Raw genomic sequence first — 72089 nt, 5'->3', positions numbered from 1 at the left:
GAACTCATGAAGAGTCGGTCGTTATATATTTCTTAGAAACCAGAACATGGAGTTAAGAAGAACACATGTGTATTTGAAATGTTTATTTACTAATGCCGTCTTCTCAGGCGTAGTATCTTAGATAATACAAGTACACATATTATCAGTAGCAAAATTACCAGCATAGTTACTAGTACATAAAAAGCGAATGGTGACAGTATGTTAACATGCTGTAAATGAATAAGAGTTAGCAACACTTATAAGCAGCCGCGGGCCGTGGAGGGAGTTACGGTGGGGCAGGGAGGCGGGGAGGGGGAGGGGCAGGGTGGAGAGGGCTCCACCCTGCCCCTCCCCCTCCCCGCCTCCCTGCCCCACCGTAACTCCCTCCACGGCCCGCGGCTGCTTATATCTGACCCTCCCTAATACACATATTATATTATTTGCTAAGAAGGTCTCTTTGTGTTGGTTTAGGGCGTGCCCATACTTTAGTGTCTTAGATTTGAAGGAATCACATCAGTATACACCAGCTCTCTCTTCATGTGAACCGCATCAAGTGTTGTGTATGTGTGTTCGGCAAAGCAATATAAAACCCGCCTTATGTCGTGGAGATCAGACCTCATAACAATTCTGTATCGTGTTGTTCTTGAAACTTCAGCAGTCGCTGTACAGATATAGTTTAACAAGCAAAGCAGATAGTAGAGCAATAACATATTATTCTCATGTAAACCACGTTGAACTACTAGGTTGAAAGCTAAAGCAACAACTAAGTTTTATTTTTCTTTAGCATTAAATTTTCCTAGTTTTTAATGTTTTACCTTGCGGACCGTCCACATATAAAGTTGCAATCTGCTCTCATGAGATGCCACTTCTATTATCTTATTCAGTTCGTTTCCGGATCATGGGGAGGTGTCATCTAGATCCTGGATATCTTTACACCGTGTTAAGTTAGCATGGGCTCATTACTGGTTTAAACGCCATTTTTCCTTTTTTGCAACTTCTGCACACGACACTTAGTTGTTGCTTTAGCTTTCAGCCTACCTGCGTCAAGATCTATGCCTGCTTCAAGCAGGCGCAGGGTTTTGATGCAGCTTTGTCCTATCTGATTGTAAATGCGGCAGACCGTGGGTGGCAGAGCAGCGGTGCACGTTAACTGGTGCATCTCTGGGGATGTGCTAGTTAATATAAATCTGCCCCTTTCCATACATACTGAGCATGTCATGAATGATGTAATATGTGACATCATCAGCAGTGGATTACGGGTAATAGTATCTCTAGTTTACTCCCCTATAGCTGTCTTTCTTTTAACATAACTGTCTGTTTCCTTCCCTTATACTTACTGTTTTTTGGTTTGCTTCCGGTTCGCGTACCGGCGAGCGAACTGGGAAGCGAACTAAGAGAAATAGAGGTTGGCACAGTTCCAAATATTGTACCAATTTTTTAATACCGGGGAGGTAGTTCTGAAAATAACTTTTTTTTTATTGTTTTTGTTGTTTTATATTTTTTTTATTATTTTTCTGAACATTTTTTTACTTTTTTTGAATTTTTCTGAACAGTTTTATATTTTTTGGGTTTTTTTTCGGAGGGGGCAACGAAAACGATTCATTGTAAAGGGCTCAACAGGAGCAACAAAAAAAAAAAAGAATTTATTGTTTGGGGCGTTTCGGACAAACATGAGCATGATTGTCAATAGCTCTGTTGATCAGAGTGATGCTTCTTTCTCCGTAGCAAATGAATCCACTGCAATGGACGCAGACTTGTTTTACTTCACGAAATCTCGTTTGTATATTTGGCACCATCTCCCTGCCCTCTGGTCCCGTTACTTCCGGTACAACAGATCTTCTGGCCATAATAGGGAGATTATCTAGGTCGTTACGAAACTGTGCAGCACTGTAGTTGTTAGGATGCCACCTAGTCATATGGCGATGCATTGTGTAGTTTCCGAAACTGTATTTTTTGTCGGTCCCTCTGGACAGTCTATCTTGACATATAAGGCAAGTTACGTATCTTGCATTTACTTTTTTCTGACCTTTGGGAATTTTAAAAAATTGCCAAATGAAGTTTTCTTTCCGGTGAGACGTCCTGGGCTCCTCAGGCAAAAAGTGCCTCTCTTCGTGCTCGTCGTCCTGTTCCTCTTCTTCCTCTTCTTGCTGAATTATAACTTTGAGGTTCCGTGACGATTTTACCCGTGTTAGTAACATTGTCGCAAATGCATAATTTTGGTATCAGTGAACCGCAAATGATCCATTTAGTATATCCTGGTGTTTTCGCTATGCTACGAGCAAGAGCACTCCAGTTACGAACACATTTCTGTTCTACCCATGGCATCCATCTTAGAACACGGAAGCCATTTTGTATTCCTTGCCCTCACATAGTCAATGGACACGCAATGACCTCTTTTCAATTAAGGACACGTAGGCTTTAACCGGCAATTCCCCTTGCTAGTGACACGTGCACCTTAGGCCAGCAACGCTGTGGCAGCATGACTCGGCAAGAGATGCCTCCCCAGCCTGAGGCCAGTCCTGCTATACTGGTTCTTGTGTTCGTTGGCCTGATCATGATTAGGCGGCCGAAGCTGGTAACCGTGCCCATTTACGACCCACAAACATCTCTTATCCTACTTTTCTATCTTCTGCACCTGGCTCTGCTCCTTTCCTTCTGGGCCTTTATTAGGGGAAGGTAACGAAATTTACGATGAGGCGGTCCGGGTCTTGAATGGAAAGTTGACATGGGATTATGATGGACTAGTGGGAACCCCTCGTTCGTAATGTTTTTTGACATCAGATATTGTTGACGATTCCTGTGCAACGACAAATATTTATTGTTTAAGATACAAAGGTTTTGGAATGTGCTAACATGTAAGAATTTGCCTGAAGCCCAATATTCAGTATATAAGGAACAACCCTCTTTGTACAAATTGAACAGGCTCCTAGATACTGCCCATGTGTAGTTTCTGTGACTTCTGTGTCCCTGCAGTAATAAACCTTTGGTCTTTGACGCCACCATCGAGAAGCCCGTGTTTCTGTTTGTTTGTGCACCGAGACAGGTTGAACTCCGGGGTCTTCGGGTGTTATCCCTGACACCTCTGGACGGAACCAAAAAAGTCCAGAACTCCAATTGGCGCCCAACGTGGGGCGACGTCATTCGGTACCGGTCCAAAAGCCTGAAGAGTTCGAGAAGCTTCGTGTGAAGATTTCAGAGGGAGGCGCCCCACTTCATCGATCCCGGCATATCGCAAAAGTGGCCCGACGTTCTCTTCCACGAGGGTTCCCGTTCAGACGGCTGCAGTGGTTCGTTGCCTTGACCGTCGCCCTGTCTTGGACCCGAGGTGCAGTCCTTAGTACGGCGAGACGTGACGGGTTTCTCCTTGGTGACGTCTTCAGTGCCTCAGTTAAGTATTAAGTGGTTGATAGTTGGTTACTTCGTAAGGGTTGTTTCTGTTTTGCTAGTTCTTGGTTTGGTTCGGTTTCATAAGATTGTCGCTGGTTATTCTGGTTACGATAATCATTCAGTTCAGTTCGGGTATCGATACGTTTGTCAGTTCTGGTAGGCCTAAGTTCTTGGTTCAAGTGCGCACCTTTCTTTTAATTTGTGTTTCGTCTGTTTTGTGTTCCGGATTATAAAATGGTAAGTCGGAAAAATTGTATGTTGTCTTGTTTCAGTTGCAACAGTGATTCCCAGTTGGAGGACTCGTGTTTGGTTCCTCCGATTGGAACTCCCCTTTATGATCTATATTGCAAATTTGGTGTGGGCCCTATCTCTTATAACGAGGTATGGATCCACTACACTAAGAAAGATGGTGTCCTTAGTTGGCCACTGCATGGTAGTTTTGAACCTCAAGTTCTTGATAATTTAGAAATGAAATTATTCAAGAAGAAAGCCCGGCCGGCAATGTTTGATTCTTTCCGTTATTGGCGAAAAGAATCTAAACAGAGAGAAATTAAAAAGTTGAAGAAAGAACAGAAAGAGCAAGAGTTGACTTTAGAACAGTCTGCTAAGCAGCTGCAACTCAATGAGTCCGAGAAGGCAATGGAGGTGGCCAATAGAGAGCGTAATTTAGCGATAGACAAGTGCTATCCTGCTTTGCCATCGAGTACAACTAAGATAGTAGAGGACCCTGAAAAGGATCCCCTGTTGTCTTACTTGTTATGATCACCCCCACCGTATGCACAGGGTGCTACGGCTCCACCTATACCGAATGTTCAATTACCGGTTGCTGGACAACCTGGTGTTCCTGCTCCTCTGAATCAAGTTCCTGTACCTCCTGTGGTCAATATTAATGTTCCTTCGGCACCCCCTCTTTCAGGGTTGCCGGCTTCTTTATCTATACCTGTATCGCTCACACCTGCTAGTTCACAAGCTGTTTTGCCCGCTACTCCTACTGTTCCTGATCTATCTGTTCCAACTGCTACTCTATTTTCTGCTTCTGCTAATATTATGACTCCACTTTCTGTTCGTCGGAGAATCACTGATTCTGTCTCTAACATTCTATCTCCCTTCTATAAAACTCTGATTAAGACTCCTACCTCTGACACTGTGCAGAGACGTAGTCAGCTTCCCAGTACTGAAGAAAGAGGAATACTAGATTCCACTGCTCTTAGATGGGTTTCGAAAGTTGGAAGATATAATGTACAAGATGTATTAGATACATTTATGCAATGGAACGAACCGACACAACGATATGTGTTCGATGAAATGTGTTTCCTTCTACGTGAGGAATTGGAAGAGGATGACCCTGAATCAAATCTAGGAGAATTAATTAATGTTCAGAAAGAATTTGCTGCAGGTATGATAGTTGGTCAAAATATAAAAGAAGCGATGGAACTGATTTTAAGTTATAGGAATGACCCATCCCTTCGTTCTCCGAGGGAGTTAGAGAAACGTAGTACGAAACTAAATCGTCAATATCCAATGAGGGAGGTTCCACCAATTTGGCGTGAAGCTGTGCAAGCTAATGTAAACCTTGGTATTGCAGCCGCTCCAGCCCAATTCCAGAGAGTATGGATACATATTCCATGGAAGCGAGCTGAAGTATTAGCAGTAAAACAGGCCTTGCCAGACCCGCGTAAAAATCCTGCAGGATACTACAAAGAGTTGGCTCAAACAGTTGACGCTTGTGTATTAAATCTAGCTGACATAGATCTGCTATTTGGTAATGTAGTACCGCAACCAATTTGGGCTAAAATTCGTAAAGAGAATCATCCAGTTGCCCTAGGTGGTGATTGGGCAGCTATAGTTGCAGCGGATGGTCAACAAATAGGTGGTTCTAAACCTGAACCCTTAATTGCTAATTTGCCCGGTAGAATAATCGACTTAATGAAAACCCTAATGCCAGCATTACGCGTTAACTGGGACAAATTGTCCGCGTGCAAACAGAAGAAAGACGATAGCGTCTCCGACTTTTTCACAAGATTCGAGGAGACTTTTGTGGATCATAGTGGTCAGGATATGAGCACAGAAGGAGGCCAGAGATTATTTGTTGATAAATTTGTGCACAATCTGTTGCCAGAACTTAGTGGTAAATTAAAGAATTCTGAAAGTGCGTGGGCTGTCTCTACGACTGCGCAAATACTTGCGACTGCTCAGTACTATGAAAATAGGGATAAAGAGGAGAAAGAAAAATTAGATAAAAAGACGAAAGATTCAAAGACTAAAGTTCTTTTACAGCAAGCATATCCGCCTCGCACGAATCAGACTAATACACAGCAAGGGTCATATCAAAGAACGGATTATAATTCTCAGAGGCCACAGTACCAATGGAATCAGTGTGCTTATTGCAAAATGGAAGGCCATTATAAGACTGAGTGTCCAGTACGGGCACAAAATAATGCTGCGGCAGCTCAGAGAGGTCGTGGTGGTTATATGCAAAACTCTAGAGGTCGAGGACGAGGTGCTATGCCTCCACAGACGAGTGATCGCCCTTCTAATTATTTCGACCAACGAAATGGACAATCTGCCCAACAGAATAGGTCTCAACAGTATCATGTTGAAGACTACTATGAAGCTAGTGAGGAAGTTCAGCAAAGTGAATACTAGGACAGCCATGGACAAAGAGAGGGAGTAGTATTAGTTCCAGTAGATCAGAGTGGGCCTTATGTCGCAGTAGCAACATCAGGTATAGTCGAACCGTTTCTGTTGGATACTGGTGCAGCAAAAAGTTCTATCATACATGCGAAACTCCCTGGCGCACCTTTGTCCGGCTCAACAAACGTTTCAGTAGGTTTTTCAGGCGCCCCTGTTCACAACCCTGTTTCTGGTCCTTTGTCTATTTCTGTTGGACCCCGACAATTGAAAGCACCCCTGATTTTGACGACAGGTTGTAATGAAAATCTGCTTGGTTTAGACTTGTTAAAACGCCTATATGCGACATTGTACTGTTCTCCAGAAGGAGTACAGCTTACGTTGGGTAAAAGAATCATCTCTCCAATGTACTTGTCGATGGATGCACTCCCACCAGAGCTGCGTTCACTCCCTGATACTCTTTGGGCGACTGGTCCTAATGATGTAGGTCTTTTAGAAATTCCACCATATGTAGTAACTTTGAAAGCAAATGTAAAATTTCCACGAATTCCACAATACAAAATCTCTAGTGAAGGTGAGCGTGCGCTCCTACTGATAGTACAAGATCTGATCAAGAAAGACGTTGTAGAAGAAACTAGAGGTAATGTCTGTAATAGCCCTGTACTGCCTATTCTGAAACGAACTGACCCAACAAAGCCTCCAGTATATAGGTTTGTAATTGATCTTAGAGAGGTTAATAAAATTGTGATTCCACAGTTTCCTGTGGTTCCAGACATTACTGCATTATTAACGTTGATTCCTGCTACAGCAGCATGGTTTTCGGTTATCGACTTGAAAAATGCCTTTTTCAGCATTCCGATAGCCGAGGAAAGCAGAGATATCTTCGGTTTCTCTCTAGGAGGACGAAGCTTCAGGTTTAAACGCGCTCCACAAGGTTATTGTGAAAGCCCATCCATTTACAGTCAAGCATTAAAAAGCCAGTTAGACTCATTTGTACTTCCTCCTGGTTCTGCTTTAGTACAATATGTCGATGATCTTCTAGTGGCTGCCGATGACAAGGAAACTTGCAAAACAGCTACAATTTCTTTATTGCATCATTTGTCAAATTTGAATCACAAAGTGTCACCTTCAAAAATGCAATACTGTTGCCAAGAAGTGACCTACCTAGGTCATCTCTTGTCAAAGGAGGGAAGGAAGTTGATCCCAGAGAGAATAAAAGCAATTACACAGATGAATGTTCCTAGCACGCAGAGAGAAGTACGTGCCGTTTTAGGTATTACCTCATATTGTAGGCAATGGATCCCAAATTTTTCTCTTTTGGCAAAACCATTGGTAGCTTTGACTGGGAAAAATGTTCCGAGTCCAGTGCCATGGTCTGCCGAATGTCAGCAGAGTTTTTCTGAGTTACGAAATGCACTGTGTTCAGCTCCTGTATTGGGTACACCCGATTACAGTAAGCCATTCACGCTCTATGTCCATGAGAGAGAAGGTTGTGCGTTGAGTGTTCTGACACAGAAATTTGGTGATAAACAACGCCCTTGTGCGTATTTCTCATCAACGTTAGATCCGGTAGCTAGTGCGTTGCCTAGTTGCTTGAGAGCTACAGCCGCAGCTGCAGCCTCCATTCGACAATCTGCTGGTTTAGTAATGAACAACATGCTAGTGGTTATGGTTCCTCATGCTGTGGATACACTCATGAACCGAACCATGACGCAGCACCTTACCAGTGCTAGATTATCAGGTTACGAACTGACATTGCTAGCAAGTCATATTCAGATCAAAAGATGCAATGTATTGAATCCAGCAACATTGTTGCCGACTAGTCAAGAGTCGAGGGATTCCGAACCACACGACTGTTGTTTTAGAACTGAGGAAGAAACAAAAGGACGAATTGATTTAAAAGATACTCCATTATCAGATCCAGACGGCACGTTGTATGTTGATGGGTCTTGCTTCAAATTGGAGAATGGTGACGTGACTGCTGCTTATGCAGTAACGACCTTGAGTACGATTGTGGAGACTGCGAGAGTGAGTCAGAATTCTGCCCAGGCTGCAGAATTGATCGCGCTAACAAGAGCGTGCGTTTTAGCTAAGGGAAAGAGAGTGAATGTGTTCACAGATAGTCAGTACGCGTTCGGCGTGGCCCATAGTTTTGGCCGTTTGTGGAAAGAGAGAGGTTTCATTACGTCCCATGGGACTAAGATCCAACATGGTCAGCTAGTTAATGACTTGTTGGAATCTCTAACCTTGCCGACTGAAGTTGCGATTGTGAAATGCAGTGCTCATAAAGCAATCACGGATGATGTTGGTCGTGGGAATGCTTTTGCGGATGAGACTGCAAAACAAACAGCTAGAAATATGATGAGTAGAATGTATGGTGCAACGTCTGCAAGATGGATTTCTGAGTCTGGAATGTGTGAGGACACAGTGGAAAGCGTGAAAGAAATTCAGAAAGAGGCGACTGAGGAGGAAAAGCGTGCATGGAAAGAGAGCACGGGTAAATTGGACTCGAGTGGGTGTTGGATTGACTTGTCGGAACAACAGCGTTGGATGTTGCCTGATGCGTATGTGCTTGCAGTAGTAACGATGGCACATGGAGCAGCGCACATCAGTTCTAAAGGGATTTGTAAGATGTTGGCTCCAGTTTGGAAGAATGATGGGATTAGTAAGTGTGCAGAGAGAGTGGTGAGAAATTGTATGCCGGAACCGCCGGACCTCCGATCCGTTACCCTGATGTACTTCTCACCAATCCTGTACATACATATCAGTACTCTAGGGATCATTTACTTTCCATTAGGCAATCTTTACATTTTCCCCACTCCTGTCCTATCTTCCTCAATCCCAATACCTCATGTGGGCCGATTAAATGCAACACCTGTACTCCCCACTCACCTACCCCCGTTCATAACACTATTGTTGCCGCTCTCCTCAATACTCGTTCCCTTCCTAGACACAAATGGGACATTTTAGAGCTCATATCGTCTAAATCTCTGGATTTATTATTTTTAACAGAAACCTGGGCAGACTTATCATCGGGACCAGACTTTTCGGCCGCTCTACCCTTAGGATATTGTGTAAGTAGATTGGACAGAGAAGGACAGAAGGGTGGTGGAATAGCCATAGTACATAGAGAAGAAATCCGTCTCCATACCACACCCCTATCCCTCAAAGAATGTGAAGCCATGGCCTTCAGTTGCACCTTGTCCAAAAAACAATCATTTGCTGGGACATTAGTGTATCGTCCCCCTGGTTCACGTACTAAATTTCTTGCCAATTTCCATTCCATCTTGGAAAATTCAATAGGATCGACGCATTACACCATCTTGGGTGACTTAAATTTTCACCTAGAGATAACAGATGATACAGACTCTATCACTATTCTAAATGATTGCCTAGCGGCCGGCCTCCATCAATTAGTTGAAGCCCCCACCCACATTGCAGGACATACTTTGGATGCGATATTCACGAACAATAATGACATCACGGTCTCCGGAGTAGAACCTCTTACATGGACTGATCACTCGGTGGTATATTTTAACATCAAACTTAATCCTATGACTATAGTACCACCTAAATCACCACCCCATATTACATCAAGGAATTGGAAAAACCTTAACATCCCTGCATTTTCCACAATGTTAACGGAATCACTGCAAAACACCTACTCTGATCCTGACATAGGATCCAACAATTATCTCACACACCTCACCCAGGCATGCAACATCTTTGCCCCCCTCAAAACTTCCAATAGAAATCGTCATACCCCATCAGCACCTTGGTTCTCGGAGGATCTCCGTAGGCAAAAACAACATTGCCGAAACCTAGAAAGGAGATGGCGCAAGCATTATCACCCATCTGACAAATTAACTTATAAATCAGCCTTGATCAATTATAAACAAATAATCTTCACTCAGAAGACTAACTATTTTGTGTCACAAATTAACTCCGCACAAAACTCCACAAAGCAATTGTTCCAGGTAGTGAACCAGCTTTCCAATCCCCCGGCACCTCCGGAGGACACATCCCAACAACTCTGTGACTCTCTGGCCAAGTTCTTTACTGACAAGGTTATGTCAATCTTTAGCACTTTTTCCCCTTCCACTCACTCTGGGTCATCGTCATCTTCACCTGACCATTCAAATACCTCAGTCACATTTTCTCATTTTCAAGAAACCTCCCAAGAGTGCATCCAACACCTCATAACTAAAATCAAATCCGGCTCCCCTACTGACCCTTGTCCACCTTCTATCCTCAATTCGATCGCACACATTATTACACCAGCAATTGCCAACATCTGTAACACCATGTTCAGCACAGGAATATACCCCTCAGTATGGAAACAAGCAGTCATACGCCCACTTCTTAAGAAGCCTAACCTAGACCCAGGAGATCCAGCTAGCTACAGGCCCATTGCCTGCCTACCCTTTCCGTCTAAGATATTTGAGAGTCTTATGAACACGCAACTCTCTAACTTCATTGAAACCAACGATCTTTTAGATGACACACAATTTGGTTTCAGACAGGCACATGGCACAGAAACAGCACTCATTAAAGCGGCGGATGAGATTAGGTCTACTATGGAAAAAGGGGGAGCGGCGGTTCTGATATTATTGGACTTGTCCGCAGCCTTCGACACGGTCGACCATACCACCTTGGTCGACCGTGTCTCTGCCCTGGGGATTACACACAAAGCAAAAAATCTCATATCTTCATTCCTTGAGAATCGATCCCTAACAGTCAAAATGGGACAATTTTGCTCGCCCACTTTTTCACTTCCATGCGGCGTTCCTCAAGGATCCTCGCTAAGTCCGACATTGTTTAATATATACGTGTCGGACTTGGCGAGGGTAATCAAAGCCCACAATATGAGCCTTACAACCTACGCCGACGACACACAGCTCGTCTTATCTATCCATCAAGACGGTGCTGATGTAGCCGCTAACTTTCAATCAGGCATGTTGGCAATAAGTGACTGGATGGCTGCCAATTGCTTAAAGCTGAACTCCTCCAAAACAGAGATAATGGTCTTCGGTAGACTGGAACCCATCTGGTCTCCCGTCTGGTGGCCTGACAAGTTAGGTCCTCCCCCCATCCCGGTCACCAAGGTGAGGAACTTAGGGGTAATATTCGATGATAAATTGCTATTTACCCATCATGCTAACAATGTGGTGTCCTCTTCATTTTTTATGTTACGGAAAATAAAAAAAGCTACTACCGTATATCCCCAGTACTCATGCAAAAACACTCATCACCTCCCTAATTTTCTCACGTACAGATTATTGTAATGCTCTTTTTTTGAATGCACAGGCCAAAATTACTAATAAACTTCAGCTAGTTCAGAATGCGGCAGCCAGAGTCCTTCTCAAGATTCCCAAATTTCAATCCATCTCCTCCCATTTGCAAAACCTTCATTGGCTCTCCATCAAAAACCGCATCAGATTTAAGTCCCTCTGTATAGCATACAAAGCAATCAACAACATAGGTCCCGCTTTTCTCAGAGAGGCCTTTAAACCTAAAAACAACCCCAGAACCTTGCGCTCCTCTTCCTATCATTGTGTTAACATTCCCCGCACCCGAAGAGTCAACTGGGGAGACAGATGCTTTGTAATAGCCACCGCCAAACTTTGGAATTCTCTCCCCACTTACATCAAAACCAGCCCCACCCTCATGACCTTCAGGAGACAGCTAAAAACTTGGCTTTTCACTCAGTAAACTGCCCTTTCCGTGTAACCATTTCTGTCTGACTACTTTTGATCTATAGCGCCGAGACACCCATGGGTATTTGCGCGCTTTAAAAGTCGCATAAATAAATAAATAAATAAATAAATAAGTATGGTATGCTTGATGCATAATCCTGGCAAGGGAATCCCCACACCTGCAGGTCACTTCGCTCCTCCTTCCTGCCCCTTTGAAGTGATTCAGCTAGACTTCATTCACATGGATCGTTGTAATAATCTGAAATACGTCCTAGTGGTAGTTTGTGCGTTCTCCAGATGGATCGAAGCATACCCACTGAAGGACAATACTGCTCTGTCCACTGCCAAAATCCTTCTTAAAGAATACTTCCCCAGATTCGGAATGCCACGGATTGTATGGTCAGATAACGGAAGTGAGTTCGTAGGGAAAGTTATGCAAAGTGTGTGTGCCGGCCTAGGGATTAGACAAAAGTTCCACAGTGCGAATCATCCCCAGTCCGCGGGTTTAGTTGAGGGTTACAATGGCACCCTTAAACTGAAACTTGCTAAGATACAAGCATCCACGAATTTGTCCTGGCCAGATGCGTTGCCTTTGGCTTTGTTATCAACAAGAGCAACTGTACATTCTAGAGTAGGGCTTAGTCCATATGAAATAATTTTTGGTCGTCCTGCAAATGTTTGGGGGGTACCTAGACCGAAAGAATTTAAGCAGCTGGAATACCCAATGTTAATTGATTACCTTTTCGACTTGACTGCTAAATTGAGCCTTATTCACCAACAGGTTTTCGATGCATTGCCAAAGCCACCGGAGAGTCCAGGTCATCAGCTGAAACCAGGTGACCAGGTGGTCATTAGGAATTTTGGTCGGACAAGGAATCTCCAACCCAGATTTGTCGGACCATTCCAGGTCTTGTTGGCAACGAGGACTGCTATTCGAGTGGCCGGAAGGAAGAATTGGATCCATACGACACATGTCAAACGTGTGCCTCTGCCGCTTCCTTACGACAACTGGGTAAAGAAAGGAATCGGTACCTATGAAACAGAACAAGTCCCCAGGTTCATGCCTTTCAGTGATGCAGAACTGATCACGGATACATCAAACTCTGACTCTCCTCCTGAAACTGCTCTTTTAAACCCTGAACATTTGCCATCTGCACCAAAAGAACATTTGCCATCTGAAAACGTGAACATTGCAACGTCGGCTGAAAATACATTGTTTCCAGATCAGACAGCTCCTGCAAAACTGAGATACAACTTGCGACCTCGCAATATGGACAAATAAAGCAGGAAACTGCCTATTTTCACATTTTTGAATTTTGGTACCTTGCCTCCAGCCAGGAAGTTTGCTATTATTTTGTTGTTTTAAATTTTGCCTTGCCGTCTGGGTAGCCGTAGGGTCGTGGCTGTGTGCCTAGTTGAATCTGCGGGGATCAGACACAAGGTCGATCTTTCTGTTAGTTCTGGGAACTCCCAGGGCTGATAGAGGCATTTTCATCTACGTACACATCATCAGTGGTCACGAGCGGATTGTAGAAGATGGAGCTTCCTGAGCTGCAAAGAAAGAATGTAATTTATGTTCGCAGAAATAGACTGTACAGAATACTTCACAGCAAATGCTTTCTAATGCAATGTGCAGTTACATTTTTAATTGTTTTGATAACGTTGGTGGGTGGAATCATCTTTGGTGTACATTTGATTTTTATGCCGGTAACTACAGTACCTCCCCTTGATCCTACTACTTCTACGGTTTCTTCTATGCATTCTTTTCACTCATTTCCTGAACACGAACAAGCTCGACGTTCAGAATTTATTAACAATACATTTGTACAGCTCTTACATCAACACCAACTGGTAGTTAATACTACAGACTGCTGGGTGTGTGGCTTGATACCTCACACTATGGATAAAGGCATTCCCTATCTAGTCTTGCCTTTTAGCTATAATGGATCATTTCAGGCCTTTCAGACCATTTTTTCATATGCCCTTGAGACCTATCCTCCGCGTCCACCACGGTCCACTAAATACAACTCAGCCAACAAAGCTTTAGTCCAGGGAATTATTGACATGATTAAAGACGTCAATAATACTCCATCATACCCTAGAGATGAATTACGGGTGTATTTGAGTTGGAACTCTACAGAGTATCGCCTTAGTTTGGGAGAAAGCAAGCGTAAAAGCTCCACTTCAGTTTGGGTCGTGCCTCACCGAGGTCAGGTCTGTTTGCAAGGAAATGGGAGAAATCTGAGAGCTCAGCTAGGGAGGAGTGAGTGCGTTGAGACTTACGTATTTCCGTCTAACTCCTCCCCTGTCTTCCTTACTGCTAGGGGTACTTACTTCATCTGTCAAGACAGAGCGTATACATGGCTGCCTGCTGACTTCTCAGGTTCATGTTATATTGCTCGATTGTTACCTCCGACATACACTGCTTCTTCAGATTATCACAAGACCAGAGTAGCAAGAGGTGTCTTCAGCAAGGAAGATACAGCTGGTCAGGAAGCTGGAGACTTCTTCAAAGGTTTCCTTCCGTTTTGGGGGCCTATGGCCAATAGTAGAAATCTACGTCAACTAACACGAGTAGTTGAATCTACTATTACAGAAACTGCTGGTGCCCTTAGTAACTTAACAGCTGAGCTTCAGGCGGATCGTCTCATGACGTTACAGAACCGTATGGTTCTAGACGTAATACTTGCAGATCGAGGTGGGGTATGCAGAATGATCCAATCGAGCTGCTGTGTTTTTATTCCCAATAATGCTCCAACCGTCTATGAAGCGATCTCTAAGCTACACAAGATTTCCGACTCTATACACGTAGACAAGGGAAACTGGTCCTTCATGGAGTGGTTTTGGACTCTGGTAACAGCGTGGGGATGGAAGGTTCTGATGGTCATTGGTGTCATCCTAGTATTTCTGTTCTCGTGCTGCCTTATTATCCAATGTGGTCCCGCTTTGTGTAGTCTCTGTGCTGCAACCTGTTTCAGAAAACCACCTGCATTAGGAGAAAAGGCACGAGACAGAATAATGATGCAACAACATGTCACTGACCTAATGAGCATAGAGTTAGATTCAGACATAGACTGAGTAATTGCCTATGTAAGGGCAAAAGGAGGGCCTGAGGTTCCGTGACGATTTTACCCGTGTTAGTAACATTGTCGCAAATGCATAATTTTGGTATCAGTGAACCGCAAATGATCCATTTAGTATATCCTGGTGTTTTCGCTATGCTACGAGCAAGAGCACTCCAGTTACAAACACATTTCTGTTCTACCCATGGCATCCATCTTAGAACACGGAAGCCATTTTGTATTCCTTGCCCTCACATAGTCAATGGACACGCAATGACCTCTTTTCAATTAAGGACACGTAGGCTTTAACCGGCAATTCACCTTGCTAGTGACACGTGCACCTTAGGCCAGCAACGCTGTGGCAGCATGACTCGGCAAGAGCTGCCTCCCCAGCTTGAGGCCAGTCCTGCTATACTGGTTCTTGTGTTCGTTGGCCTGATCATGATTAGGCGGCCGAAGCTGGTAACCGTGCCCATTTACGACCCACAAACATCTCTTATCCTACTTTTCTATCTTCTGCACCTGGCTCTGCTCCTTTCCTTCTGGGCCTTTATTAGGGGGAGGTAACGAAATTTACGATGAGGCGGTCCGGGTCTTGAATGGAAAGTTGACATGGGATTATGATGGACTAGTGGGAACCCCTCGTTCGTAATGTTTTTTGACATCAGATATTGTTGACGATTCCTGTGCAACGACAAATATTTATTGTTTAAGATACAAAGGTTTTGGAATGTGCTAACATGTAAGAATTTGCCTGAAGCCCAATATTCAGTATATAAGGAACAACCCTCTTTGTACAAATTGAACAGGCTCCTAGATACTGCCCATGTGTAGTTTCTGTGACTTCTGTGTCCCTGCAGTAATAAACCTTTGGTCTTTGACGCCACCATCGAGAAGCCCGTGTTTCTGTTTGTTTGTGCACCGAGACAGGTTGAACTCCGGGGTCTTCGGGTGTTATCCCTGACACCTCTGGACGGAACCAAAAAAGTCCAGAACTCCAACTTCAGCAGGTGGTCCACTCTTCCTTGGATGTGGTGGAGGTGGTGGGGAAGCACCAGCTGAAGCTACTAAAGAAGCCATTGCTCACTGGTAACAAAGGGTCTTTCTCTCACAATGATGAAAGTCAGAGTGAGGAAAGAAGGAGGGATTTTTGTCATTTGGGAAAAACAATAGTTCTCAACCAATGAAAAGTGTTCATTTTATATTATATGACCTAGTCTTACATCATTAGGAAACCAAAAGTGAAATGAACCAATGAAAAGTGTTATTACCAAGTCACATGACCTGCTGTGTTTACGTAACGCGCTTTGCAGGGCCTCCCGGTTTGCTTCCAGAAACCTGCGCTTTGCGCCTCGCTTCGCGTACCAGTTCGCTAACGTAGCACGTCATATGACGTATCACGCGACAACGCGAAACGTCATGTGGACGGGAGGCGTCACGATGTTGTTTTCTAACGCGGCAGTTGCGGTAAAGAAACGTTTACCGGCTCGCGGTCTATTTCGCGGCATCAAGGTCAGCTAACGGGAAGTTTCCCGATTCGCGAAGCGGGAACGAAGAAAAAAAAATATTTTAAAAAAAAATTATTAATAAACATATAAAATATATTTTTGGATTTAAAGAAGAATACATTTTACAGCTACAGATATTAGCTGTTAAAAAACCAATGAAATTCACTGAAAAAACCATAGGTTATAGACCATATATAGTTAGGAATTAGCATTTACAAAACCTTGAAAATTCACTGAAAAAACCATAGGTTATAGACCATATATAGTTAGGAATTAGCATTTAGAAAACCTTATTTCACTCACACAAAACCATTGAAATTCCATATATAGTTAGTTGCACTAACTATATATCGCGCACCCGCAATCCACTACTGATGATGTCACATATTACATCATTCATGACATGGTCAGTGACATCACTGATGACATCACTGATGACATCTCAAATGACATCACTGATGATATCTCTTTTGACATCAATGGTCACATCAATGATGATATCATTAATGTGACAATACAATGCATCTCCTCACACTTTAATATAACCTCTGTTACACCCAGTGTTAAATACAGAGTATAATTTTTGAAACCATTGACACACCAATACTAGTTACTACATACGCACTCACTGATTCCTACGTCTACACACACATTCACTCATTCACCCATACAATCATTCATACATACAATCACTCATCTTTACAACACTATCATATGCACTCATACACCTATACAGACACTCACACTCTGCCACTCATCCATGGAGTTACTCACACACCTAGTCAGTCCTGTAAAGAATCAATCACACTTCCATTTTCTAATCTACACAGTTAAACATAGAGTACCTTACATTTTCAAACATATACTAACACATACTTACTCTCTTATAGAATCACTGATACAAGTACACATTGATCTGCACAGAGTCACACACCTCCCAGCCAGCCATACACACACTCAGTCTCCCATACAAATACTTGTGCAACCAATCAATAACCCATATAGCTACTTATATAGCTACTGATCAACACATGCAGCAGCTTGCACAACAACAGACATACTGATGCACACTTTCAGACAGTTTAGTCACTAACCCGTGCATTTAGTAAGACGCATTTAATCACTCACTCATACAGTCAATCACGCACCTACTAAAACCTTAATTCAGACACTTATACATCCACTCATTCTTCAATATGTAAAACATATTTAAACTTTACAGAAACACATAATCACTGGATGTTGTCATCAGTGATGTCATCAGTGATGTCACTGACCATGTCATGAATGATGTAATATGTGACATCATCAGCAGTGGATTGCGGGTGCGCGATATATAGTTAGTGCAACTAACTATATATGGAATTTCAATGGTTTTGTGTGAGTGAAATAAGGTTTTCTAAATGCTAATTCCTAACTATATATGGTCTATAACCTATGGTTTTTTCAGTGAATTTTCAAGGTTTTGTAAATGCTAATTCCTAACTATATATGGTCTATAACCTATGTTTTTTTCAGTGAATATATATATATATATACATAAAAATTCCAAAACTCCACTTTATCGAAAGAATGGGTCTGACACAGACCACCTGGGGAATTTTAATTAACCATAAAAATGCAGCATAATCTGTGAGTTCGTGAAACGCTACGACAGACGTGTTTCAGCTGAATGGCCTTTTTCAAGGCCAGTTTCGCTTAGAAGGTGGTAACACAGGGGTTTTTTAATCACAAAGATCTTCACTCTCATTGGAACATGATCTCAGCCACACCTCTTTCTTAAAGTTGTAATGTCCCATTTTACTACACCACAGTACGCCTCTCTCTCAGCAGCTCAGCGATGATGTGCAGACCCCCGCTGCTAATGCCAATTAAGTAATCAATACTGAAACACACAGAGGTGCGCCAATCTCTGTTGGCCTGCGGGCTGCACACCTGCCCCAGCAGCTGGCAATTGAGCTTTTGATGGTGTTGGCAAGTCCACAGGTAAGGACCACTCACGTTGTTAAGTATTACTTTCTCTCTCCCCAATGCAGAAGTACTCTTTCTTTCTTCCTTTAACTGCAGGGGGCAGTGCGTTGTATCTTTCCCTTCAAAAGTCCTCTTTTGCCGGCAACCGCCTTGCTACTAATCAAGAGGGCGTTTCAGTTGTCACTGCCCACACAATATGGCCAAACGTTGATTCCAAAACTCCACTCTATCGAAAGAATGGGTCTGACACAGCTGAGGTGGATCACCTGTGGAATTTTATTAAACCATACAGATGCAGCATAAACTGTGAGTTTTTGAAACGCTATGGCAGGTGCGTTTCGGCTGAATGGCCTTTTTCATTGCCAGTTTCACTTACAGGATGGTCACACGGGGGGGGGGACTTTTAACTACAAAGATGTTCACTCCCATATATAAATGTACACATCTATACATATAAAAACGAAAGTATGTCTGTCTGTCTGTCTGTTTGTCCTTTATGCATTACTACACCATTCATCTGATAGCCATGAAATTTTGGGAAGTTGTTGAGTACACTCCCGCGAAGGTTTCTGGCATAAAAATCTTTTACATATCAGCCTCCCAGGGCCCTCATAATCTTTCGAATACTGATGTACGCACCAGACGGAAAAACAACAAATCGTGTGTCCACAAGCACTCGAATAAATAAATAGAATTAAAACACCATTCATCCGATCGCCATGAAACTTTGGGAAGTTGTTGAGTACACTCCCACGAAGGTTTCTGGCATAAATATTTTTTTTAAACCGCCCCCCCCACCCCCAGCGCCCTCATAATATTTCAAATACTGATGTACGCACCAGATGGAAAAACAACAAATCGATTATCCACAAGCACTTGAATAAATAAATAGAATTTAAACACCATTCATCCGATCGCCATGAAACTTTGGGAAGTTGTTGAGTACACTCCCACGAAGGTTTCTGGCATAATCTTTTTAAATATCGGCCCCCCCAGGGCCCTCATAATCTTTCGAATACTGATGTACGCACCAGACAGAAAAACAAAAAATCGTGTATCCATAAGCACTCGAATAAATAAATAGAATTAAAACGACACTTTGAAATGTTTTCCATATTAAAATGAATACGTTTCAATAAAAATGACACAATGTGAATTGAATGTTATCATAACGAGTTTCCTTGAATTTCCTTTCTTCGGAGATCGCAGCAACGCGCGGTGGGTAAGCTAGTTACCTTATATATACTTACCTTGCAATATAAAGGCATGCGATAAAAAGGCATATTCATTGTAAAGGCATTGCGTGGTAATAGATGCGTGGTAAAGGCATTAGGTTGTAATGCTTGTGTTGTAAAGTTTAATTCCCGAACTGCATGACTCAAACATCGGCTCTAAAATCAGTATCTAAGTAGTAATGTATTGAAATGTTTTCTGAAATCCGGGTACTTTGTCATGTGGAGTTCAGGTGGCTACCAGGGGCTACTGGGCCACACCTGCGTTGGCTGGGACTGTTTGCCTCTAAAGGCCCAGGGTCCATCCTATTATGACTGGCAACCTGTCCAAGTACAACCCCATCAGTACTGGCCAATCTGTGGTAGTGATGCTGAGCATTGAAAGGTTTCCCTGGAATGTTAGCGTGGGGGGTACAACATTCTCAATACTCAACAGACACCCAACAGTGCGATAATGTGATTCTCCAGCCCAGTACTCATATTTAGGAACATAAAGTACTGTATTACATTCATGATGAAACTCAACATTAAACACTAACACAAAATTATTAAATATCCTGGTTACGTGCATGACGCTAATATTTCCAGGTAACACTGTCCCCCTTTCTCACTCTGCCCCCTCCACCCTCCTCTATTTACAATGAAGTTGCTCTGGTGTGGGAGGTAGGGCTGGTGGAGAGCTTTCACCCTGGTACTATCCTTTGGCAGTAACAACACTCAGGGGTCGATTCCGATTCGGAAAAAAACCGTCCGTACGATTTGTATCCGGAGCCCTCTCCGTACGAATCGTACCCGTCCGTCCGAGTCGCGAATTACGATCCGTATTCCGTGAATCCGTCCGAATCGTCGCGATCCGTACGTATTGCAAGGCTGAAACCGTGAACCGTACGACTCGTACACATACGTACGACTCGTACACATGCCGTACGACCCGACGAGTATGATCCGGACCGGGGTATGAGGACGCGATTCGTACGGTCCACGTCAGGTAAGGGCGAGTCGTACGGAGAAGCACACAAACACATACACACCGTACGGTCTGTACACCCCATGATCGCAGGGGTACGCACCATACCCTACGATGGGTGTATGAGCCGTACTCCCATTGTACGATGGGTGTACGAGCCGTACCCCATGTACGATGGATGTACGAGCCGTACCCCCATTGTACGATCGGTGTACGAGCCGTACGAGCCGTACCCCCATTGTATGATCGGTGTAGGAGCCGTACCCCCATTGTACGATAGATGTTCGAGCCGTACCCCATGTACGATGGGTGTACGAGCCGTACCCCCATTGTACGATCGGTGTACGAGCCGTACCCCCATTGTACGATCGGTGTACGAGCCGTACCCCCATTGTATGATGGGTGTACGAGCCGTACCCCATGTACGATGGGTGTACGAGCCGTACCCCCATCGTACAATGGGGGTACGGCTCGTACACCCATCGTACAATGGGGGTACGGCTCGTACACCCCATGATCGCAAGGGTACGGTGCATACCCCTGCAATCATGGTGGGTACGCACCGTACCCTGGGCGGCGTTCCGTACCTGTTTCGGCACGAACTCTGCTTTTACGGCTGTTTTCAGCTCCCGTAGAAAAAGGGTCGTACGGTGCGTACCCGACACGTATCGTACTTGCTGGGTCGTAAAAACACGCCGCGAACCGTACAGATGTCGCGTACAGCGGGTTCCGAGGGAGAATCGTACAGAGATTAGAGTTGTACGGTGTCTTGTACGACTCGTGCGGAGTACGGCTCCTGGTACGAATCATACTTCGTCGTACATATGGGGGACGTTGCAGGGTACGATTCGAACAGGAAAAACGCTCCGAACGGCTATTCGGAGCAGTTTTTCCCGAATCGGAATCGACCCCTCAGTCTCTCACCCTCGCCCTGGGGCTACAATAGGTCTTGCATTGACCTTTCGCTATACAGTCTGTGTTCTTCCCTTGCTGCAACGGAGATGCAAAGATGTGGACGTGACAGATGGCTGCTTTGCTCCTAATGGGAAGGTGCATCTGCACAGTTGGGTCCTGGAGGCATCAGCTGCATGTGGCTACCTTTGTATAGCAGCCCTCTTCTGGGCTTTAGGAGTAGGTGGACCATCTGGATACAGACTGGCCTGTCATTTGGGCCTAGCTAGTATGAAGCATTGATGCAGTCTTCTCTCAGAAGCAGGTCAAGTCTCAATGTCGGGGTTGCTTTGAGGTGCTTCTGGGCAGTGGATACTGTATCTAGTTGGGTGAGATTGGGGCTAATGCCAAAGACAGCCACTCAATCACTTCAGAACACTCAAATGAGCAGCTTTCACTTCCTTTGGCATAGGCACACAATTGACAAACACCAGTGGCTAGTTACATTCTTAGTACATTCTGCATACTTGGGTCAGTGCTTTAGATATTTTTTCTTCCGTGGCACCACCTCCTCAGTCACAAATGGGCAAGTGACATCGCTTTGTCAGAGAGTCACTTCAGACACACAAGAAAGTGCCACAAGTCAGGGTTGATCTCTTCTTCAGCAACGTAGATGGCTGGGCCACATGGGCAATTGCCCCCACTGCAGCAGAGGGACTGATGGGAAGATCCCATCAGGCACATTTCTACAGTGCTGCAAACCCTCCCCTTCAGCATCAGTAACCAGCTCCGATTTAGGAACATGCCAGTCACACTCTTCACAAATCTCTGCTGGACATACTTACAGCACCAAGATCATATGCTCTTGTCCACACAAGCAAACATATCCTTGTGCAATAATTGTTCTCAACCCCTTCTTCAAAGCATGACTTTCCAGACATTTCCAGGCAAGGAAAACAGTTCATGTTTTGAATCAGATTGCAGCTGCGGTTATGCACAAGTCTTCTGGGTACCCTGTGTAGCAATCTCTCCTTGGATTAAGACGCCATTTTTTGCGCACAATCTAAGGGCAGACACAGAAAACAATTAAATACGGACTAAAGCAATGTATTAATTGTTGTGTTCTCAGTCCAATCCGATGTGCATTTTGTATTTGACAAGGAAAGTGTCTTACACTGTGTGTTGTCTTGGTTATGCTGGTCATAACATGTTGGTTATTGAAGAAATGTGATAGTGTTGTTAATTTTAAAGCAATTTTTAATATATGTACAATGGAATGCAAAGGATATATGATTTTGTAATATAATGTTTTCTTTCAACTATTGATATATGGCATTTAATACGTTAATGTGAGATTTTAGGTTAGCATTGAGAAATCAGTTGGTTAAGGGAATTTCTCTTTTGTTGGTTAGGAGTACCTCATTTCCCTTGCATATGTTAAGGGGCCCCTCTCTACTTTTTAGGGCTCGTCCTACGTCCCACGAAGTGGGCGTGGCTTCAGAGTCCTTTAGTGAGGGACTCGAAAATCTAACCTACGAATTCCAGAGAAGCTCGTGATTTTTGCTCGTCATTTATGTCAGCTGTATGGCAATTGGCCCTCGCATGGCTAATGACTAATTCTATCCTGCCTCGACTGCGGAACCGCCCTATACCTTGGGGCTCCACAGTTCACACTCAACAGACTTCAAATCATCCAAAACTGCGCGGCAAGAATCCTCCTCGACATCCCTCGTCGAGTCTCAGTCAAAGCCCGATTGAAGGATCTCCACTGGCTCCCGGTGAGAGCGAGAATCGAATTCAAGAGCATGTGTATCTCTCGCCGCTCCTACTGGGGAACAGGCCCCACCATCAACCGTCCCTTGGTAAAAGCCTATCTTCCCAATCGCCCTCTCAGATCTGCGACCTCTCACCTCACCTCAGTGCCACGAATCAGAAGAGCCAGATGTGGAGGTCGGTCGCTCTCCTACAATCTAGCCAAGATTTGGAACTCTCTCCCCCTCTCAATCAGATCAGAATCCAATCTACTAACCTTCCGAAAACTTCTTAAAACCTGGCTTTTTAATAAAACATCTACCTAAATCTTCCCACTGATCCACTAAATCCAGCGTATCCGGCTTAAACCTATTTCCTCTGCAGCGCTGGGACGCCTCTGGGTAGCCATCGCGCTATATAAATTCTCTTTCCATTCCATTCCATGGCTGTGTTTTTACAAGCCAGCACGCAATAGACCATAGGCTGTAGAGTTGCTCCTCTTCCTGCATATTCCGTGTGGATACGCGCAGCAGAAGGCTATATTTCATCAATTACCAGCTGTCAGGGGCCACGGTAATTGAAGCCAGATGCTCGGCTCGCATTCACCTCTTTCCAGTTACTTTTTTGTCAGCTGTGTGTGCACGCATGCTGGCTCCCTGACAAAGCTTGTGTGTGTAGTGGAACAGTGAGCACGATGACTGCGCTGCCACCCCCGTTGCACTCGCCCCAGGCAGCACATAATTATAAGCATTAAACTTCGTAAACAGGTTACATGTAGTGTTCTATTTTGTATTAAACATTAACTTGTGATGCAAGTTGTTTAATGTTTAGGGGGTTCCGGTAATCATCTTTTTTAGATTAGTGGAGGGAGGCTGCCTGCTGTTCAGAGTCGGGGCACAAGTGACGAGACCAAGGGCGAGATGCTTCTTTTGGAGCTGCCACATTTACATGCCCCTGGAAGTGCTGCGCAGCAGCCCCTGACACCAGCCGCTACATCGTGTTTTTGAGATTAGCGGAGGGAGGCTGCCTGCTGTTCAGAGTCGGGGCACAAGTGACAAGACCAAGGGCGAGATGCTTTGATGGAGCTGGCACATTTACATGGCGCTGGAAGTGCAGTGCCGCAGCCCCTGACACCAGCCGCGTTTTTGAGATTAGCGGAGGGAGGCTGCCTGCTGTTCAGAGTCGGGGAACAAGTGACAAGAGCAAGGCCGAGATGCTTTGATGGAGCTGGCACATTTACATGGCCTTGGAAGTGCAGCGCCACAGCCACTGCCACCAGCCGCTACATCGTGTTTTTGAGATTAGCGAAGGGAGGTTGCCTGCTGTTCAGGGTCGGGGCACAAGTGACGAGACCAAGGCAGAGATGCTTCTTTTGGAGCTGCCACATTTACATGCCCCTGGAAGTGCTGCGCAGCAGCCCCTGACACCAGCCGCTACATCGTGTTTTTGAGATTAGCGGAGGGAGGCTGCCTGCTGTTCAGAGTCGGGGCACAAGTGACAAGACCAAGGGCGAGATGCTTTGATGGAGCTGGCACATTTACATGGCGCTGGAAGTGCAGTGCCGCAGCCCCTGACACCAGCCGAGTTTATGAGATTAGCGGAGGGAGGCTGCCTGCTGTTCAGAGTCGGGGAACAAGTGACAAGAGCAAGGACGAGATGCTTCGATGGAGCTGGCACATTTACATGGCCCTGGCAGTGCAGCGCCGCAGCCCCCGACACCAGCCGCTACATCGTGTTTTTTAGGGTAAACAGTCAAAATATCGACTACAAAATATCGAATGGACATAATATCGAGTTTTAAATATAGATTGGACAAAATATCAACTGGACAGAATATAAACATCAAAATATCGTTTTTAAGGTAAGTAATGTAATATCGAATGTAAAAAATATAGACAGTTAAAATATCGAAGTACATAATATAGGTTATTAAAATTATCGTATTTTTAATAATATCTAATTTTTTATAGTGTTTTTTATGTTTTTATATGTGTGAAAAGTGTGTATTTATGTTATAATTTATTTTAATTAATGAAATGTGTTTTTTTTAATTTTTGCGTAATTTCATTCTGTAGCGGGTTGTGGGTTTATAGGGGAATAGGGTGGGAAGTAATTTAATTATAATTAATTAAATATGTAAATTTATTTATTGGTATTAATTTTTAATTATTTGTTAATTCATTTATATGTGGTAATTAATAAAATTTTGATTGGCAATTAATTTTAATTAATTGATTAATTGTTAATTATGTTAATTTTACTAATTTATTTTCTGTAGCGGGTTGTGGCTGTACAGGGGAATAGGGTGGGAAGTAATTTAATTATAATTAATTAAATATGTAAATGTATTTATTGGTATTCATTTTAATTAATTGTTAATTAATTTATATTTGTTAATTAATTAAATTTTTATTGGCAATTAATTTTAATAAATTGATTAATTGCTAATTATGTTAATTTTACTAATTTATTTTCTGTAGCTGGTTTATAGGGGAATAGGGTGGGAAGTTATTTATTTATAATTAATTAAATAAATCAATTTATTTAATTGTATTTAATTACAATTAATTGTTAATTAATTTTTAAATGTTAAATTATTAATTGTTAATTTGTAATTAATTTGTATTAATAGGTAAATAATTGTAATAATTATTTTTAATTGGTAATTTTAATTGATGAATTATTATATTATATTAAATTGGTAATTACTTTTAATTAATTTTTTATAGATATTAATTTATATTTATTGAAATAATATATGAAGTATTTAATTTCACTACTATTGCACTCTCTGGAGTGGGAATAGTAATTTTTACCACTATGCTATCCAACGCTTTCCCTACTGTTGCACTCATTGGAGTGGGAATAGTAATTTTTACCCCTACGCTATCCAACGCTTTTCCTACTGTTGCACCCACTGGAGGGGGAATAGTAATTTTTACCCCTGCGCTATCCAACGCTTTCCCTACTGTTGCACTCTTTGAAGTTGGAATAGTAATTTTTACCCCTACGCTATCCAACGTTTTCCCTACTGTTGCACCCACTGGAGTGGGAATAGTACATTTTACCCCTACGCTATCCAATGCTTTCCCTACTGTTGCACCCACTGGAGTGGGAATAGTAATTTTTACCCCTACGCTATCCAACGCTTTCTCTACTGTTGCACCAACTGGAGTGGGAATAGTAATTTTTACCCCTACGCTATCCAACGCTTTCCCTACTGTTGCACTCTTTGGAGTTGGAATAGTAATTTTTACCCCTACGCTATCCAACGTTTTCCCTACTGTTGCACCTACTGGAGTGGGAATAGTAAATTTTACCCCTACGCTATCCAACGCTTTCCCTACTGTTGCACCCACTGGAGTGGGAATAGTAATTTTTACCTCTACGCTATCCAACGCTTTCTCTACTGTTGCACCCACTGGAGTGGGAATAGTAATTTTTACCCCTACGCTATCCAACGCTTTCCCTACTGTTGCACCCACTGGAGTGGGAATAGTAATTTAAAGCCTACGCTATCCAATGCTTTCTCTAATGTTGCACCCACTGGAGTGGGAATAGTAATTTCAACCCCTACGCTATCCAACGCTTTCCCTACTGTTGCACCCACTGGAGTGGGAATAGTAATTTTTACCCCTACTCTATCCAACGCTTTCCCTACTGTTGCACTCACTGGAGTGGGAATAGTAATTTTTACCCCTACGCTATCCAACGCTTTCTCTACTGTTGCACTCTTTGGAGTGGGAATAGTAATTTAAACCCCTACGCTATCCAACGCTTTCCCTACTGTTGCACTATTTGGAGTGGGAATAGTAATTTTTACCCCTACGCTATCCAACGCTTTCCCTACTGTTGCACTCCCTGGAGTGGGAATAGTAATTTTAACCCCTACGCTATCCAACGTTTTCCCTACTGTTGCACTATTTGGAGTGGGAATAGTAATTTTTACCCCTACGCTATCCAACGCTTTCCCTACTGTTGCACTCTTTGGAGTTGGAATAGTAATTTTTACCCCTACACTATCCAACGCTTTCCCCACTGTTGCACCCACTGGAGTGGGAATAGTATTTTTTACACTTCTGCTATCCTACGGTAATAATATTGGATATTATTTAATTATATAATGTTACTATATATAAATGTTTTAACAAATATGATTGTAAACATTTTTTTAATAACTTTCATTAATTATTTAAATATTATACGTTAATTTAAGTATTTTTAAGTATATTTTAGTAATTAATTTTAACTATTAATTTAATTTAACACTGTTTTTAATAAAGCAGATATTTTAATAAACTATATTTTTGTAAACGATATTTTTGACTCGATATTTTTGTACTTACCTCTTTGTAGATACAAACTCGATATTCTGGCTGTCGCTATTTTGGCATCGATATTTTTGCTAGTAGATATTCTGTCCGTCGATAATATGTCAGGGATCCGTTTTTTAGATTAGCGGAGGGAGGCTGCCTGCTGTTCAGTGTTGTGGCACAAGTGACGAGACCAAGGCCGAGATGCTTTGATGGAGCTGGCACATTTACATGGCCCTGCAGAGTGACAGCAGAGTGAGAGTGACAGCAGAGTGAGAGTGACAGGAGAGTGACAGCAGAGTGATAGTGACAGCAGAGTGAGAGTGACAGCATGAGAGACAGCAATGTGAGAGTGACAGCAGAGTGAGAGTGACAGCAGAGTGAGAGTGACAGCAGAGTGACAGACAGCAGAGCGAGAGTGACAGCAGAGCAGAGCGAGAGTGACAGCAGAGCGAGAGTGACAGCATGAGAGACAGCAGAGTGAGTGACAGCATGAGACAGCAGACTGAGAGTGACAGCAGAGTGAGAGTGACAGTAGAGTGAGAGAGGCAGCAGAGTGAGAGACAGCAGAGTGAGATTGACAGCATTAGAGAGAGAGTGACAGCATGAGAGAGAGAGACAGCAGAGTGAGAGTGACAGCAGAGTGAGAGACAACAGAGTGAGAGAGACAGCAGAGTGAGAGAGACAGCAGAGTGAGCGTGACAGCAGAGTGAGAGTGACAGCAGAGTGAGAGTGACAGCATGAGAGACAGAAGAGTGACTGCATGAGAGACAGCAGAGTGAGAGTGGCAGCAGAGTGAGAGTGGCAGCAGAGTGAGAGTGACAGCAGAGTGAGAGTGACAGCAGAGTGAGAGTGACAGCAGTGTGAGAGAGACTCAGCAGTGAGTGTTCCAGAGAGAGCAGGGTATGCTTGTGCGCTTACAGGGTGCACTGACACACCGGAGCTAAAACAAAGAACAGCTGAACACTTGTCTTGAGAGCATTATGGAGGCAACCAGCCCTCTGTGAGGGGAGCAGCAAGGAGGGGATGCCCCAACCAATCAAGCGCAACGACTCACAACCTACTGTACGATCACAACACAGGCCAAAGGGCAGACCCAGGTCTTTCGCATTACGTAGGGTGAGCAGTGTGTGAGTGTGTAGGGTGAGCAGTGTGTGAGTGTGCAGGGTGAGCAGTGTGTGAGCGTGCAGGGTGAGCAGTGTGTGAGCATGAAGGGTGAGCAGTGTGTGAGTATGCAGGGTTAACAGTGTGTGAGCGTGCAGGGTGAACATTGTGTGAGTGTGCAGGGGGAACAATGTGGGAGTGTGCAGGGGGATCATTGTGTGAGTGTGTAGGGTGAGCAGTGTGTGAGTGTGCAGGGTGAGCAGTGTGAGAGTGTGTAGGGTGAGTAGTGTGTGTGTAGGGTGAGCAGTGTGTGAGTGTGCAGGGTGAGCAGTGTGTGCGTGTGCAGGGTGAACTTTGTGTGAGTGTGTAGGGTGAGCAGTGTGTGACTGTGTGGGGCAGTGTTTGACTGTGTAGGGGCAGTGTGTGAGTGTGCAGGGTACGAAAACTCGAACTAAGTCCACCACACACACACACACATAAGACCACACACATAAGACCACACACATAAGACCACACACACCGGGCACAAATACCACCGGCCGTCAGTGCACGCTTTCACCGGGCACACACACCACCAGTCCTCAGTGCAGGCTTCCACCAGGCACACATCACCAGACGTCAGTGCACGCTTTCACCAAACACACACACACACCACCAGCCATCAGTGCACGCTTTCACCAGGCACACACAACACCAGCCGTCAGTGCACGCTTTCACCAGGCACACACACCACCAGCCATCAGTGAACGCTTTTACCAGGCACACACACACCACCAGCCGTCAGTGCACGCTTTCACCAGGCACACACACCACCAGCCGTCAGTGCACACTTCCACCAGGCACACACAACTCCAGCCGGCAGTGCACGCTTCCACCAGGCACACACACCACCACCCATCAGTGCACAATTTCTACAGGCACACACACCACCAGCCATCAGTGCACACATCAATTGTTAACGCATCCACAATTAACTATTGTAGCAATCGCAGTATGGTGCACTTTCCTTTTAAACATATTCATCTAAAGAGCAGCATGCCACCATTGCTACAATTCCAATCCAACCCATATAATTCCACTACACTCCACATGCATACACTCCATAACACATGGCTAAAAGACATTGCCATTTACAATGCCATTAGCTCTAACTCAAATAAATCCGAGACCTATTGCATTTCCAATGCTTGTTTATCATTGAAGACAACTTGGGACTGGAACAAGTGGGTCAACAACGTCCACTTTGTTGCAGGGGTGACAGGCAGGCGATGTATGCTCAGTGTGAGTAATAAATGTGCAATTGTCTTTTTACGGGGAACCAAGGGGCATATTACCAACAAATAGTGATATTTATCGCTAAGTAGGGTTAGCGGCAATATTTTTATCGCCATGCATCACCGTTTTTTATCGCTGAGATAACTTGCTATTAGCAAGGTTTATTTCATAAGCAATAAAAATCAGGCAAAATGCGTGAATATCGCAGAGAATACAGCGATATTCACGCATTAGCAACGAAATGCTCTTAGCCATGTTATCCACCTCCCATTGGATAACATGGCTAAGAACTGGTCTGAGCAGGCGTTGGTTTTTGGCGATAGCGGGAATATTTCCATCGCTACGCCTGCCTTGCTAATAGGCGATAGCGAGATTAGCGACTGCTTTCAGTCGCTAACACATTGGGTACGCCCTCTTTGCATGTCATTAGCGATAAATATCGCTGACATGCAAAGCGGGCCCAAAACCGCTCGCTATCGCCTAAAAGCTGTCGCTAACATCAGTTAGCGACAGCTTGCTAATAGAGCGATAGAATTATCGCCGCTTAGCGGCCGTAAACGGCCGGTAAACCGGCGATAATTGCCTATCGCCACCCTTGGTAATATGCCCCCAAGTTCTCCAATTAAGCAATTGACTTTCTCAGGGTAGCAAAGTAGAGAAATGCAAGGCCTACCCAGGGGAGGTGGTGTGGGCTAGCAATACCAATATGCTGGCATACAACATCAATGCTCAATAACGTAGTAGTCAGTGCTTTTTCTTTTAAGAAGGAACTATATGAATTCTACCCACACTACTAAATACTATCCATTAAATTAGAAATAAAAACATCAGGTAATTGGAAATGACTTTGGTGACTCTCTCATATCCCAGTTTAAACCTAGTTGGTCCTGCTCCCCATAATTACAACACCCTCTACCTATAACAGATGCATCGTCACAATATAAGGGTGTGTCATTTTAAATAACATAGGCCTACTGGCTTTGGTGAACAAATTACTTACCTTTGGTAACACTTCATTTGGTAGAGACTCTATCTAGCATCAGATTAATATATTAGAATATTCCCAAGCGTCAGACTGGATCCGGAAACTTTTCGAGCTGTCAATATTCTAGACTTCTCCATATGAAGTGCGAATCCTTGCTATAAAATAGGTCTTTTACAGCCGTGACTATGGATGTTGTATTGTTAGGCTCAAAATGTTTGTTCTGAGGGCACAATTATCATAACAAGCAGACTGTTTTTCTATGCTTTACAAGATTACTTGGGCGAGCTGGCCTTCAATAGGCAATGTTAGAGCTAGGGGAAGACCGGAAACCCTGACCTCTCTTAGGGCCCGATTAGGATGGCGGACGGACCTGCGTCCGTCCGCCACCCCCGAGGTGGTGGGACCGTCCGCAGGGGCTGCGGCGTTCCCTCCCTCGGAATTAGGATGTGACCGCCACCGTGGCGGTCACATCCCCTATATATATTTAACATTGCGGCGGATGCTGCTTCAAGCAGCACCCGCCGCAAGGTTAAATGTGCATGTTTTCATTTGCATGCACGAAGCGGCAGGCACCACGCGGTGCCTGCCGCTTTGTGCATGCAAAGGCATGGTACCCCCCATGTGCACCCCCACCCCCCAACACCCCTGGGGGCCCACAACGGGCCCCCATACTCAAAACACCACATGCTTTTCTACGGCGTAAAACCCGCCATTGAAAAGCATGTCTCTGCCGGCATCCTAATATGGCTGGCGGTGTCTGATAGACACCGCCGCCATATTAGAGCTTTTCCGCCGCGGTCGGAAGGCAACCGCGGAGGAAAAGCGGTGGACGGAAACATGACCCCCCCAGCCATCCTAATCTGGCGGGGGTCTTTTCTGTGTCCGCAGCGGTGAATCCGCATCCTCCGGGCCGGTGGTGGCTTCCGTCGGCCCAGAGGATGCGGATTCACTGCGATCTTAATCGGGCCCTAAGTGTGTTACAGCCACCGCCATAACCTAGGTATACACCCGGGGAACGCAGGTGAGGCCAGAAGGGAGCAGAGAGATATGATCATGTTCATGGCCCACCATGAACCACAGGTAGCATTTGTGGGCAGGCAGGACAGGAATATGGAAGTAGGTGCCCTACAAGTCTAATGCTACCACCCAGTCTCCAGGGAATAGGGCAAAAAGAATGCCAGCGTCTTGAGTTTAACCTTCTACAGGAAGAAATTGAGAGGGTGCAGATCAAAAATAGGGCAGAGATCTCCGTCCTTCCTGGGCAACAGAAAGCAGCAGGAATATCAACCAAGAGCTACTTCTGTTGCCGGCACCCACTCAATGGTATAGGGATGGTGGCATGGGGGGAGGGGCTTGTAGCAAAGGGGTGGAGTAAACCTGCTAAACAATTTGTAGTACCCACTTTCTGCTGGTAGCCCGTAAAGCACAGGGGTATTCTATATGGGAGAAAGGAGGTGCCACTCAGGAGAAATAGCACAATTAATAATATAGAGCTATTTGTCTTATTTACAGTGCTGCAAGGTGAGGAGAACCACCGACCTCCCCAAACCTAGTGGCATAAGCTAACTAACAAATACAACACACAAATCCTCTGCACACGTATTCGGTTACACGAGGAGCGACGTCCATATTGTTCACTTGGACAAACATTTTACGATTTTGAGCATTTGGGACTTACGGGGATCCCTTGGTCATAAGGTGCAATTTTTTAGACATCGTTGGAAAAGAGAACGCTTTGTGGGTTGGAAGTATCACCACAAATTAAGGAGTACTATTAAGAAGACAATAGCCTTGATAAAGTCGCGGGACGAATTCCCATGTATTCGACAAAACACGTGTCAGCTGTCTGAACACCTAGAAATAAACTGAATCGAACTGAATGCACCAATTTGCATGACCTGACCTGACCTGGTCAGAGCCGGTCGCTCCACCCGCCGCGTGGCCCATCCTTGGTGTGCCCGGTCTCCGCTTCCGCCGCTGCTGCCCGTTGTGCCTCTGCTGTGCCCCTGATCTCGCCTTAAACCGTATTGTATCTGCCCTGTTGTGCCCCTGATCTCGTTTTGACCGTTTTTGCATGTTGTGCCAGTAATTTGTCTGTTTTGACCGTGTTGTATCTGCCCCTGTTGTGCCCCTGATCTCGTTTTGCCCGCATTGTATGTTGTGCCAGTAATTTGTATTTTGTTGTGTTCTCGCCAACTGTTGTGCCCCTCCACCCCGCTCCCCGCTCCCTGCCGCTGCTCCCCCGTGGCCCCACCCCCGCTCCCTCCAGCATCACCGTTCCGCTCCCCTCCCCACTCGCCACCCCGCTCCCGCCTCCCAGCTGCTCCTCCCATTTATGGCAGAGTCCGCGCGTATGCGCACTGTTCACGCGCAGCGGGTGCGCCAAAGGCAAGCCCGTCTATGCCCGTCCGCGCCTGGCCCGCGCCCAGCGCCTGGACCCCTGGCCCCCACCATCACCAGATCACACGACGGACCTACAACGCCGCCACCCTCAACGCACTCAACACCGGCCGATCACCAGCATGCTACCGTGCTACCCCGAAACGCACCCACGGACCCTTCACCTGCCAAGCCTGCAAATTCACCTGCCTCCGGACCAGCACCTCACCTGCCAAGCCGAACACCAACAGCAACCACCTCAAATGCATCCTGCTCAACACCCGCTCCGTCCACAGACACGCCGTCGAACTCTGGAACCTGCTCGACACAACATCACCAGACGTCGCCTTCCTCACGGAAACCTGGATGAACGCCTCCTCTGCTCCCGACATCGCCATCGCCATCCTGGAGGGATACAAGATCACCCGGAAGGACCGCGTCAACCAGACTCCAGACTGGAGGAGACATCGCCATCGTGCACAAGAAAACGATCCGCATCACGACCAGCTCCGACAACACCTTCACCGCCACCGAACATCTCCACTTCCAGATACACACCGACCCCAAGACCACACTCAGAGGCACCCTCATCTGCAGACCCCCGGGACCATGCACACGATTCAGCGAAGACATCACAGACTTCATCAGCCCGCACGCCCTCTCCTCCACTGACTACATCCTCCTAGGGGACCTCAACTTCCACCTGGAGAACAACAAGGACAGCAACACCACCACCCTGCTGGACAACCGCGCAAACCTCGGCCTCAAACAACTGGTGAACACCCCCACCCACTACGCCGGACACACGCTCGACCCAGTCTTCTCTTCCAGCAAGCACATCTCCTTCAGCCACTCCACCGGACTTCACTGGACTGACCACAGCTGCGTCCACTTCAGCTTAAAAAGAACCGCGACCCTCCACCGCCCACAACAGGAACTGGAACAAGATCACCGCCGACCAGCTCACCACCTCCCTCAGCCAGAACCCGCCCGCCAGTACCACGGACCCCAGCGAAGCAGCCATCAACCTCACGCAATGGATCACCAATTGCGCAAACGATCTCGCACCACTGAAGACCCCCCCCAGCAGACACGGCAGCAAGAAAGCCCCCTGGTTCACCGACGAACTCAAGAACTCCAAGAAGAACTGCCGCACCCTCGAGAAAGCCTGGCGCAACGACCAGACCACAGACAACTGGAGCGCCCTCAAGCACGCCACCCACAAACACCACCAGCTGATCCACACCACCAAGAAGACAGCATTCAAAGAACGACTCAACAACAACGCCCACAACAGCAAGGAACTCTTCAGCATCGTCAAAGAGCTCTCCAACCCCAGCGCCGGAAACAACGACATCACTCCCTCGCAGGACCTCTGCGACTCACTCGCCTCATTCTTCCACCGCAAGATCGCCGAAATACACAACAGCTTCGGCGCTCCAACCACGTACCCCACCACCATACCATCGCCCCCACGACCACCCTCAGCGCCTGGACCCCGGTCAGCACCGAAGACACCACCCGCACGATGAACAGCATCCTCTCCGGATCGCCAACTGACCCCTGCCCCCACCACGTCTTCAACAAGGCCGACTCCATCATCGCACCCCAACTCAGAGACATCATCAACGCCTCCTTCAAAACCGCCACCTTCCCGGAAAGCTGGAAGCACACCGAGCTCAGCACCCTCCTGAAGAAACCGACAGCGGACCCCACCGACCTCAAGTACTTCCGCCCCATCTCGCTCCTCCCCTTTCCTGCCAAAGTCATCGAGAAGACCATTAACAGACAGCTTGCCGCCTTCCTCGAGACGAACGGATCCCTCGACCACTCGCAGTCCGGCTTCCGAGCCAACCACAGCACCGAGACCGCCCTCATCGCAGCCAATGACGACATCAGATCCCTGCTCGACAACGGAGAAACAGCGTCCCTCATCCTCCTGGACCTCTCCGCGGCATTCAACACCGTCTGCCATGACACCCTAGTGCAGCGCCTCAGCAACACCGGTATCCAAGAGAAGGCTCTGGAGTGGATCATCTCGTTCCTCGCCGGAAGAAACCAGAGAGTCCGCCTCCCCCGTTCAGATCCGAGGCCACCGAAGTCATCTGCGGCGTACCACAAGGATCCTCCCTCAGCCCCACCCTCTTCAACGTATACATGAGCCCCCTCGCAGCCATCGCACGCCAACACAACCTCAACATCATCTCCTATGCCGACGACACCCAGCTCATCCTCTCCCTCACCAACGACCCAGCCTCCGCCAGAACCAGCCTACACGAAGAGATGAAAAACGTCGCCGAGTGGATGAAGAACAGCCGCCTGAAACTGAACTCAGATAAGACAGAAGTCCTCATCCTGGGACCATCTCCCTCCGCCTGGGACGACTCCTGGTGGCCCCCTGCACTGGGCTCCACTCCCAAGCCAACGGACCACGCACGTAACCTGGGCTTCATCCTGGACTCCTCCTTCTCGATGACCAGACAAGTTAACACCATATCGTCATCATGCTTCAACACCCTGCGCATGCTCCGAAAGATCTTCCGATGTATCCCCACCGAAACCAGGAAGAAGGTCACCCAGGCACTCGTCACCAGCCGGCTGGACTACGGGAACACCCTCTACGCCGGCACCACAGCCAAACTGCAAAAAAGACTCCAACGCATCCAGAACGCCTCCGTCCGACTCATCCTGGACATCCCCCAACACAGCCACATCTCCGGCCACCTGAGAGATCTGCACTGGCTCCCCGTCAGCAAGAGGATCACGTTCAGACTCCTCACCCACGCACACAAGACCCTCCACGACCTGGGCCCCAAGTACCTCAACGACCGCCTGACCTTCTACACGCCCACCCGCCAGCTACGGTCGACCAACCACGCCCTCGCTGCCGCTCCACGCATCCGCCGAGCCACCGCCGGTGGAAGATCCTTCTTCTACCTGGCAGCCAAGACATAGAACTCCCTCCCCATCCACCTCCGGCTAACCCAGGACCATCTTTCCTTCAGGAGGCAACTCAAGACCTGGCTCTTCGAGCAGTGACGGCCCCCCCTCCCCCAGCGCCTTGAGACCCTTCTGGGTGAGTAGTGCGCTTTACAAATGCCATGATTGATTGATTGATTGAACTTGCATTTAATTTGTGCATACTTTATGCATGTCTACTTTATTGTGATATACATACATGTGCTGAGGATTTGTGTATTGCACTTTTTGATGATACATAGTGCCAGCGAAGCAGGTGATGACGGATCCTTTGACCAACTGGGTGCAGATAATGATGCAAGGGCAAACTAAAGTGGTTTTGAGACTGCGGGGTGGGGACTAGCTGCACCTCTGGATCACTGTCCTACGAGGCTTTTGGGACCCCAGTGCGCAGCCACGAAAGGACTGGAAAGTCTGTTGGCTGTGGTGGCTGTGCTGGAATGGACACAATTGGTAACCCCTACCATAGCCACGGAAAGGGCAGAATGCAGTTGGCGTGACAACATTGAGAGGCAAAAAAACCTGGCTGTGGCTTGACTGTCCTTAAAGCACTCAAGCGCTGAGTCTGCCTGGTCTCAGAAGAGACGGCTGATGTTTAAGGGCATGTCCATGAGGGATGTCTGGACATCTCCTGAAAAGCCAGTTGACCTCAGCCAGACATGCTGTCTAAGTGCCACTGACAATGCAATCACTCGATTGTATCCAGTCTGCAGTGTGTGGTGAACATTGTTCCATCTCTATCATCAGCAATTGCTATGGAGAGTATGGCTCTGGCCTCCTCTGAGACCATGAGCAGCACTTGTACAACTGAATCCCAACTGTCTGGGTGCATTGGTACAGAAGGCATATGCTGTTCACCAACCACAGTGCAAGGCTGGCGGAAGTGAAAATCATCTTACCAAAGATATCCAGCCTCTTGGATTCCCTATCCAGTGGAGTGCAGGTGACGTGCTACGGCTAACTTTGGAAAGTGGAGGCCTGGACAACTAGGCTATCTGAGGTGGTGTGCTGGGTGAGGAATTTTGGGTCCCCCTGAGTGGGACAATGCTGGTGGGCAATTGTCCTGTGCACCGGCGCCCCTGTGAAGGGCTTGGCCCTGGCCCGAGCAGGGTATCTCTGAGGGCTTCATTAAAAGTGAGGAGAGGTGCTGGTGGGGTTACTCCTGGCAGAAGCACCTCTACACCTCTGTCTAGACATTTGTCTTGAGTGTCACTGAAGGCAAAGTAAGTGTGAAGACCTCAGCTGCCCTCCTCACTACCATGACAAAGGAAACCATTTCTCTGTAGCCACACTAGGAAGAGATACCAGGTCAGTGTCTGGGGAGGTGTCCAGACCACTAACTTTCCCCAGTTCCTCACACCAGTTATCTTCGGCTTAGTCAATGGGGCTGGTGTAACCATATGGATCCTCAGATCCTCCCCAAACATAATCCTCTAGAGGCCTCTGGAAAAAGGGAGGCACTGGCTCCCACTCTGAAGGTCCAGGTGCAGCCAGCACCAGAGTCACCCTTGGGTGATGCTGATCTGGCTCCGTTTTGAAGTTGGGTATGAGTATGAGTTTGGTGCTGCTGTGGGGTGTCAGCGGTGCTGGGAACAATGTTGCTAGAATTGACCCCTGGAAAGGTCACATTCTCACAATCAGAGTTGTTCTACATCTGGAATCGGATCCAAGTGATCCTCAGAAAGCCAGTGGTGGCACCTGCAAAATCCATGGGGCCTGAAAGCTCTCCAGAAGAGTCGGCTTGCCAAAAAGTGAGGTGCATGACCACATACAACTATTGGTATTGGGCAGGGATTGCTCCTGCTCCAGGAAGTTCAGGGAGGTGCAGAGCCAACCCAGAGTCAGACTCTGCATAGGAGCAGGACCTGGAGTGACTTTGTTCTGGTGCCATGTCCAAAGATTTTCACTGGTGCAGCAAAGACGTTGAGTGCTTCAACTTATTTGATTTTTTGTTAGACAACTTTGAATGTGATGACAAGTGCCTGGTTTGATTCCACGAACAGGCCTAGGAGCTTTCCCTGCAAATGGGACCTGGAGAATAATAGACAACAAGATTCAAGGAAAGCTCCTGTGGTGCCTTGGGGTTCATGGCCCTGCAGTCCTCATAAGTCTTGGAGTCATGGTCCGTTTATAACCCCCAAAGATAGACCAGGTGGGGGCTTGTCACTGACATCTGTTTGCACAGGAACGAGAGGGCTTAAACCCCACCGGCTTTTTAGGAGACATCCTGTCATTGTGGCAGCCTAAGTCTAGAAAAAAGGCTTAACAAAACATTAAAAAAAGTCAGTACAAAAATTGCTGGAGGTAGCTCTTTTTAGGAGACATCCTGTCATTGTGGGAGCCTAAGTCTAGAAAAAAGGCTTAACAAAACATTGAAAAAAGTCAGTAAAAAAATTGCTGGAGGTAGCTCTCTGGATCTGCACTGACTGTCACGGAAAAAAAGAGCTGATGTGAGCGCACTGGGGTGGCACTTATGTAGTCTCTGCGCATGTCACTTCTGGTGCAGATGCCGCTGACACGGAGCCGATTCACATCACCTACCAGCGAGCAGAGGTACTGCTCAAAACTTTCCCTGACCCAGTTTGACACCTGGAGAGCATGCTAAGATAAGTAATCTGTGGGTAGAAGTCTCTATCAAATAAAGGGTTACCACAATAATATATAAGGCATCCCTATTAGCTGTGTCAGGGTGCTATCCCTATTAAGGTCTCTGCCATATATTATTCTTTATCCTTATAGCACCATTAGAAACAATGGGATCAACAAAGACCTAAGTTAATGATCATATGCATTGCAGTGTTCCTCAACAATTTTACCATTAAAGTACGGATATTCAAATCAACTACAAACATGTGTGAAATTGTTTTGTTTTTACTTCACCCAGGCCACAAAATGCAGCCGTATGACAAACCACAAGGGATCTCAAAGCTCCAGAGTAAAAGAGCAAACAACGGCCGCTGAAGACTAAGGTCTGGTTTATTCTAAAAAACATTCCTGGGGGGCTGCTGCACCTCCTTCGCCCCCCCCAAACACACTACAAATGTAATTGGTGGTGCCCATGCCACCCTGTGGCCACCGCAATCTAGAATATTTACGAATATGGGCCCTGCAGGGCATTGTGGGGCGCTATTGCCCCAGGAGCATTGAATATGTCATTAGCAGCTTTACTCCACTCTTCTTTTGTTGCCTGGCCTTGCGCTGCATGTTTTCTTTTTATTTTGATATCTTCTAAATTCCCTGGACCCACCCACGGTATCCACATACTTAGAAGTTTGTTGGAGGCCCTTGGGGAAATCCCCAAGACCCACAAAGAAGAGATGGGTCCCCAACTCAGCACCAATTCTCCGGTGCTGACCAGGAGTCAGCCATAGTACTTTTGTGCTCACATCAGAAAGGAGCAAACTTTATTTCTTGCTCCAGCCCACAGCAGGAGCCTTGTTGAATCCCCCTGCCAGTGAGGAGCATGGGCAGGGCAGCAGATGGTTGGCACAACAATTGGGTTGGGTAATACCTATGGCAATGCATAATGCGCCAGGCCCTGGGAGCTGTGGTCTCCGAGGCCAAAGTCCTGTTTGGGGAGGGGAACCCAAGCATGCCTTCTCCTCATCTAAATAATATTAAGGGGGTGTGGCAACCCTTGGGTTTTGACCCTTCCCGAGGGCAATCTAAAGAGTATGGTGGAGTGCCATACGCTTGTTCCCTTTTATTGCTGGAGCCAACCTTCTAAAGGCCAGTTCTCTAGTGTAAGGGCAATGTTCAAGTGGTTTGGCTCATTTTGCTTCTTGTGGCCAGACCTAGCCACCAGGAGCATTTTAATCAGGCCTTTAAAAGGGTGCATTTTGTGGGGAGCTGGTTATTCTGGCTTTCTGCACCAGCCTTTCCGTCTGCCTGGCTCCTGGTGCTCCAGTCCTGCTGGAGGGTACATCTTGTGTAGCTACTCTGCAACCAACCAGCCAGCAGATCACCCTCTTGCCAGGCTCTACTGGCCAATCCCATGATGCCACAACATCCCTTCACCCCTGTATGAGTCCTCCTGCAGAGCATTATGGGACAATCCATCATGGCAGCTTGCACTTTTCTCTGAAGAGCACCTCTGAGGACATAATCTATGCCGCTAGAGGACATCACTGGCAGATTTCTTCTCACCAAACTTTAAAGACGAGCCCCTCCTGCTTCCTGTGTTTGCACCAGAAGTCTGGGCCTCCTACTTTGTTCAGTGAGCCTGACTTTCCCAGCCTTGGTGCATTATGACAAGCTAATTATCAGATGTAGATTTTCCTCCTCACCCCTCCCTTTCCCAGGAACTCAGTTCATTATTTGATAATTGCTCCTTTTGTGTGGAGAGACCTTTAGAGGTGGACGTAATTTGTGTAATCTGCTGTAGTATAATTACATGAAATTACACAAAATTATGCAAGATTACACAGAAATCCCTCAGGAGCATAACCTTGCATTTAACACTCCTTCTTTAATGCAAAATTCACGCTTGCATCCAAAATGGACCTAAGGATGCATTTACCAATAAGAAAATGTCCATAAATAGCAACACACAGGAACAGCAGCAGCGAGCATCTGCTCACGTTCTGTTCCTGTGCTTTTGGGTAGGCATTTATACTCAAACTATGCACAAATTACGCAAACTGGGAAAATTGCGTAATTGTCGGTAATTTTTCATCCCAAGATTAACATGAAATTACTAACAGTATTCTGATTACTACGGCATAATTACAATTTGACCCAGGCCTAGAGACCTTTGTTTCCTCTTTTGGGAAGCAGAATAGTTAACTTGGCCCAGTGGGGGGTACAAAGGACTGGCATCTCATTATGAGCTGAACCAGTAAGTATGACAATTCTTGGAGCCCCAAAAGTTTTTGATTTAGTGTGTTGTGATCTGTGCATTCAAACATGGCATGCATCTTTTACCCCCATTGCCTATATGTATAACACAGTGAAAGCACTATGGATTTTCCAATAAACCCCGAAGGCCCACTAATATTATGAGGACTACACCAGGTCATCACCAATCCATGCAAAGTCCCTTCTGCACCTGGCTACCTGTATGCATTTATCGGGCAGTGCAGAATGGTAGTCTCACACACACAGCCCACACATGTGTGCACATTTGATCATGCGTAACCAACCCAGTGCAATCTACCCTAACTGTGCCGCAGAGGCCTTATAATACAATGCAGGCACTGATGGTAAAAATGCTCAGTCCATTACTGTGAATTTAACATGACCTTCTACTTAGGTAGGACTACTCAGGTGGGGAGACTCGCCCACTGTATAGGTAAAAAAACAGGTAGTCAAAAGCAAACAATCCTGGTGGACGAAATGAGCAGAACCCATTAACTATACCTCTCTAACAAAACAACCTAATCAAATTTCTAAGGAGAAGACTTTCTCCTTTTTCCGCCCACTTCAGTGTCTGGGTTTCCTCCCTTCAGACTCAGGAATGTCAACAAGACACTCCCACTGAATTGGAAAGTAACATCACCTCCATCTTGTGCACATGAAAAGGCCAGGTGCTTCCAAAATAGAATCCAGAGGCCTGTCCCACTCTGGTTCCCTCAAACAATCATTTTGTGTGTACCAGGTGTACCACGCACAACATACACCTATCCACAGAGTCAGAACATCAGCAATAGAATAAGGGTTTACCAGCAGCCAAGCAACTTTGAACAAGTGGGCCAGTAGGCCTCCACTCTCATGAAGACAAATGGGTCTGGTCACTTATCAATTGCTACCAATCATTGTATGCTGCCACCACCACTGCTCTACACACATAAACCTGTGACAGGGACTGTGTTCCTTTGAAATGATGGATGGCACGTTTAGTGCCCCCACCATGTCCTGGACCAAACTTTTAATCAAAACAGCTCTAGGCAATCACACGTGCTAGATTATTCTGAAGCTGGGCCAAAACCTAAGACCCTCTATACCTGATACTCAATCTTTGGGCATGCAAGGTAGGGGGCTCAAAGGTACGCTACAAAGGGGTCACCCTTGGCCAAAATAGACGATTTAATGATTTGAGCAAGGGGAATACAACCTAGGAGAGAGTGGTAGCAGCCTCTGTCCTTGTCAAGTGAGATAAGAGATATTATAAGGTGGCAGTGGGCTGGTGTTGACATTAATGTAAATCACAGATCTCCTTGCAATTTGTATTAAAATCAGCTTTTGAACATCTCTCTCCTTACAGCCTCCCCTGAGAACAAATTATAGTAGTTTATGATGAGGGATTTGATTTGATATTTGCCAAGAATGTTCATACAAATGATTTGTAAGTAGGAACTCAATGTAGATTTGCTTGATTTTTCTCTGAAGCCACTCTACCTACAAACACACACGCTGTACAGTAGGGGGCAATGCTGACAGTTTGCTGCCACAACTGCAAATGCACCATCATCTACCTCTGTACACCGGGCCCACCAGACCCATGACCCACAAGGACTGGACCCAACCACCTCAGCTGCATCCTATTCAATACTCGCTCCCTCCACAAACACACCGCGGAGATCTGGGACCTGCTTGACTCCACCTCCCCCAAAATCAACTTCCTCACGGAAACCTGGATGAACCCCAATTCAGCCCCGGGCATCACCACAGCCATCCCAGATGGTTACAAAAGCACACACAAGGACCATACCATCCAGACAGTAGAAGGCATCGCCATTGTACACAAAACACCCTCCGCCTCACAACTTGCTCGGATGACCATTTGACCAACATGGAGCACGTCCAACTCCACTTCCAGATCCAGACTAACCCAAACACCACCCTCCGCAGCACCCTTGTCTACAGTACAGACCTCCCAGACCCCGTCTCCCCTTCAGCAAATCCATAGTTGACTTCATCGCACACCACACTCTTACCTCCACAGACTACATCTTCCTCAGCGACCTCACCTTTCACCTGGAAAACCCCGACGACCACAACACCTCATCCCTACTGGAGAACCTCACCTACATCGGATTCAAGCAACTAGTCACCTCTCCAACCCACTCTGCAGGACAAACACATGACCCCATCTTCTCCACCAGCAACAACATCACCTTCAGCCACACCGCCAAGTTGCACTGGACCGACCACCGTTGCGTCCACTTCACCTTCACCAAACCCACTGTACACCACCTCGCCCACCTCTACCCTCGCAGAAGCTGCAACAAAGTTACTGAAGACCAGCTCACCTCTCCCTCAGAAAAACCCCACTACTGACAGTCACGGATGCCAACGCCTCAGCACGCAACCTCCACCTATCGATCTCCAACTGTGCCAACACACTGGTCCCCCTGAAGAAGTCCTCAGACAAGCGCCCTCCAAGAAAGCCAGCTGGTTCTTCCCCACCCTTCTAGAGTCCTGACACACCTAAAGACAGCTCAAAAAAAGATGGAGGAGCAGCAAGATCTCAAAAGACCATCACCGCACACCACCATCTCATAATAACAACAAAGAAAACGGCCATACAAGAATGCATCAATGCCAACGCACACAACAGCAAAGAAAATGCCAAAGTAAGAAAAGAGGCAGTTGACATTACTGCCACATAAGAACTCTGAAACAACCCCAGCACCTTCTTCCACCTTAAGCTCAAGGAGATCTACAACAGCTTCGCTACCCAAGACCCACCCACCCCACCCGCAACCATTACACCCAACGATTCCAGACACCAGCAGATCCTACTCAGTTGGACCCCCCCTCCTCTGATGATGATACCCTCAAGATCATGAACAGCATCCTCTCTGGAGCTCCCCCAGATCCCTGCCCTCACCACATCTTCAAAACAGCCAGCACCTCCATTGCCCCCAAACTCTGCTGCACCATCAACTGCTCTATCGATTCTGCCACCTTCCCGGAAGACTGGAAACATGCAGAGATTATCCCCCTGCTGAAGAAACCCTCTGCCGACCTGATGGACCTCAGGAACTACAGACCCATCTCTCTGCTCCACTTCCCAGCCAATGTCATTGAGAAGGATATCAATGCCCAACTCTCCGAATTCATCTAAACGAACCACATCCTGGACCTCTCTCAATCTGGCTTCAGAAGCAACAACAGCACAGAGTCCACTCTCCTCGCTGCTACAGATAACATCCGCACCCTCCTTGACCGAGGCGAGACTGCAGCCCTCATCCTCCCGTACCTCTTAGCTACCCTTGACACTGTCTCCCTCCACACTCTCTGTACAAGACTCCACAACGCTAGCTTCCATGACAAAGCCCTGGACTGCATCTGCTCCTTCCTCACCGGCTGAACACAAAGAGTCAGACTTCCACTGTTTCACTCAAAGCCCACAGATCTCAGCTGCGGAGTACCACAAGGCTCCTCTCTAAGCCCCACCCTCTTCAACATCTACACGGCCACACTGGCAACCCTCAACAGAAACAACAGACTCAACACCATCTCCTACACCGATGACACCCAGCTCATTCTTGCCCTCACCAATGACTCCATAGCCGCCAAGAGCAACTTTCACAACAGGCTGAAGGTATTCACCACCTGGATGAAGGATAGTTGCCTCAAACTCAACTCAGAGAAGACTCAAGTCGTCATCCTGGGCTCCACATGGGATGAACCCTGGAGGCCCGCAGCGCTCAGGTCCCCAACCCACACCCACGGCCCACACTCAAAACCTTGGCATCATCCTGGACTCCTCCCTCTCCTTGAACTGCAAAATCAACACTGTATTGTCCTCCTGCTTCAATACGCTCCACTTGCTTCTAAAGATCTTCAAGTGGATCCACCGAGTCCATTAAAATTATCACGCATGCACTCGACTACGACAATGCACTCTACACTGACATCACCCATAAACTCCTGAAGAAAGTGCAGAACACTCAGAAAACCTCCACCAAACTCATCCTGAACATCCCCTGCCACAGCTACATCACCGGTCACCTGAGAGACCCAGTGAAAAAAAGAATCAGCTTCAAGCTCCTCACACACACCTACAAAGCCCTCCATGACACAGAACTGCATAGCCCAACCTCCCGCTTCTCCTTATACACACCCACCAGAAACCTCCGCTCTGCCCAACTGGCCCTGGCCACCATCCCATGGATCCGCTAGACCCCAGCTGGAGGACAATGCTTCTCCTACCTCACTGCAAAGACCTGAAGCCCTGGCTCTTCGACTGAACCGCAGTTCCCCTTCCCCTAATAGAGCTTTGAAACTCTTACGGGTGAGTAGTCATGCTATATAAGTACCTAATTGATTGATTGGCTTTTCTGCAGTTAGCTTTCACAAGCTGCTTGCTGAAGTTTGAAAACTACATGAACTGGACTCTGTAATAAAGCCTAATCGCTGCATTTTAGTTACCACTTTCCTGGTTTAATTTCACACACAGTATGTTAGTCATGGGTTTCAATAGTGATTAGACAGGTGGATATATACGAGTGGAAGTATGAGTATAAGAGTAAAAAGTACAGCTGCAGCTGATCTGATCCAAATCAACACACTTTTTTTCTGTTTTTGCACACCTGCTTTTTAGTTTCCTGGTTTTATCTCTCATATAAACGTATTTTATGCTTCGCTAAATGCAGTTTGTGTTCACTAGAGATTTTGCAATACAGGTGGATGTGATCAGAATAGAGGAGAACAATTACACTGAAGAGCTCCCATGATATGACAGATGCCTCAGGCACCAGAGCATCATAATATGTTGGAATAGTTGCACTGCCATCTCTGGTCGACCTGGAAAATCCTGCAACTAAAAAAGACCCCAAAAAAACGAAGCCTTCTGCTGAGAACGGATGCATTTTTTGATCTCCTCCATAAAGTGGCAATCACATGCACTGAATGTGCCTGAGTTATGTAGTTATGTTGCATAAGGATAAGAATTTGCTGGGTTTAAGACATTTAGGAGCATATGTACAAACCCCTATCACACAACACCACTTTTACGGATGTTGTGGTGGAGATAGGGGTTGTGCCTTATGTACAAGGCAGTGTTAATCCACTTAACACGGCTTAACGCTGCCTTGTACATAAGGCACCCTTTCACGCTATGGTTAGCGTGAAAAGGGTGTGCAGTGGGTGTTGTGGTGGGTGGACCATCGCAACATCCATTGTATTTGACGCTGCCCGCCTGTGTACAAGAATGGCGTACATAGGAGGCAGCGCCAAAATTAAGACCAGGAAATCCCTGGTCTTAAGTTGGCAAACGAGGAGAAATGCATTATTTCTACTTTTTTTTTTGTTTTTTCTATGTGTGTTACCGTGTGCAGCACACATGGAAAAAGCAAAATGCCATAGTTTGTTTATGCACAGGAAGATGTCTCTTCCTGTATATAAATAATCCTTGAATAAAATGCCATTTTGTCAGTTTTGTGTGTGCTGCATGAAGCAGCAAACATGATAGTGACATAATTGCATGTTAGGATTATTTATGTGCAGGAAAGGACACCTTCCTACACAAACAATCCTCCCCTGCAAGCAGACGCCCTTGCACTCCGATGCCAGGGTGCCTGCGTTGGCACTATGTTGCTAAATTTAGCGTCATCACAGGGGGAAACGCAAGGCTGCACCTCATTCATGTAAATATGGTGCAGCCTTGAGTTTCAGATGTGGTGGAGGGTGTTGTTAAACCAAAGAGACTAACCACACACTCTGCCACTTCCTTGTACATATACCCCTAAATGTTTTTATTTTTGGTTGTCTTTGAGTTAGCAGAATGCTTTACAGTATATGTTATTACATTTTTACCATGATTATGATACATCCATATCGCTTGTGATTAAGTACCATACGTGGTGACATAAGTGGGTAAACATACATACAATGGGACCAGTAGCGGTCGGTCGTGGGAGTGCTGCCAGACGGTGACATGGGGAGGGGAGGGGCAGGGTAGTAAACTATGGATTACGGCAGATTACAGGCAAGTAAACATATAAATAAATAAAACGAATTTTGTTGCGCGTACTGCATCGAATGTATGTTGTGTTCTGAAAAATCATTTAATACATATTTGTGAGGCTTTGGACGTTTGTACTTTGTTTCTTTGTCTTGTCACCTAAACATCAGCAGTACCTTCAGACGGTTACCGTTTAAACACCGTCTTAGACCTTTCATTATACATGCAGCAAAATAAACATAAAGCATGGAGGGCATAGTGTGAGGCTATGGATTCTACAAACGTCCCATATGTTTTTCTAGCAAAATATTATTAACAATCCATTCTTTATTTTAAAAAACTATTTATATATAAACAAGTAGTGTGTGACTACAAGGGAAGCACTACCAACACCCCCCAGCGCCCCCCTCCCTCCGCCGATCATGACTAAGATGCTGGAGAGTAACCCAGAATAGGGTAAGGAGTGTTGAAGCAAGTGATGAATGAATGTTTTACTTGCATGCACATGCATGATATTTGTGTTTTGCAGTGTGATCTGAGACACAGTAAACACACACTCTGCTTGTCGGTTTGCAATGCCCACATGCGGAGGTTATTATGCTGAGAGCGTTTTGGGAGAACATGTCATCAATTGGCTGGATGCACAAAGGTTTCAATAAATGTTATCAAGTCCACAGAACTTATGTATTTCTTTTACCTTTTGTTGTTATGATTATGTTACCGGAATGTGTCCAAATAGAGTTCAAAAGACAGGTATGAGAGCCATACACATCATTAACATGCATGGAGTGTAAGCTGTAGATGGCAGGGAGTTGAGAGCCCCTGAAGAAGACCTTTGACCTGTAGGGGTTTTGAACCCAGTCGAAACATGTTGCCAATACTGAGTGGATAGATTAACCATTGAATATATCAGATATCCTTTGAAATCATGTTTAACCATATCCAGGGTACCTGCTTATAAAGGGAAAATCAATACTGACCCTTCTTCTCATGGGCACAGTCCATCCTGAACGGCCAGAAGAGGCCCCAACCAAAAGGCAAAACAAGCAAACCCAGATAGATATCAGGCTTGTTAGGGCTCATTTTGAATCCTCTTGTACAGCAAGGAAGGGAACCACATCTGGGCATACCCGTGGCCACTTTAGACGTCACAACAAGCACACAAAGGTAATGGGAAGGATGTTTTGCAATAGTCTAAAATTGTGGTTCTTAACCTATTGACTTAATCCATTGAATCGCAACTGGAAGGCAAAGACTCACAAGCCACTTCTATCATTTGCACCACACAAAAATAAACAAGTATACAATATATTCTCTTAAACACCGAATTTCCTCTACAACTGCATGTTTAACTATTGGAGTGACTGTAGACTTGCATAAGACCCAGATCATATTCACAAATCAAAAGGTAATTAAATAGAATTAGAGCTCTCTGTAGAAGTGATGAGACAGTAGTGAAAACTGGATTGACATTGCCCTAGGTCACAAGGCAGCAATTCGCCTTTTTATGGACAAAGCTTGAGACCATGCAGGTTCTTTGTGTCAAAACGTAATAAAGACAAAGATTGTATGAATCCTAGAAGGCCAATTTCTCATTATCCCGGAGTGCATGCTACACACTGGGAAGAAATAAGCATAGGTGCATGGAGTCTATAATTGCCTGCCCCTGTTAAAGCATAAGTGCAGCCTGGAAGGGCTTTTTGGTCCGTCTACGCAGGGGTAGATGCATAGAGTGATTTGAACACAGGCTCTCTAAGTGTGCAGACGTATATGATTTTCAAAAAAATAATAATCAAGTCAAAAGTGTTTTTAGCCAGAAGCCGATTGCTGGTTTAGGTTGGAAGGTGAACAGTCCCCATGTGCAGTCACACATGCCCACAGCTTCCGACTAAAAAGTTTTTTAAAATACTTATGATTATTTTTTTTAACATATTTGTACTAATTCTAATAATACATATATCAGATACATTAACAAGGCAATACTATAAACTTCAAGTACTGCTGTCAAAGAAAATATTACTGAGAAAACACATAAATTAATTAGATGAAAGTGCTTTAATCTAGTGACAGAAAATAATAAAGGTCATCTGTTTCTGCAGACCCCCTGAATAGGTGATGCAGATGCCCCAGTGGTCTGTAGACCACAGGTTAAGAACATCTGATCTTAATCACTGAAAATCGCTCCACTTGTATCATTAGGAAGACTTCACAATAGTCCCAAAGGCACTGCTCCTATTACTGATAACCTCAAGATTTATTTAAGTAGAACAATGGTTCAACCCTATGAAACAAGAGAAAGTCCAAGGATTTGCTGTCATTTCCGCAACTCCCACCATCTTGGTGAATTAACATCCATGGTAGACCTCAACGCAACAGCAGGCTCCCCCAATACCCCTTTCACAATGCACCTTTCACAGTAGGTTTGTGACACAGCAGGGGTGCAGTGCTAGTGCAGTATGTTACTCAAAGCAGGCACAGATATCAGCTGTCCTTGGAAGACCTTCTCTGGCAAAAGTCACCTTTGAACCATTGAAGTGGTTGCCTGTAGATGCCTTGCTGAGCACATCTCCTTTGCTCAGTGAAGGTTTTGTACATGTGCTAGGATATCAGGATAAACACTCCACACTCGGATTGTAAAGTAAAAGGACCAGCCTCCTTTGTGCATAAAAGCCCCTGATCATTAATAATAAACATGCATCCAGACATTTCCAGATTTATTAGCAAGATGGGCATGCTAACATTACAATGAAGATTGTTTAAAAAAACATAAGGTGGCTGTCTATGTGGTCAAGAATCATGTACTGTCACATTCTACATTGCTATTTTCACAACCTGATGACTATGGTGAAATGACAGCAAACCATAGGTGGCCCATCTCTTAGGGAGGAAGGGCCCCGGCCCACCACCTTTTTACAAATGTGAAGAATGTCGGTCAGGCTGAGCAGAGGTCAGCCTGACAGACACTGTTGATGTCCAGGTCAGGCAGCCAGGCTGTGTATTTGTGCTAAATGTGAAGGGGTTAAGCTGCCTGAGATGAACCTCGGTGACCTGCAGATGTCTCAACCCTGTGAGTTCAACCTCCTGAGCCCAGCAAAGGACTTGGAGGTCTCCCCCTCATGACGAGGAGCAGCGTCACTGAAAGCCTCAGACCTGAGTGCTTCAGTTTTAGGCCCTGATAAGCCCAGGGTTGAGTGTTCCTCAGTGATGCTTGTCACAGAATAGGGTGGGGTTAGCAGTCTCACTGACTCCATCCCACTCTTTGACCAGTAAGGGACTGCTGTATCCTCTCATTGGCTGACCTATAACAAGGTCAGCTAATGAGAGGAGGTAGAAATCCCAATAGGAGCCACCCAGGCTTTCTTCCCAACCCCCGAGATCACTGCTCTGGCCCGCTAAGTTGTATTTTCAAAATGTTTGGTTCATGCATGTGTGGTTGTATGAATGTATTTGAATGTATTTGTAAGTTTGTGCTGTGAATGAGTGTGTATGTACATGTGTGCGTGTTTATGTGCTTGTGGATGTAGGGTGTAAGTCTGCACATGTGTAAATGCATGGGTGTGAGTGAGTGTGCGTGTGTGGCCAACCCCCTCCCCCTTGCTGGAATTACAGTCCGCCACTGTAGCAATCATCCCAAATATATCCCACGTAAGTGTTTATCCCTGCTTCTGGAGTGGAGTCTGGGTGAAACTGCTAAACAGCAATTTTAGTCATTCACAATATGTCAGCAGGTTAGCTTGGGAACCTCGAATTTCAGGTATGCGTCTGAATCTTAATGACATTGGACACAGTACTTCTGATTGCTCTGGAAATTCAGAGAAAGTGTAAATTGCTTCCTGTAACAAGGGAGTCTTAAAGTTAGAACATAATAACTTGATGTACAAAGGTGTGTGCATCAGCGGGCACCTCCCTTATTCACATAGCAATGTTTGTGCATCCAACGGTGGTAAGAGGAATACGAGACTGTCTTCTTATTAGGATCAGGTTGAAGCCAATGAGTCAATGACAGGAATGAACCTGTTCCACTCAGGCATACTTCCAGACAGTACCCAAATTTTCCTGTTTCTACTAAGTCAAACACAGGGTAGATGCTTGAAATTCATGTTGCGTATCAGGGGTTAAGAGAGTCGGGCCTCAAAGTCAAAGCCTATGATCTTTGCACAAACAAAGTATTTGTGTTTGGTTTGGCAAAATACTTAATGCCACTATGGTTAAGGCGTACATTGGGGTTGATTAGGATGGCGGACGGACAAAGTCTGTCCACCATCCTGTCTGGGGCAGGTACCATCCGCCACAAGGGCGGAGGAACCGTGCCCCCAATTAGGATGCACCCGCCACAGTGGCGGGTGCATCCCGCATTTTTAACATTGCGGCGGACGGTGCTTAAAGCACCGCCCGCCGCAATGCTAAAAAGGCATGCTGTGCGTTTCAAAGCACAACATGACAGGCACCGCGTGGTGCCTGCCATATTGTACTTGGAAACGCAGGGGGTACCATAGGTACCCCCCATGTGCACCCCCCACACCCCCTTCACCCTGGGGGCCCGCAATGGGCCACCTAAGCAAAGACCGTATGCCTTTCTGTGGCGGCATTGCCGCCACGGAAAGGCATACCCCACAGCCCATCCTAATATCGCTGGCGGTGTCTGATAGACACTGCCACCATATTAGAGCTTTTCCGCCACGGTCGCAAGCCGACCACGGCGGAAAAGCGGCGGACGGTGTTTCTGACCGCCGCGGTCCCCCCGCCATTGTAATATGGCGGGGGAGAAATTGAGAGCGGACGGGCACGAATGGCGGACGGATCGCCACCGCCTGCATGGCGGTGGCGATCTGTCCGCCATCCTAACCGGCCCCTAAGTGTCTGGAGATCAAGGGTCAAATGTTGGTGGTAAGTTGAGTATGTGCTTTGTGCCCATGTGATTCAACACAAAAGTTAATTCAGAGCGGCAAGAGGATAGAGATGCCCCTGCTTAGCCGCAAATGTAGGAATTAGCTAAATAATATTGCAATATGTATGATTGTGTTGCATATGTTTTTAACTTTTCATCATGTTCTGGAACGAACAATACAGTTTGAATTTGTTTTTAATAATCCTAACATTTCGGGAAGCCTTAAGTTTTGCTCCAATATAGTCCCTAAAGTTAGTGATATTGGCACGGCACTGGTCACTTCATCGTAAACAAAAGCTGTGATTTGTTGTGTACACACAATAAGCAATGTGTAAGAAATTTCCAAGAAGCCTAATATTTTGTATATTACTGACCCACATTTTATGAATCTATGATCCTTCATATTTTCATAATTGTGTTTTTATAAAACTGTATTTACAATATTCCATTGTAATCAATTCGATTGTTGGACATTTATAAATATGTGCTATTTATTTTTGAAGTATGTACTTTTATGGTCTTAGTGATCGAAAATAAAGTTATAAATGAAATGCTCCTTGCATGCATAGTATAATAGCATCCAGAGGACGAAATAACCAGTTGTTGGCCACCCACGCCACTGTACAAATACCAAACAGAACAGAACGTTAAGATTCCAAGACGCAGGGAATTTAAGAACACACCAGGAGTCATATTTCAGATTCAAAAACGCTATTAGGCAGTAAAAATATTATAGCCACAAAAGCATTCAAATGATACTTTATTACTCAAATTATCCATATATTAGCACTACACCTCAGTTTATGACCGCATCCTCAATAGTAATAGCTCGTAAAATGACTTTTTGCAAATTTGCCAGGAGTCATATTCCTCTGCTACAAGTCATCCAGGTCACAAGGTAGTTTGTTCCACAGGAACACAAATAGTGATACCGGTGATCAAACAACCTGATCGGGTACAGCGACAACTCATCCTCATCAAATTACGAACAATACAATCCCCAGTTTAAGAACCTAGCCTGTAGAAGAACAGTTCCTACACCAGACTAGGAGAAAGTCACGGTCCTTTGTCAATCTTTCTTTTGAATTGAACATTGATGCTTGTTCCTGGAGATATCTCTGAAACATCAATCAAGGGCATCTTTGGCAGCTACTTAGTACCCGCTGGCGAAACCGATGTGGACTGTGGTTTTCTGATGCAGAGAGATTTAACTACTTATGTTGCAGGGGAGAAAAAACTTGATAAAACTGCCCCTACGGGTGTAGATGCATCTTGCATCAGACGCAGCTGATAAAAACGATAAGTAAAACAGTCGCCCAGAGATCTACATTTTCTTGCATACTTTAACTGAACCCCGCTCCCTGCAGGAATAGTAGATCAGAGTATTTCACAATGCCGAAGCCTGCAAGCAAATCCCTTTTATTAAATCTCGAACTCTGCGATAGGCGTAGTTCATTTAGCACTCCATTAAACAGGTTGTGAAGGATTGGTTGCTGCCAGGCATGCCAAATGTGCCAAGCCCCTGTTGATGAGTAAATTGGCTTGTTTAGCTGCCTGTGGCCCAGCCTACCTGCCAAAACATATATAAGGCGACAGCATCTCTTAAAATCAAAGGGACACTGTCTCCTTTCGTGCACTGTGACTATTCTGATCATTCCTTGCTTCTGCTACTCTTTCAGGAAGTCACCATGAGTTACTCCCAATATTCAGTCTCTCAGTCTGGAGGAAGAGGCAAGAGTTTCAGTGCTGCCTCCGTTGGAGGAGGAGGAGGCGGAGGAGGAAGAGTCAGCTTTAGCTCTTCTTCTGTATCCCAAAGCGGAGGCAGTGGTGGTGGTTATGGGCGTACTAGTGGTGGCGGTGGAGGTGGTGGTGCAAGTGGTTTTGGCAGCCGAAGCCTCTATAACCTAGGGGGCACTAAAAGAACCTCCATCAGCACAGGCAGTGTTCGGGGTGGAGTTAGTTTCGCTGGAGGAGCTGGGAGCTATGGCAGTGGAGGTGGCGGTGGTGGATTTGGTGCTGGAGGTGGAGGTGGAGGTGGTTCCGGCAGCGGTGGAGGTTTTGGTGCTGGAGGTGGCGGCGGTTTCGGCAGCGGAGGAGGTTTTGGAGGTGCTGCTCCTGCTTTCCCAGTTTGCCCTCCTGGTGGAATCCAACAAGTGACCATTAACCAGAGCCTCCTGACACCAATCAATGTGGACATTGACCCCAACATCTCCAAGGTGCGAAGCGAGGAAAGGGAGCAAATCAAGTCGCTCAATAACAAATTTGCTTCATTCATTGACAAGGTAAGCCAAGAACCTATTTTTCTTCCTTTTATAGAGACATCTTTTAATTTGTGATTCACTATCATGTAAAATAACGAAATAGGCTCTTTCTAGATGGTAAAGGCTGTACAGATGTATTGTTGTCTTTACTTTTACATATAGCATTAAAAATACTAATGCATTGGCAGTCACCAGGACTAACAATACTATCAGTGATACAAAACTTTGAAACTGTAAAAAGACTCTTGATATTGAAAGCTCTCCCTAGATTTATAAATACTTCATTTTCAGAAGATGTGCATGACTTTTGCTTAGTGAACTCGTTCTTGTGAGTCGATTCTGGGATGTAAGGTCGTCATAAACAGCATAATTTGTATGTCTGTATGCAATGAGGGTTTTAATAAACTGTGTTTAGTCACAATATTTCCTGACCTGTTGCCACTCACAAGCTCATAGGTCCTGCCCTACCTGTGTAGGCTGCTGTTTCGATTATGTTATTCGAAGAGTTAAAAGGCTTCATGACTGACAAATGTCGCTAGATGAAAAGTCACAAATTAACAAGCACATTTTTTCGGTTTGTATGGGAGAAACTCCCCACATGCCAAAATGCTCCCAATATGAGTTAAAACAGGTAGCGAAAAAGATGAAATGAGAGCACATTAAGGCCAAGGGATGCATCTACTACAGAGACTTAGTTTGCGTTTCTCTTATGACTTTTAGGTCCGATTCCTGGAGCAGCAGAACCAGGTGCTCGAGACCAAGTGGAAATTTTTGCAGGAACATGGCCAAACTGGAATCAAAAGGAACACCATTGAGCCCCTCTTCGAGGCGTACATTAATACCCTGAGGAGGCAGCTGGATCGGCTGACCAGTGACAAATCCCGCCTGGATAATGAGCTGCGGGGAATGCAGGACCATGTGGAGGACTACAAGAAGAAGTATGTGAGGGGTTGTCTGGAGGAGGAGGGGTGCTGCGCACCAGCACGTTAGGCCGAGGGTGGAGACCTAGGGAGTGAGCCGTATAGGGATCTCTCCTGGGAATTCCGGATGTGCCGCTAGCTGAAATCTAGGGGTGGGCAGAATTTGTGTAGTCATGCAACGCAAGGCGCTGCGAAATGGTAAAAAATCTCTGCGAGCACACAAAAGTTCCGCGAATATGCGGAATTGCTTGTTCCGTCCGTTCGTGATGCTTTTTTCCTGTTCGGGAACGTGGTTGCGTACTCGGGAGAAATATCTTGCAAATATGCATTTTGAAAGGGCGAACAAGCAAAAAAATCTGTGAAGTCACGGATCGCGGAATTTGTGGCAATTCCGCGTTCTCCGCGGAATGCAAAATTACCCAAATTCCGCAAAGTCCGCAAGCAGAATGGAATTTACAGCCCAGGCATACTGAAATCACCGCCAAGCGCCAAGTGCAGGCTTGCAGCAGAAAAGCACACACAAGGGCTTCTGGTCGCTGTGCACTGGAAAGAGAGCAAGCAGGGACTGGCTTCTACAGTGCGACCCGGTTCTTGTTAAGAATCAGGTGTGCAGATGTGTTGTGAATTTTAATGGCATATTTAAGATTCTACAAACAAGTAAGATGTTGCATCTAATGCAGACGGGGTGTAGTTGCTTTGTAATCAGATTCATAAAGTAAATAACAGGTGTTAGGTTTGGGATTGTGCGCATGAACGGGGTCTAGTAAATGAACTGATGCAGTAAAGTCAAACACAGGGAGTTTTGGGTTTTGGCTGAGACCTACAACTATGAAAATTCTGCTGCGAATCTGCCATGACATATCCATCCTTAATCCGTATCTTACTCCAACAGATACGAAGAGGAGATCAACAAGCGCACTGCGGCAGAGAACGAGTTTGTGGTGCTGAAGAAGGTCAGTGGTCTGAAAAACAATAGCAACAGGGGATGCTGTGTGCATGTCCTGATGTTGTGTTGTAATGTCACGGGCAGGGGTCCCAGAGGCTCATGGTCTGTTATGCGCTTATCCTGAGGTTGTGTTGTCATGTCATGTGCAGGGGTCCCAGAGGCACAGGGGATGCTATGTACATGTCCTGAGGTTGTGTTGTGATGTCATGTGCAGGGGTCCCAGAGGCACAGGGGATGCTATGTACATGTCATTAGGTTGTGTTGTGATATGATGTGCAGGGGTCCCAGAGGCACAGGGGCTGCTATGTACATGTCATGAGGTTGTGTTGTGATGTCATGTGCAGGGGTCCCAGAGGCACAGGGGCTGCTATGTACATGACATGAGGTTGTGTTGTGATGTCATGTGCAGGGGTCCCAGAGGCACAGGGTTGCACTACTGATCGGGATGTTTGTTCTTCTTGTTCAGTATCCGTGAGCGAGCACTGCTTGCTCCTATCCTCCTTTGAGGGCAGGATCTGGGCAGTGTCCAGGATGTAGGACAGTAGAGAGGAGAACAGGTACCATAGAAGGGAAAAGCAGTGCTCAAAGCCATGGAGGTTCCACAACAGCTGGGGCTCCGGAACCAAAAACAGAAGTGCAAATTCAGAGGAAGGGGGGAGATTAATAATGACTCAGTGGGGATAGAGAAATATGGGGACCAGGTGGTTAGTATCATTGCTTGAAACAGCTCCTGAGCGTGATGAGCATATAGTATGTCACATGAGCAGAGAGTTTGAGGTGATTGCATGAAGGGAATGCCTCTCGGTGGTTCTGAAGAAGTTTAAACAGTCTGTAAAGGCCACCAATTTACAATCTAAGCGATCAACCTTCTAATGCACTGTTAACGTCTTGTGATTCGTTTCTCAGGATGTTGACGCTGCCTACATGAAGAAAGTGGAGCTGGAGGCTAAGGTGGATTCTCTGACTAATGAGATCGAATTCCTCAGGCATCTATACGAAATGGTGAGTAATCTCTAGTTCCTGTCATATTGAGCACCCGTAACCAAAGAAGGTAGAGCAACACCCTGCTCCTATGGAGCTGTCAAGTACAGGCACAGAGGGAAAAAGGTATGCAGCACTTCCAGTGCTAGAAGCCCCCATTAAAAAAGGGCAGGGGGACATCCTGCTGTTAATCAACAACTGAGAGCCCTTAACCAACGAGGGACTACGAACATGCAGTTCTGAAAGAAATGAGAGAAACCTGATCAATCAGAGTAGAGGCACTTCTGGCTTCGATAGGGCGTCCATGCCTAACCAATGGGAAACGCAACAGCTGCTATATAACAGAGAACCCATATGCAAAGTGGTCAGAAGAGCATCCAACTCCTATAGAACCCCCATTTCAAGAAGGTCAGGGGAACATGTTGTCTTCTATAAGAATTGGCTTCTAACCGGTAATGATAGGAACAACAGGGGCTTCGATAAAACTGAGAACCCAGAATCAAAGATGGCAGAGGCACCTCTAATTCAGAACTGAGAAAGTCTTATCACAACAGGACCATCTTTAGTTTGACCGATAAGTCAGATTTTCTGAATAAGTTTACGTCTGAATAAACATACGGGGCAGCCAACAAATCACACGTAAACACATTTAATTATGGACAACAATTTTACTATAAAAGCAGAAATTGCGCTTAATTCTCAGTATAAACGTATATCAGACATATGTGCACATAAAAAGAAAAACATGGCAAAGAACCAATAGAACCAATAATACCCACTTTAAAAAGTAAGTGAATTAGTAGAGTCCGGCTGGTTAACTTTGCGTTAGTCTAGTGGGACGTTTGGTCATGTTAGAACACGAGGCGGGGACGATTGTGACCATTTAAAACAATGTTTTATGAATAATTCTCCAGTGAGCCATTGTTTTCTGTTCATAATCTTTATCATAAAGGGCAGAGGTATTTGTACCCGTTAAAGAACGGATCGCACAGTATTAATGAGTATAGAGGAACATTCCGCCCCTAAAGGAGCTCAGAACCCCTAACGAAAGAAGGCAAGGTAACATTGGGCCCCTATAGAATTTATATTAAATAAGCACTTAGAGCATAGCGATTTCAAGTGCCTATTGAACCTATCGTCCCTAATCAAAGAGGACATATGGATTGAGCTACAAGTGGTGACCCATAAAAGAGACATGTTCTTACAACGCTCAGCACAATTGCCTGGCCCACTGTTGAATATGCGTGCACTTATATATTTAAATATGCTGTGGCACGTTGTCATGTCGCTCTGGGGCCACTTTGTAGCCCTTAAAGTCTGCAGTGTATCAGGTCTATGTATGTGTGCATCAACACCCCCAGTGCCTGACAAAAATCCAGAATACAGAAAACGAAGGGCCAATAATGCCTGTAAAACAGGAAGGGTGTGTACAATGAACAACTTTGAAGTCTAGAATGGAAACATTGATTTAAAAGGTGCAGCATCTGTGCTATGACAGAAGGGAAACTGGGAGCACACGATTAACAGTAACAAAGACAGCAAAAGGAGGAGGACGAAGGTATAGCATAACATCTGCTCAGTGCTGTGCTACTTTACTTGCAGGAACTTGCAGGGCTCCAAGGACAGATGTCGGACACGTCGGTCATCCTGTCTATGGACAATAACCGAGCCCTGGATCTGGAAAGTCTCATCTCTGGTGCCAAAGCTCAGTATGAAGAAATCGCCAGGAGGAGCCAAGCTGAAGCAGAGGCTGCCTACGCAAACAAGGTATGTGGCACGGGACCTGGAACCAGGGGGTAGGGGGCATCAATGAATCTAGGGAAAGATTCAGGTTCTTCAGGTTGGCACATGAGAATAGTATTTAAATGCCACATTTTACTTTACTAGCAACCATGTAATAAAGTAAATAAAGTCCAGCTGCTTCCATCTTTCACTCACTGTAAGTATAACAGGATTCAAAATGAACAGTAACCGTATAACACAATGGTTTGCTTGGAAGAAGGAAGTAGACAGCAAATTCGAGGTATTGTACTAAATTGGGATGTTTCTGTCCACACACTATTGATCCTAATCAGTCAGCATTTGTGGTAGGGAGATAAAATAAACAGTCAATTTAATCATGAAATCTACATATGTAATAGTTGTATCTCATCAATGGCTTTGTGGGGAAACATACTAGAAGTCCTCACGCTCAAGGTAGTGATTCACATGAGAAATTTTAAAACATTCCATTCACAAAAGTCTGAACATAAAAACATACATCAAATGGAAAGCAACATTTAGGCATCCAAAATGATGATATACAGCCCAGAACATATTTGATTGGGAAAGATTGGCTCCTATTACACTTGAAATTCTATCAATGGCATTTTGACCCTAGCTGCGTGTGCGAGTCATTATCAGAACAGGAAGTACACTAAAATGCCTAAAGAAAGCTAAAAGAAGAGGTACACCAATTGAAAAGAATGTAAGACAGGCAACACTGTTCTTTGAAAAAGTCAGATGAGAATAACACTTACATAATAGGCAGTCGTTGGGTACCCCTAATTTTCAATAGTTCTGTAAAAAGGAGAGAAATCAAGAATGTCAGCATTTCAAGGATAGGCAGCTAAAATGTCAAAAAGTACTCTGAGTATTGACAGATTCTTCTCAGGCATGTAAACTAGAAACAACTCTACATTTCAAAACCAGAAAGAACTCCAACTACGTGAGGCAAAGCAGTCCACACTAGTAAAAAGTTTCAGTTGCAGGGTATGGTATCAGATTGTTGAGGCCTACATATTATGTCATAAATACTGTTTCCAAAAATATTACCATATGAAGTTAATAACAGAAAATCTACACTCGAAGGAGTAATATTTTTGTGCAAGATATTTAGGCAACAATGTTTATGTCTGATGATATTTTTGTTATCCATATTCCGACAAACAACAGTCTAATATTCCAATCCAGATCTGAGTGAATGAAGAATATTTATTTTCACAAAAAAATTGAGGGTAGAGGGTGGGATTGATCGTGCTGAGTGGTGAGCATGCACAATAAATTCGCACACTGTTGTTTTCAGTACACAGCACAAAAGGGGGGTTTGGTCCAGGAACGTGAAGGTAGCAGACCTCAATCGTCTGCAAGAACAGTAGTCAGTATTAAAGCGTAGTGGAGGGCTTTCTAATGAGTTCAGTGGATACTCTTCCCACTGGAAGATTTCCAAGATCATATTGAGAACCAGCCACAGAGGGACTTTCACAAATATGGATATAACCTTTCAAATCCAAAACAACATGGGAACTCGGATGCGTACATTTGTTTAAATGATTACTGTTCAAACTAGGTAACTACACTAATCATACTAATTTTTGCTATGACTACAAAAATCACTGACATCTTTTTTTTTATCGAATATCCCCTTCCCTTGGTCACCAAAGATCTTTTCATTCAGATATTAAGTGCTGCAAATATTATCTGCCGTCCGGAACCTTATAAACATACATATTCCCATTTAAATCCTCCTTTCCGGGATTCTACCGACTTAGCCAGCAAATTAAAATCATAAATTAATTGACCCACTAAACACAATGAGCATCTGCTGGTGCAAATTGATACTGCTCTAAAGAGCTAGTCCTGTACTATGATGCATATACAAGGAGAGCAATAATGAACCTTTCAAACCTTGCTTATCCCATCCTGGATCTTCTAAAGCAATGTTCATGTAACCACCAAGCTTTAACCATAGGAGATACTGATGCAACTTCCTTTTCTGTATTTGTTGTTCCGTGTTTGGCGCCGCTGAATTGATGCATCCTCAAAAACTCTGTTTATTGACTTGGTATGCCATTAATTCTGTGTCTTTATAGACAATACACTCATGTGAATTCATGCTATGCTATCATATGTCTTGTGTGTCAAAGTTAGTGTACTGTCTTCTCAAATACGTTTCATTAATTGTTACAAGCCTATGCCATCATGTCTTTGACATTGATCTATCATTGCTGTGCCATCCTGAATCTTCCAAATACAATTTTGCATTTCTTCCAAAGCTACTCTGTCATGATTCACCTTGCAAAGGTATGGCTTTTATTTGAAAAGCAAATCGCCTTTTGACCTCCAGTTCTATGCCGGCTGTCTGTCTTATCTTTCAGTGTGCTACCTCTGACTGATTTATTCCATGCCATTAATCATGATACCTTGCAAGTCACTTTACAATCCTGTTCCACATTACCTTGGTGCTGCCCTACGTCCTTTAATATGCAACGTCCAGCGACACACCATATAGTTGTCCATTCTGCTTACTCCCACTGCATAGTGCCCACATTTCTGGCTCCAGTACAATGCCATGCCTGACAAATCAATATTGACATGTGTATTTCAATGCTCTACCTTCGTGTGTTGATAGATAAACCTGCATCATTCATAAAATTCACCTGGGTCATTCATTAAATAATTTTTAATAGAAGTTTCCAAGTCATTCGATGGCATAATTAGATAAAACATTTACACAACGCACCATTTATACCCCAGTGATTCTTCCCATGTATTTGAGGTACAAACTCCAGGGTGACAGAAAATGTCTGAATTCCAGCCTTTAAGAGCATCATTGGTATTTTGTAGCCATGTAATATTTCATAAGCACACAAAGGCTACAGAATAAGTTGTAAGCTGGAGCAAATCACAGCAGAGGAGATGGAGCTGGATAACAGTGAATTGTCCATGCAAAGTATAAGCTTTTGTTCAATTCATCTTTTTTGTTGTCTAACTTGACACAGCAGCTCTTACCAGACAACTATGTGAACATCATTGGAGAGAGGCTTAGGCTCCACCCACACGTTGGGAGCCAGGAGTACATTTTTTGATTTACGTGTTTTGATTGGGCAGAAGTTGGAAGCTTCCACAAAAACGTGCTTATTCTCTACACCGCTGTGATCATTTTGTTTATTCAGCTGCCTGAATTTGAGCTCTCAGGATCACACACATTACAATGTAATGCTATTAAAGTGTCTTAGGTAACTAGATAATATATGGTGCTTTTCTCTGGCAGCAGCACAGATGGGAGAAGGGCAATAGTTAACCTATATGGATGTTTAGGTCTGACTAGACAAAGAAACAGTGACATGACCATTTAACCAACATCAGTATTTATTCTACAGTTCATTGCTTCCATAAAAACACATGCCCATTCCCTTGCCATTTACCTGTAATGCTTCACATGACCATAGAACATTTCTTTAGAGCCAGACCTATTGTCATTGCCAATGATCGTCTGTTGTTGTGTTCTGCAGTTTCAACAGCTTCAGGCCACTGCTGGTCAGCACGGAGACCATCTGAAGAGCAGCAAATCTGAGATTTCGGAACTGAACCGGGCAATCCAAAGACTGAAGACAGAAATTGACAGTGTGAAAAAACAGGTATATTTCGCGTAGCTATTATCATATGGCTCATTTTAATAGTAGTCTATACAATCTTTGATATAGAAGACTACACCCAGCACATATTGTCCTGCATGCTCAAGTTTGTGAGTTTTTGTTTTCGTGTGCAAGCATTGGGGCACTGCTCAGGTAGATAATGGTGCTCTCCTCAAATTGTATCACCTGGAAATAACCATATCAATATCAATGGTGCTCACTTGGAAATAACTTTAAATAATACATTGGGACAGTCTCACTGCATTCTTAAAAGCATTGTCAAGTGGTTGAAACACTTCAGAGATCTAAAGGTCCACTACTTTAAAATAAAACTTTGTAAGTTCCAGCTTAATGGTTTCATTCACACCTTTAGAACGACAGCAGAAGAGGAGACAGTCAAACGAAGGAGCTCAATAAACAGCTAGAAAGAAGTTTATTTAGAATATAAAATGAATATTGATTATTTATAGAGCGTGGCCCCTGGCTGGAGGGTAAGAAAAGTTGCATCACGAAGGAAATAGGAAGTGCAAGCCTTTCTAGTTACCACTACCTCTGATCAAAAGGGAAGCACAGTAATACTATCCATCCTTGGGTAAGTGTTTAGAGCTATGATTCACTAGACTTCATCCAGCGGAGGAAATGTGAGAATATCAAGGTGGTGCAACCCTGGGTGATCATACACTGAATGCCTCACAGAGGAAGAAGTCTCTATAGATATTAGCGGTAAAGGTGGTAGCAACATTAAAAGTCAAACTATGCTAACTAATGTTTATTTCTTACAGTGTGCCAAACTGCAGACTAGTATCGCCGAGGCTGAAGAGCGCGGTGAGCTTGCCCTGAAGGATGCCAGAGCAAAGTTGGCAGAGCTGGAAAAAGCGCTGCAGAAGGCCAAGGAGGAGATGGCGCGCCAGCTGAAGGATTACCAGGAGCTGATGAGCGTTAAGCTAGCCCTGGACATTGAAATTGCAACCTATAGGACCCTGCTGGAGGGCGAAGAACACAGGTGAGTGAACTGTAACAGTGTGGAAGTGATCAATTTAATTGTATTTTGAGATGTTTCTAGTGCTCTGAAAGCCACACATGTGCATCAGATCGGCTTTATGCTAGTTCATTTCACATGTGATCAATAGTCAGCGCCCAGAGGTTTTGAAGCAGGCAAACGATTAACAGCAAGGAACCGCCAAGAAGAATGCATGAACATACATGTGCACAAGTCACTAATACTCCCAGAATAAGGGGTCAGAAGATCCCTCCCACTGGTATAATTCAAGCAAACTTCTGAGAACTACAAACGAAATAGAAGTAAGTGGCTGAACTGGGAGAGGGAGCAATATCTGGGTCAACGAAATTAAGGTTTCTTTACCAAATTTGAACAAAGTATGAAGAACCAATGTTTAAGGGAGTTGCACAAAGGACTCTGAATGAAGTTTGGATCCTAAAACAGTAAATGTACCTTTCAATAAAATATACATTTTCATGCAACTCTCTGTGCTCTAGACCTAAATAATGCAACAAGCATCTAACAGTGTTATTGATCTCTGGTTCCCCTTGTCATATTTAGTTGCACCCAATGATGTTGGTTTAGCTCACTGCTCCATATCTCAGAACCCTATGACAATCCATATAACACAACCAATAATTTCATTGCAGTCCATCCGATCAATAACCACGTTACTGTGTTCTTTCTATGCTGTGGGCTTTGGGACATTATAAAACAACAAAAAACCAGAAGCAAACAAAAAGATTTTCCTCGAAGGTCTGTGTGCACAACCTCCTCTTCTCACCAATGTTCTTTTCTTTCTCCTACAGGATGTCTGGAGAAATACAGAATGCAGTGAGCATCTGTAAGTATCTCAACTGTTCTAGAGCAGTGCTGCATTTTTTAAATTCTGTTGTAGGTTTGCAGAAATGCTCAAACGTAATTCTGATGTGATTTTTCTTGCAGCTGTGGTCAGCAGCGGTGGAAGTTACAGCTCTGGAGGAGGAGGAGGAGGTGGAGGATTTGCCGCAGGAGGCGGTGGATTTGGTGGTGCCAGCGGGTTTGGTGCGGGAGGCGGTGGAGGATATGGTATGGGAGGCAGCAGTGCTGCGTTCGGCGGTGGCAGTGGATATGGCTCTGGAGGTGGAGGAAGTATTGGTGGAACAGCTGCAGGAGGTGGAGGCAGCTCTGGGGTGGCAATTGTCCAAACAACCACACACAGTACTTCAAGGCAAAGTAGACATTAAATGTAAAGTGTGGAATGGCTGCTCACCAACTGATTGAAATAAGCTCACTGTCTTATGGCCTCACCACATACAGTCCTTTTTCTCTGTCCCTCCCTACCGAAAACTCAAACAACATGCCTCTAAATTCACATTTTAAACCAGCTTCATTTCGGGGTTTTCTCTTTTTGGGTTCCTTCCCTTTTCCTCCCCCTTTCACATCTTTCCTTAAATGATTACGTTTAAAATCCGCATAAGGCTGGGGCTGCCAGCCTCTGGGTTGTCGGTGGAGAGCTGTGTATCACTCTCTACATTTGTGCACACTGCCGGCCAACGACTGTAGGCAGAAGGCTGTGTTCATGCTCAGTGGAACTCAATAAAAACAATTGTTCCATAAACCAGCTTCACCAGCAAAGCGATAAACTGTTTATATCCTGAAGCCATGCTTATGAGGTCGAATAGTACTACTCATAATTGTAAATTTCACCTAAGAGATCCTACCTCAGAGAGGAAAAGAGAACCCAACTCCTGAAAACAATCTATAGTTTACAGACATGCTATTTATACTGCTATAAAAATGGAAAATAAAGTGATGGCGAACCTCTTTTATAGAAAAGAATACATATGCAATGGATCACATTATTTTCTTTCTCCGTCAAGAGGTCCACTACTTAGTGAAACCATGATGTATGCGAACCACCACATAGCAGAAACTATTCACTCTTTGAAATGATAGCTCTGCTGTTGGCAATGTACTGCTAGTCACTTATTTGGGAGTAACAGTGTTTTCCAAGGAAGCTGATCTTGAACTATGTTGGGACCTCGTGTATGCAAGCTATCATGCACATGCTCCACTTTTTTTCAGGTGCTACAGAGACTAATCTTCTGAGCAAGTTGTATAACCTGTACTGAGTGTATGCCAAAGCCGTGTTTGTATTGTACACCGTTGCCTGTAACCACCCTGTATGTACTGTCTGCCATCACCTGGACTGTATAAAACCACCTCCTTTACATATTTGTTATACCTGTTACCGACTTTAAACTCCTGCCTGTTTGTTGCATTCATTCTAGGGGCGTTTTCTCTACCTGGCATACATCTATTAAACTATATATGTCACAAAATCCACTTGTGTTATCAAGTTGTTTTTTTTAAGTGTTAAGTTGTATATTGCACAAAACAGATAATGCGAAGGGATCAAAAGGATCCAACTGAAAGTTTTTCTGTCATGAAGACATCCAAAATAATTCAATGGAATTCACAGGTAATATTTTAGAGGTAGATACAAGTACTTGTTGGTGAGCCGTGGGATCTCATCCTAGCCCTTGCAAGTCAAACAAATATTACTCCTTCTATAAAACGAAATGTTGTCAATAATGTCAAATAATTCCACTACAAATAAATGGGAAACCGAGAGATAGCACTAAGAGATGAAAATAATGAACCAGTGAAGGGGAGAAGTTGCCTGTGCATTACGTTATTGCTGCACACTATTACAGAATAATTAATCTTCGATTTGTAAAGGGAGTGAGTGTGTGTGCGCGCACGTGGACTGTCTTTGCCTGCAGCTGCGGAATAATGCACACACGTTTCTCACTCAGAAATCCTAATGTGAAATGCAAAACGTTCTGTGCCCTATGACTGCCACGATTCCAAAGGGCAAACTCTAGACACATCGGCATGCATAACTCTTCAGAACTAAACAAGGGGACTGCAGCTAGGCTCCCAAGAGTTAGGTGTTAAGCTCTGAAATCACTGGCCAGGCACACTAGTCATGCGAGTTCTAACGCCAGTCCTTCAGAGCCCACTGCCGAGCATTTGCTGGAACCTTCGAGCGTCTCTCTAACCAGAAGTTCTAACACCAGGTGAACTTGTTCTCCTTTCCTCAACCCGTTTCTCCAGATGTGGGCCCTTAGGTACATAGCAGTATCTGTCATCAGTATGCTACATTAGTAGTTTATGCTGGTACAGCATACTGAAGTGGTGTAATGAGTATCAAAAGTACAAGTTATGCGTGCAGCTACACTGTGCCGCCTCCCCATTCCCCTGAATTTCATTTTTTTCCCTACCAGCTTTTGTCTCTGTCTCTGATAGTGCTTCATTAACTCTCTAAGTTTACACCTGAAGTCTAAGTTTAGACCTAAAGTCTAACTTTACTACTAGTAAAGTAAGACTTTTGGTCTAAGGTTAGACCAAAAGTCTAACGTAGACCAAAAGTTTAACTTTAGTAGTAATAAAGTTAGACTTTAGGTCTAAACTTAGACTTCAGGTCTAAACTTAGACTTTTGGTCTAAGTTTACCTTTGTGAATCAGGCCCTCAGATTTTAGCACTCTAGGCAATATGAATCTGCATCCACCTAGGGTGCACTAAGATAAGCCCAACAGGGGGCGTGGCTAAGCGCCCGATCTGAATGGCGGTGCGGCGGTAGCGCTCCGTCCGCACAGGGACTGACAGGCGGACTGCGCTAACCAATTCTCACCGGGTGAACAGCGCCGAACATAGGAAGGTGCCGGGGTCCCGCCATGAGTTCTTTTACGGCGGTCTGAAGCCCCTATTCTCGCAGGCTTGCATTTTCGTCCCGGTCGCGGCTCTGCAACGGCCGCGACCGCCATCTTGTCTGACGCCGTGAAGCTGCGCACCAACGCGACCTCTATCAGCGCCTGCTCTCCGGCTCAACGCAGCTCCCTGACTCTTCCTCACCTTGTTGGCGGCTATGGAGACCACATGTACTTTACCTCAGGTGACTATTTTTTCACTTCTGGCTCCATGAAAGGAACAAAATTGACTTTACATATTCTCCTCAGAGCAAGGCGCCATTTTGTTATGCGCTTCTTTCCCTGCCAATATTTTTGCGCTCTGTATTAGGAGCTTACTTTATCCTCTGGCCACTTTGATATTTTTACTGCTCATATGTCCACGCTGACTCTTTTTTGAGCTTCCTGCTTTTCTTGTTGGACGCTTTCTGCTTCTAGTGCCCGTTTTTTGCATATCTAGACTTTGTTGGTGCATCTTCTGCACTTCTCTCAACGCACATTTGCATGGCGCATAATAACGGAAAGATCCCCAAGCGCAACTATATCAAAAACTCTAAATTGTTTTCAGCGCTAGCTCATTTGGAAGCTTCCACATCCGTCGACGCCTGTGACTCCATGTCTGCGATGGATCCTTCTTCACAAACCTCCTCTAAAACCACTCCAAAGAGACTCAAGAAAAATCCCCCTTCTCCCACGACACCTTCCTCAGCCATCTCCATGGAGCTTTTACTTGAGGAGATTAGGGCACTGCGCCCATACATGGAAGAGACTAATGCCAAGCTGCAAACGCTCACTGACAACTGGTCTCAGATGGACGCTAGAGTTTCCACTGTGGAAAAATCTGTCTCAACTCTCCGAGAGTCGGCCATCAAAATTCCCCACATGGATGCGCAGTTGTCCTCTCTCCAGAAGCAGGTGGAAGACCTCGAAAATAGAAATAGGCGCAATAACCTGCGTCTTTACGGCCTGAAGGAAGGTTGCGAGGGGACTGATCCTATCACTTTCTTCCAGTCCTTTTTGCCCAAGCTTCTTCATCTCCCCGAAGACACCACGCTCAACATCCAGCGTGCCCATAGGCTTGGCCGACTTCCCTCTTCTACTTCTCCAAATGCGAAGCCCAGGGGAGTCATTATGTATTTTCTGGAATACACAGATCTTTTGAAGGTACTCTTAGCAGCTAAGGCCTCTCCACGCTTAACTTGGTCTGACTCCACCCTTTTCTTCGCCCAAGATTACGCCAAAGCCACAGCAAGTCGACGTAAAGCATTCTTGGACATGAGGGCAGAACTTCGATCTATTGGAGCTAGATACGGCCTATTCCACCCCTGTTTATTCAAGGTTACCCACAACAACAAAACCACGACCTATGAGGATCCAGTCCGCCTCCGTAGTTTTCTCAACTCCTGCGGTCCTGGCAACATGGAATTTTCCAGCTCCGTTCCTTCATCATCGTTTCCTCCGTGACTTTTTGCATAGCTGTCTTTGGATTTCCTGACGCTCTGCTACCGTTTATATCCCTGTTTTTTCTTGTTATTCTGCTTGGTATTCCTGCACCTGGCTCATTCGTTCCTGGCCTTTTTTGCCAGACTCCCTGTTTTGATGTTTTTCGCACTTACCTGGTTCATTCATGACTGGCATTTTTTGCCAGTATCCCTCTTTTGAAGCTTATTGCAAATTTTTTTTTTTTTACATGTTTGTCTTTATTTCAATGTTCTCATTGTGATAGTTCTCTTCAATTGATTGTGCTGTTTTCCTTCTTCTTGCAGATCCCTACTCTAGCGCCCGTCATGTCTCCCTGGTTGGACGTTTCGTCGCCCCGTTTCCCGCCTTCGTTGGTTGGCCTTACCCCCCTCGTCTCGTCTCCGTTTTCATCCCCTTCGTCCTCCTTTCCAGATTTTGTACCCCCATTTCTCCACCCTTGTAAGTATCTGATCGCTCTTCTTTTCTAATTATTAGTTCTTTATCATTGTTCTTCGGTTTTGTTTCCCTATACCTGTTCTTTCCATGCTTCCGTTCTGTATTCTCTTCCTTTTTTTCTTCTTTTGGTCAATTTTGTATTTCTCTTCTACTTGTTTTGCTAGTGATCTTTCTACATACTTTCCTCTGACTTTTTTCTCCAATGACCTCTCTTCCTTCTGGTTTGCTTTTTTCTTTCTTTCCCTCTCACAATCCCGTTATCTTACCGTATCGCTCCAATCTCTTCCTCTTCTTTCTCAACTTTTTCGTTATGGCTCTTCTTGTTGCTCTCTCTCTCTGGCTCTTTTTCCTTTCTTCCTTTTTACTCCATCAATTTTCTCCACTTCTCCCACAGCCTCTGTTCTCATCCGGAATCTTCTCTTTTATTACTTATACTGCATTTTCTTACGAAACTTTTTGTTTTCCAACATTCTTCCCTCCTCTTCTCTATATTTCCCTTCCTTTTTTATCTTTTTTTTCTCATCTTTCTACTTTTCTGAGGCTTTCTTAAATCCCTTCTTTTCATTTTCACTTCCTAATTATTCTTAATGTCAGTACGCGTTGTTTCCTGGAACGTTAAAGGTTTACATTCACCCATTAAGAGACAAAAAATCCTTTCTCATCTGGCTAAGTTGAATGTTGATATCGCCTTCCTGCAAGAAACCCATTTATCTGATATTGAGTCTGCTAAACTTCAAAGAGGTTGGGTTGGAAAGGTTTTTTCAGCTCCTGGTGATGGCAAAAGAAATGGGGTTGCTTTGCTACTCCGAAAGACTTTCTCTCATTCTGTGCTGCACTCTGAAGCTGACCCCGATGGTAGATGGTTAAATGTCAAATTGTCTTCAAAAGGTGTACCTATTTCTCTGCTTAATGTTTATGCCCCCACGGGTGGGAACCCTATTTTTTGGAATGCATTTGCTTCTCGTATTACTGAATGTATTGAAGATAATTTTATTTTAGCAGGTGATTGCAACATGCCACTGGATCCCTTTTTGGATAGACACTCCAAATCTTTTTTTACCCCTAACAAGTCCCATAAGCTTTTCACACACGCCATCTCTCAACATAACCTAGTTGATGCATGGCGCATTTGTAACCCTACCAGTCAGGAATTCACATTCTATTCCCCCGTTCACCATTCTCAATCCCGTATTGATTATATTTTTCTTTCTCACCATGTCTCTCAATCCCTCACCCATGCTGACATTGGTCCCATCGTTTTTTCTGATCATGCCCCAGTTCTAATTCAGATTGATCTTTTACCCAAATCCACCGGTCCTAAAAGATGGCGTTTCAACAACACCCTCCTGCTAGATCCCAAATTCTCTACCTCCTTTATCGAGTTCACTACCGAATTTTTTGCCATTAATGACACCCCCTCCTTAGCCATTCATACCATTTGGGACGCTTACAAAGCGGCGGCCAGAGATTTTATCATTAGACATGTTGCCGCTAAGCGCAAGCTTGCTCGTCAACGTACCACTGACCTGCTATCTCAGATCAAAGCTTTAGAACATTCCTTTTATACTTCACACACCCAGAATAGTTTAACTGCTCTTGTGACTGCAAAAGTGAATTACAACAAACAGTCTACTGAAGATGCATCGTTGTATTTATTAAAATCTAGCTCTAAATTTTACGGGGGGAAAAACAAAGCGGGGAAAGTTCTTGCAAATTATCTGAAAGTTAAACAAAACAAATTGAATATTGAGTCTGTTTTTGATGCTAACTCTGTTTTGCAACATAAAGATACTGCTATCCTGGAGGAATTTTCTCGTTTCTACTCTACACTTTACTCTTCTGAAACTCAACCCTCTACTCAATCTATTTCCACCTTCTTTACGAGCATTCAACCTCCTCCTAACTTTCCTGTTGACTTGTCATCCCTTGAAACTCCCCTTACTACTCAAGAATTACGTACTGCACTTCACTCTCTAAAAAAAGACAAGGCCCCTGGTCCGGATGGTTTTACGGTCGAATTTTACCAACACTTTGCTCAGATTTTATTACCTAAGCTACTTCACCTCCTTGATTCCTTTAAAACATGTGGCACCTCCTCAGGCACCTTTTCTGACGCTTATATATGTATTATACCGAAAGAAGGGAAGGACACCCAACACTGCAAGAATTATAGACCGATATCACTCGTCAACATTGATTATAAGTTATATGCCAAGTCTTTAGCCATCAGATTGGACCCTTTCCTCCCAGATCTCCTAGGACCTGAACAGTCAGGATTTGTTAAAGGTCGCTTTATCTCAGATAACACCAGACTCCTTTTTAATGTTTTATCTAAATCGTCCCGATTTAATGATTCCTTAGCTGCAATCGCCTTAGACGCCGAGAAGGCATTTGATAGGGTTGAATGGTCTTTTCTTTTCTCCGCATTAAAATGGTTTGGGTTCGGTCCTAATTTTATCTCCCTCATCTCCTTCCTTTATACCAATCCCAGAGCAGCAGTTTGTGCTAATGGCCTGATATCTTCCTTTTTTACTCTCGGCAGAGGCGTTAGACAAGGTTGTCCTCTTTCTCCCTTTCTTTTTAACCTTGCCCTAGAACCCTTTCTGTCCAAGATACGTCAGAATCCAAATATTCATGGTTTTTCTTTATCTCAGTCACAAGTCAAATTGGCTGCCTACGCAGATGACATTTTACTATTTATTTCGAACCCATCTGTTTCTGTCCCAGCTTTCCTTGCCGAAGTTAACACTTACTCTCAGCTCTCAGGTTATAAATTGAACCACGATAAATGCGAAATTCTTCCCCTCACTAAATTCACCTTTAAGCCAGACTTTGTAATGTCCAACTTCAAATGGAGTCCGATCCACATCAAATATCTCGGTTTGTACATCACCCCTTCTATTCCAGACACCATTTCATTATGCCTTACTAAATGTACCCAGAAATTATCTGACCTTACCTCCAGATGGCACCCGCTTTATCTCTCTTGGTGGGGCCGCCTCGACACCATAAAGATGATGCTCACCCCAATTGTTCTCTACACCATTTCTAATATCCCTATTTCCATCCCTGCCAAATTTTT

The 72089-nt window shown here is 45.0% G+C and overlaps 1 protein-coding gene across 1 annotated transcript; it reads left to right on the top strand.

The window, feature by feature from the left end:
- Positions 1 to 53476: 53476 nt before the first annotated feature.
- LOC144833269 (keratin, type II cytoskeletal 75-like) lies at positions 53477 to 65679 on the top strand. Its single transcript, XM_078689154.1, has 9 exons — positions 53477 to 54133; positions 54833 to 55050; positions 55925 to 55985; positions 56885 to 56980; positions 58562 to 58726; positions 62233 to 62358; positions 63138 to 63358; positions 64165 to 64199; positions 64301 to 65679. The coding sequence occupies exons 1-9, from the start codon at positions 53540 to 53542 to the stop codon at positions 64579 to 64581; spliced, it is 1797 nt and encodes a 598-aa protein (XP_078545280.1). The 5' UTR covers positions 53477 to 53539; the 3' UTR covers positions 64582 to 65679.
- Positions 65680 to 72089: the final 6410 nt, after the last annotated feature.

Source organism: Lissotriton helveticus, chromosome 1_1, assembly GCF_964261635.1.
Source record: "Lissotriton helveticus chromosome 1_1, aLisHel1.1, whole genome shotgun sequence".
Lineage (NCBI taxonomy): Eukaryota > Metazoa > Chordata > Amphibia > Caudata > Salamandridae > Lissotriton > Lissotriton helveticus.
Note: the sequence above shows the minus strand (reverse complement) of the source record. Positions and strands in the feature narration are given on the sequence as shown.

Bases quoted from the DNA above. Each gene is read 5' to 3' on its own strand.
- LOC144833269 (XM_078689154.1), top strand. From the start codon at position 53,540: ATGAGTTACTCCCAATATTCAGTCTCTCAGTCTGGAGGAAGAGGCAAG. The intron at 56,981-58,561 runs GTGAGTAATCTC...CTTTACTTGCAG, and splicing joins TCAGGCATCTATACGAAATG to GAACTTGCAGGGCTCCAAGG. The intron at 58,727-62,232 runs GTATGTGGCACG...TGTGTTCTGCAG, and splicing joins AGGCTGCCTACGCAAACAAG to TTTCAACAGCTTCAGGCCAC.